We start from the raw sequence: 71226 nt of genomic DNA, 5'->3' as shown, positions 1-71226 counted from the left end.
TTATGTTAACCACAGCCTGACTCTCCTGGGAGAAGTCCCACAACTCTTTGGACTTGCAAACTTGCATGTGATGTCTCTGCTGGTGGTGTCAGCTGCAGAAACAGTTGTATTTTCAAAAGGGAAGCGTGAGAAGGACATTGGAGAGCTACCTGCATTTCACTGATGTCCTCCTTGCACATGGGAGAGGTACCAGGCTGCTGTAAAACATCACTCAGGGAACTAATCTGCAGCCCCAGACAGGAAAACTCACTTTTGCCTGAAACACTCTCAAGCTTTCATCTCTGCGAGCTGGGGAAGCAAAGGGCTACACAGCGCTCAGTATGGTGGGTGCTTCATCCCTGATTACTTTGTGCCAGTCATTTAAACAACAACGTAGGGAAAAAACAAGGCAAGGACCTAACTGATGTGACTATTAAAGAAAAAAAAGCCAAGGTTCAAAATCTGATTTCCTTCATATTTACTCCAGCTGGGTGAGAACAGCCACACTGCAAACCAGGGTGTCAGGAGCAGGAAACTGAAGCCCTGTATTGACTGAAATATCAGCCTGAATCCCGCTCTGACCCAGATCACAAAGATTAAAAGCAACACAATCCCTGAACTAATGAAGTGGCTAAGTGGATAGGACTTAATGACAGTGTGATACTTGGGTTATGGCTTGTGTGCAGTGAAGAGGAACTCTGTGGATAACTGATGAATTTATTTGTTCCCCTTTTTCTCAGCCTCTCCAGAACCAGCACTCACAGTCTCACAGAGTCTTGATCCGGCCAACAATTCAGAGGGACACTAAATGTCAGAAATGCAGTACTGAAATGGCTTAGCTTTGTCCAATCAGTGGCTTTTTTTTTTTAAATTTATTTACACTGTAAGCTGTTTAACTGGGAGAGGGACAACTTATTTTTATGGATTTGCATACAGGATTCAAATCACAACTCTTATATTTCAATGGAGCACTCGTAGGTGCTTCCATAAAAGAAGTAAAGTGAAAAATCCTACAGGCATGTGCAGTGAGAAAGTGATGATTACTGAGAAGAGCAGTAATCCAGGGATAAGTGACATCTAGTACAGCTCTGTGGCAGTGACAGAGACAGCAAATAAGGCACGAACAGTTCTTGTGAGCAAAGGAGCAATTACAGCAGCAGCAGCTGTGGGTGAACGTGCAATCTCTGTAGAAAGGCCTGTGCATCCACCTCATGGCTTTGGCAGCAAAACCCAGTGAGACTCTGAGCTCCCCAACGCTGCACACAGAAGGAAGGTGACATGAGCAGGTCAGACATGGTTGTGGGTCAATTCAAACTGCAGACAGCCCCAAAATCCACCACACTTGTTAAACCTATGTCTAGGTTTGGAGCTCAATGTGGCAATGGTGCTTGAGGTATTCAGACACCACAGCAGGGGCTGCCACAGTTGCACTCAGGCTCAGAAAGGGTTTCACAGAGAGCTGCCACTGCAAAACTCCTGTTCCATGTTCATGTGAGTGGGACTAGACTGCAAGGGATGTCATGCAGTGAGAGAGGCTTCATGGCAAAATTAGAGGCCATAAAGGACTGGGTAAGTGGAATCCTTTTTCCCCCACTTTTGTTTAGGAAAAGACAAATCACAGAAAACAATGAATCACAGTGGGGCCATCACCTTGGGAGACAGGATGGCAGTTTTGGAGCACTTCTGAGAGCAGCTTCTGGCACCTCTGAGCCCCATGAGCATAGCAGGTGGCAGAGCTCGGGGTTCAGCCAGGCACAGGGGCACTGGGAAGCCTTGGGCTTTGGCTTTGTAGTTGGATACCCCTGTATTACTGCCTGCATCTCCTTTAAATCTCCTTACAGACTAATTACTTGGGAGATCCCTCTAAACACTGCAGCAAAGTGCCTCATCCTAGGCATTAACATGGCTGCCAGCCTTGTACATGCAGCTGGTTTGTAACCAAAGGACTGAAGATTGCAATTAGTTGCTCATCTTTCAAGCCTTTATTTTGAAAAAGGTAGCACTCCCTGTTACAACCAAAATGATTAAGACACGAGAAACTGCAGAGCTGATGAGTAAATAATAACCATATGACTCATTTCCTAACTCAGAGATGCCTGGAAACTGAAATTAACAAGTCACAGAGCAAAAGGCTTCATCTCTGAGGGGTTTCATCTTGTCTTTTTGTTGTACACAAAAAGCAAAAGTCTGCAGTGCCTGGGCCTTGTGGCAGTGTCTTGCCAAGGCAGTTTATGGAGGAACCTGCACTTTGTTATATTGAAGGCTGTGCCTTACAGTGCTCAAAACACACCTTGGAGCAGAGTGGATGGCCAGGGGTCTGCAACGCACCTTCCTGAGCTGCTGGCACCATGCGCTCTCTGCTCCTGGGCTCTTTGGACTGTCCCAGCTGCAGGTCACCAGTGGTTTGGGCTGTCATTTATGGAAACAGCCAGATGGGTCAGGATGGACCTTAACCCCAAATTTCCTTGCTGCAAGAAAGCTGAGCTATAAAGGGTAATTAGAATCTGAATTAGAAGAAACCACCAAGTCAGAGAACCCTGCTTATGTTCATGAGTGAAGGTGGCTGGTCTCTACCAGCTGCTGACACCAGCCTGCTTTTCTTTGCAAACATGTCAGTTCACTAATGGGCCTTGAGGATTTGGGAACTAAGTCCAATACACTTTGTGTATCCTTTAAGATGCAAAAAAAACCAATTTTGAGGGTGAATGGTACATAAGTGCTATACAGCTCACATTCATCTCTGAGCAGGAAAAAATGTGTTAGAATATTTAACCTAATCAGCTATTCTAGAGGGAAGTCTTACCTTGGCTGTACCCACAGAAATTTGTTACAAGAGTAAATACATGGTACAGAAATTATTCATCTCACCTTGAAAACTTGCAGTCTAGATTTGGGAGGTTTAGAGATAAAATGTTGAAGCAGGTAAGAAAACTACTTCATCTGAATGTAATTTGAATGTCCAACAGAATGTCATTATAGTCCCAAGCCACCCAAATAAATGACTGCTCAGAAATGAGACTCAGAGAACATTATTCAGAGTTTCAAATTAAGGAATATAAAAAATGGAGTGAACCTACATTATTCATAAAGGCTGGCCCAGTGAAAGAGCCAAAGAACCTGAGCTTTCAGAAACTTCAGCCAGTGATGATCCTCTGTGCAAAGCCTTGGACCCCATCAATCACTCAGCTGCAGTGGACTTCAACACACACAGCAGAGAAGCCCAGATAAAAAGAGTAAATATTGTTAGAATACAAAAAAAATCAATAACAGACCTGAGCAGAAAATTAGTTCCAAATCTATGAATCAGTTCCTTCATTCTTATGTTCACATAGTGCTCACTTGTTCTCAAGAGTTTATGAAAAAATAAAATCCTTTCAAATTTGAGGAGAACAAACTGTACCAGAACCACAACCAAAACACATGATTTACCTACAATTTCAGCAGTTATCAAGAGTGTTATTTTTGAGTTAATACAATTATTAACAAGGCCTTTTCAAACATTTTAGGTACTCTGGCAATTCAAAACAGGCACAATATGTATTTGTCTGTATTTGCAGCAGAAACTAAGACATGTCAGGGTCCTGTTGGCCTCTCTGATTGTGCTCTGGATCTGCCCTCCCCAGCCTCTCAAATGGGCTGAGGTTGCACAAGCAGAAATGGGAGCCCTCCCATCCTTAATGCCCTCACCCCAGCTTCTGAACTGAGACCTGCTTTTCATCTTTCAACATTTTCCCAAACTGGCCATCGCCAGTGGTCCTTCCACAGACAGTATTCCCAATCCATTACTTAGCTATCCTTCAATCATTTTCCAGTTATCACCTCTCAAATCTAGGAAGGAGGTTAGCAGCAAGAAAACCACAATTTTTACCTCTAACATGACATTGGCCAAACAACCCAGACCACATGTGTCCCTGACATTTTTCTTTTTCTTTGCTTTCATCTGACCATGACTCTAGCAAGCCTGACATACAGTTGTGTGCCCATTTGTCCACCTGTATGGCTTCTTCCCTAGATTTCTGGTGAAATTCCTGGTTTGCACTGGCATGGCTGTGCATCCATAGTCTGCACAATGCAGGCAAATCAGCCTTTCATCCAAGGTGACACAGTTACCTCCCTCCCTCCCTTTTTGCTGCATCCTTCAGAACTGGAAACTTTAGCTCAGTTTCACTCACTTTGTACCTGTTAAACATCAATCAGCATCCCCATACTGAGAGTTTGCAAGAATGCAACTGCAGCACATCTGTCAACTGCATCTCCACTGACTGTGGAGGGAGCATATATCCCTAATTCAGGCACCTTTTGTGCCCAAGATTAACTTATATGAATCCATCTGAAATAAGTAAGTTCTTTAATAGTGGTTGTATTTCTGTGGGCTTATCCAGCACCCAGGAGAATGGGTCTGCAGCCATTGTGGAATACAGATAAAAATAACATAAAAATAAGTGTGCAGAAGTTGCATGGCTTGTGAAGTGCAGAGTCTCAAGCCCTGGTAGGAAATCTGCCCTGGTCAAGGGGCTCTTGGCAGGCTCAGGGCTCTGCATCTCAGAGCCCCACCATCAGATGCAGGCTTCATGGAAAACAAATATACCAGGTCTTTAAGAGGGGTGGCTTTGCATGCTAAATTTTCCTACCTGAGCCAACAAGTGACCACTTGATAAGAGCACTTGTTCTCTACACCCCATTACCAATAGTGAGAGGATGTCAATATTCAACATGATGGAGTCCTCTCACCACTGTGGATAGGAGCACTACCTTTGTCTATATTTCTGGGCCCTGGGGTCACATCTGCTTTTTTCTCTGAACAGCAACTGTATAGTCAGACAGCCAGCACAGCACAAGGATTTTGTTCTGTTTTTTTAAAGCCTGCTTGCAGCCATGAGGTGTTGAAATTCACACTTCTTTTCAGCTGCTGAAGCAACAATCTCGGATGACATAGCACAGAAGTGAGGCCAGCTCATTATCAGAGAGAGATATATCATAAAACAAAATAAATGACAAAGAAAAATGGGCCACTGTAAAAGCAAATTAAAACAGTGCAAGGCAGTAGCATAAACAAACAAAAAACAAGGGAAAAAAACATACAAGAGCTCATACCACTCTTTCAAGCCACAAAAATACTCAAACAAGTGCAGCAGTATTGAGTGGAAACTACACAACAGAACTATAGTCCAGCTGCTTTATTCTTTTCTTATAAAAATGGATCTAATATTAAACATTGCAGCTCCTTGTTAGAACATGAGGAACTAATGCTGGCTGCACACCATGAATCACAGTGAGTATCTATCTGCAATTAAATTTACTGGACTTTGAACAAACTGAACTAATAGCTAAAAATACAGTCTAGTTCTTTTTTCTAAAATCCCATTTCTGCCCATCCTAACAGTTCAGTGATGGTTTGCTGTGAAGGTACCAGACCCTTCTCTTTCCAAAAGAGATGTGATGCAAGCTCTGACTCATTGGTGTGGAGAGATATTCAAGCAGACAGCTCTCTGAGCTATCAGTTCTTAACTTCTGCATTGCCTGGACATGATGACAGGAATCTAGAAGTTAATTACCTTGCAATTTTCCTTCCTTAAAATTATTTTGTAAGACTGGCTTCTGTCTCCTGCTGTAAGACTGTGGGAACACCACCACTGCCTGTGTTTGGTCCTGAATGCAGTGGCAGAAGATAACTGAAAGGTATTATCTTCTTGCTGCCCACAGAGATAAAGCAAGAGAAAAAAAAGGGTGGATTTTAACATCAGAATTACCACATATATCGTGATTTCTCTAAAAGTCACAAAGGTTCCCACACTGGAAGTCTGATTTAACAGAAATATCATCCAAAGATAAACTGATAAGTGGCTGTATCTAGTTTTGCATAGGCAGCTGTCTAATACCATGCAGCCAAAGCTTATTGGATTGAAGGATTTCCTACAACACATGTAGATGAACCCCTTACAATATGAAATTGAGTGTGTTGCCATGCATAAAACCAAATTCAAGCATCCACATCCACAAGTCAAGCATGGAAAATTATAATTATTCTCACGTAGTCATGTCACTGCATCGTTTGGAAACTTCACCAAATACTGTTAATCTTGCAACACATTTGGCAATTCAGACAGTAGATATAAAGTAACTCCATAAAGTAGGGACATCCCCAGTATCCAGCACATGTATCTTCCTAAATCAGTTGCATTTGTTTAAAATAACCAGCGGATCCGACTTAAGAGCACACACTCCTTGAAAGTGAAACAAGTTTTCTCAGAGGAGTGCTGCCTCAGAACTTGTGCCAAAACTATAATTCCATTTAGCTGGCAACTTCATCTTGACAAGAAATAAGTACAATTATATTTTCAAAATTTTTTGTCCATGAAAACAAAGAATCTCTATGAGCTCATTAAAAACAAATCATGCTAGACAAGACTTCTGCAAAACTCATGGTGGTGGCAGAATTATCTTCATTATAAGTTGTACACTTTACCTGATAAAGTGTCACAGAAATTTGTAACAAGGGAAAGAGCTGTAGAGGCAAATTTAGGAAATCAATTTGTTCAGTGAGAGACTAAATTAACTATGTAAACAGAGTAGCAAATTTTGTAACCTTATTTTCCAAACAATACATTTTTCCCCCTATATCATGCATTGTTTTTGTCTCATTCTCTCTGTTCTCAGACCAGGAGCAGCACTATAGCAAAACAGCTAAATTGTGACTACCATTGGTAAAACTCTCATTTTGAAAATCATGTCCCTGTCCTGTCTTGGAGTAGGGATCATTGTGCTCCACAGAGGGGGTGGCTCAATCTGGGATAAATCTGAGAGTCAGGATATTATTAGTGCTGATGGTCATTGTCTCTTGGGAACACAGTAAGGATTAACCACAGACTAATGACCATTCCTGGCCCCCAGGGAGGAGTTTGGGGAGTAGACAAGGAGGTTTTCAGCCTCATGTGTGACCCTGGAGCTGCCCTGGGGACAGCCCCTGTGCAAGCTGAGGGACAGCCCCAGTGGTGTCCCCTGGCACAAGGACAGCCGTGGTGGCCAGGGCTGGGCACAGCTCCTGCCAGGGGCTGAGTGGGGCAGTGGTGCCCAGCCATGCCCAGGGTGGCACTGCCCAAGGTCTCCCTGGCTGCCATCTCCAGTCCCACCCAGACTGATGGGCTCATGTGCAAATGCAGGTCACGCTATGGCTCACACCAAAACCTGCTGGCAGCTCCATCTTTTCCTGCTTTCTCAAGGAAGTGGGACTTGCACAATCACACTGTCTGCTGTCCTGACCCTTAGATGAACCCCCACAATAGACAAATCCTGAGTCTGTTGGCCAAGTTTAACCATGCAAGGGGAGGATTTTACATTTCAGGGTGTCTGAAAGATAAAAGCAACTTCTGAATGCCACGCAAATCTGTGATGGGGACACCACAGCAGTTGCTCCAGCACAAGAGGATCCCTGTGAGAGCTCTCCAGCCCCAGGGTTTGTGTCTGCTCAATGTACAGAGCCAGCCCTGGCACTGCCAGTGTCCTGCCCTCAGGAGCACTGGGGCACCAGGGAGGTCATGGGGAGTCACCTCACTCCCCAGTAATCGGTGGCCGCTGAGGTGCTGCAGGACCTCGGGCACCTACCAGAGGAAATCAGGCCCCTTTACAGCTTCTTGGTCCCCTCTTTGTATTAATCTGCAGAAGAAAAATCCCAGTTAAAGGTCACAGCAACACAGATAAATTTGCAAAAAAGGGTTGTCAAGAAGCCAATATTTTAATGTCTGATAGTTCCAAGTGCATGACACTGACACAGCATGGAAACATGACACTATTCTAATATAACTTCTGATGTTCACATAATCTGGATATTACCATTCTGAGACACATTTTTAAAAGGAATTCCACTGCCTTATTATTTTTTGGAATTTTTTGTTGAAATAGACAGACCTATAACTCACATGAAGCAATGGTGAAAACTAAAGAACTTAAACAGTTTTCCAGTGTTTTCTCTTGTGGAGATGAACAAGCATTTTTGGAAACCATTAAGCCCTAACGCTGAAGGGAAGGCAGTAAGGGAAATCTGATAAAAACACTAGAACCACCAGTTTGCAGTCTGTTGACAACAACATTTTCTAACTTTGAAAGTATCATAAAAATGTGTATTTCCTTCCTTTCTGTATGCTCACCAGTAATTTCTGGAGAGAGCTACCCTGATCTCCTAGAGAGCATCACACCTTATGGTACCAGCCACAGCAGGATGTGCTCTGTGCCCTTGGGAAACCCAGGATCACCAAATGGAATGGCTGAGGAGGAAGGGAAAGGGAAATCTTCTGATTTTGGACAGCAACCATGAGAATAGCATGCTGCTTCTTTAAATAATTTCATAACTAGAACTGATAATGTATGATTTAGTTTCTGTAGAAGAAGAAATTGGAACCAGCATTACTTTGTTCAGTTATGTTTACTTATAAGGGAGGAAAAACATCCTGTGTCCTTGAAAGCAAAAGGAATCAAGCAGCTGAAAAGGCAGGCTTTTCTTACAAATCAAATCCCCTTTTTAGCTAGCAATCTGGCCAAAGGTCCTCTTTTTAACTATTTTTAACACTGCCAGACTATTGGTGCTTCTGTGGCTGCAGTGATCCCTTTCTTACTGTCCTGTCTCAGTTTCTGTTTCTTCTGCCCCCCCTCACAGAACAACAAGCATCTGTCTTGGTTTGAAAAGATAGGTGTCTGCTAAGGAAGGCAGGAGCCACCCCTGAAATGGAACATGTAAACCTCCTCCCTCTGAACTGTTATAATTTTGAAATTAAGGGGGCTTTCAGGCAAAGGTATGGGAGCAGGAATAATAGTTCTTTATTAAGGAACAAAAATAAAATAAAATAAAATAAAATAAAATAAAATAAAATAAAATAAAATAAAATAAAATAAAATAAAATAAAATAAAATAAAATAAAATAAAATAAAATAAAATAAAATAAAATAAAATAAAATAAAATAAAATAAAATAAAATAAAATAAAATATGCAGTAATACAAAACAGCACTGACAGAGTCAGAATACTGGTAGCAGTCCAATTGGAATTGTGGCCGCAGCTCTCCTGGAGTGGCAGATGTGCCACATCTCAAGATTATATCCAGGTAGGAATGATTGGCTCCTCCTTCTGGGCAGAGCACCTCACAATGGGTTGATGTCATGTTTATCAGCCATGCAGTGACACTCAATGGCCCATTAACAGCAGATGTCTCCCCAGAGGGAGGATGGGTTGTTGAAGAGATAAACTGCCCAATTAACAGAAGATAACTGCCCCAGCAGATAGGAATAGAATACACCCCCCCTTTCCAACCTAAGACAACATTTAACAAATTGAACTCAGTGAAAATTCTTTACCAGGAAAACAGCTCCTACAGTTTTGGTTACCTGGTCCATAAAAGATCCCTTTTCTTACCAGTTTATTAACATTTACCTAAATATATTAAAACTATTTACTCCTCAAAATGCCTAATTAATGTTCAGATGTAGCCAAATGATAGCAGCATGCAATCTTGATTAAAGACACCTAGCATGACTTGGCCTACGGAAGTATTACACAGAATTTCAGCTCTGGTGTGCAGAGCTAAAAGCAACAGTAAATCACACAGCACCACAGTTCCTACAGCAACAGAGTGTTTGCAGTTAAGAGAGTTCAGTTATCAGTGAAAGAAGCAAATGTAAAAAACTAAATGTAGCTTGGGGGCAGAAAAAAAAGAAACTTTTAAGAAAAGACTGAAGAAATTGCCAGATCCTCAACTAAAGTCAATCAGTATATCTTTGGTGAAGGTGATGAACTTCCTTAATGTAACGGAGCTAAAAAAGCTGCACAAAGCAAGTACTAGAAATTAGGATGGTCACAAAAGTACCAGGCAGGGGGAAAACATCAATTAATGAAAACTATTTTCACTTTGCATTATCTAACAAAAGAAAAAAAAGCTTTAAATAATGTGCTTATTATTAATCAGATGAACAGAACATTACAATATTCTGCTTATAAAGGAAATAACCCCACTCTCACAAGTACTGCTGACAGTCTCTTCTTGTGATCTGTGCAGACTTCCAAGCCTCTTCAGACCTGTAATAATAATCCTGAAAAGCATAAAGTGGCTGGGCTGTGGCAACCACTTCTAAAGTGTGAGGAACAAAGAGGGAAGCATCCCTTCCCAAAGGGAGAGCAGCTGGACAAAGACAAGCAAAGCACGTGCAGGTTTCGTGGTGGGATAGGGATTTTTTATTAATCCTTTGGTGCAGCTCCAGCTTTGTAGGTGTTTTTTTCCATGGTATTGTTTAGCAATAGGTCAGATCCACAAGCTTCCTGCATCTCACCTTGTCTCCTCAAAATCAGAGTGCCTTTCCTTGTCACTGTAGTGTCTCATGGTTAAATGTCCTTTTCTCTTGCTACAAAAAATTATCTTTCTCTCCAATTCAAACTTTTGAAGGACTCATGAGTCTTCCCCTATTTTCCCCTCTGTGAGACCCTCTGGAACTGGTATTCTTTTAATTCCTGTTCCTTCTTCCTATTTAAGGCCTTTCCACTTTATCTGGTAAGGCCATTAAAGTTAATGGCTCTGCATCCCTCTGACAAATATGTGGTACAGCCCCAGCAGCAAACAGCCTGTGCCGCATTAAAAACATCACACTAACAATAACATGGCCCAAAATTCTTCAGATGTGTAGAACATGCAAGCCACCCCATATGTCTGGGATCAAACAGACCTTAAATGTCATTTAAAAGATATAATTTATGGGTTTTTTTCTCACAGGGAGCAGGACTGAGCCTACTTTCACCTCACAAACAGCAGCTGAGCAGCCAAGACAATCAACCCAGATATTTAAGTAAGACTTGGGTAACAATAATTTTGGGTTTTTCCTTTTTTCCCCCTACAAAAAAAAACCCCAAGCTGCAGAAACAAAAGCTTTTGAAATCCCCACTGCTCTGTTGGACAGGGAAAACAAATACTAAAGACATTTCAGTCACAATAGTTTTGTAGTGTTTAGTAATTATGTGTGTAGACAGCAATACATTCAACACTGGACTAGAGCAAAGACATTTTTATCTCAAAAAGCCAAGAATTCATATATACTCTGAAATCTCTGTGGTAAAAATTGTGGAAGACAGAAAGTAGTTTTCTATCTAGGACATATATGCAGAGATATGAACCACAGAAATCAAATATATATGGTTAGTGTACCAATTTTTCTGCATTACTTTGGATATGTGGTGAATATTAATGAAAGCCATCAAGAAGAGATCCCATCTTCTATCTGTTAGAGTGATGGAGAAAACAGATAGTTGACTGTGCCTGTACTGAATAAAACTGGAAGGCCTTTTCAACTATAGAAACTATAGAAATCAGTTTAGAACTGATTCTCTTAAAACTGCATTGAGCTTTACTTACACATCAGCTCATACTTCTGCTGCCTACCATGACTTTACTTTCCAGAAACTCACTTCAATATAATTTTTAAAGGAAAACTTAATATTTTTTAAACATTAATTTCAGAAAATGGAAATTAATTTATTAAGTTATAAATTAATAAATAAATATAATAAATAAATTAAGTTATAAATAATAAGCTATAAAATAATAAATAAATTAAGTTATAAAATCTGACCTTTGGGCTCATTTGAGGTGTTTTTCCTTAATGATGTACCAGTACATTTTATGTAAATGTAAATTGATGAATTTGGTGGTTCTGTGGTCTCCAAAAACTAGAGTAGAGAATAACCAGGCCACCAGTTTTTAAAGGAAAGATGTAAGGGGAATCTGAGATACCCCTGTAGGAGAACATGCATATAATTTAATAATCTAGAAAGGAACTAGCAGGTGCTCAGTTAAACTATAATTATTCTGCTTCACCACAGAGAGTACTGAGGTCTATTAAGACAGAAAATAGTTTGAATTTTTTCTTTTCTTATAAGTTGCCAACTTTTTAACAAAGGGGCAGATCGAGTAGCATATGCAGTCATTGTGATCTGCTCTGATCAGTGCTGGCTAATTAGGGCTGTGGCTAATTTATTTTTAAAAGATGGCCTGAGTTAGAATCTGAAAGCTCTTGTTAGGTAATACAAACAAGAACTGAAGACATGTTACAGCTGAGAATGAAACAGCACTTGTACTTCTCATCTACAGTGGAGGCTGTAGGTGCCACTGGCTGCAGTCCATTTCACAGAAACAATTTTTACTCAAGGAAGACAGCATCTATTTCAAGTGTGAAATAACCTGCTGGTAAACTCCAATGTTTGAAAAGGGCCACTAAAAATTAGAAGGCTGAAGTAATAAGTGGTGGGCTTAAATGGAAAACATTAAAGAAGGCTTTTTTGTCTGTAAATAATCTTTTCCAAAAATCAGTTTTGTTTCATTTGAAGAAACATCAAATAGCTGTGTGGAATATTTTCCCCAACACCTTGAACTAAATGCCTCTCCTAAGACATCAACAGGGCCAGAAGATTTGCCATTCCTGCTTCGCATTTTCCCAAAGGATTAGGCAGGACTGGTAGAACTTGTATATGTAAATGTATAAATAAATATACAAATGTGTGCATATGTATGGGGCAGCTCGTGCAGCAAGGTTACTCCCTGGAGTGGTGTGGCTCAAGCCAGAATAATGCTGAAGATGTGCTCATTGTTTATACCACCAGAGCACTGAATTATGTGTTGTCCTGTATGCTCCTTCCCCAGGAAAGGTGAAATTTTGAAGAAATGCAATCAGGTGTGATGGTAATAAGACCAGCCTGAAGGAATCCTATCCCTGTCCACCTGCTCCACTGCTCCAGGGGAAAAGTGGGTGGTGAATGCTGAAGCCAGGGTGCCTTTTAATGACATGGTAAACACCACAGACTTAAGAACATATATTAAACAGCATTCAGTACAAAAATTCTATATTTTCATACTCTTACATGACTAGGTCAAGATAAGTATGTCTACAGCAAAATTTCAAGTTGAAGCTCATTATACTACTCATTGTATACTGTTAAGAAAACATATATATATATGTCCTGGATTGCCAAGAAAATTTCATTCTATTTGCCATCTATATGGCAGTTGTCTTCTGTTAAGTGGGCAGTTTTCCTTATCTCTTCCATAGCCACTCCTCCCTCTGGTGAGATATCTGCTGATAATGGACTATTGAATGTCACTGCATGACTGATAAGAACCACAGCATCCCATTGTGAGATGCTCCACCCAGAGGGAAGAGCCAAGCATTCCTACCCAGATACAATCTTGAGGTTTTGGAACACCAGTATGGCTTCTCCACTGGATTTCCCAGAGGAATATTGCCTCTTCCACTGCATCTTCAGAAGAAGACTACACCCTTCTACAGGATCCCTCAGAACCACACCTGACACTCCAGGAGGGCTGCAGCCACAATTCCAATGGGACTGCTACCAGCACCCTGACCCACAGGGTGTCAGGTTGGGTTCTGACTCTGTCAGTGTTGTTTTGTATTTACTGCATTGTTTATTTTATCTTTTTATTTTCTTCCCTAATAAAGAACTGTTATTCCTTGTCGGGAGTTAGTTCAAGCATGGCTTGAAGAAAAAGGCCATGAAGGCATACAGTGAGAGAAAAGTAAAAGGTAGTTGCAAAGCAGTTCCAAAAGCAGTTCCCAGCCTGATTTCTATAAACAATTAGACTCTCTCAGGCATCACTTTATAAACAATAAGGTTCTCAGACAGTCTTCCCATAACAAGCGAAACACCCTCTCTGGGAAAAGATGGCACCCTGGGAACAGATATGGAAGTTTTGGGAACCTTTCATATCACAGTGGGAACACTGGTTCTGTTTTGTGTAAACAATTATCGGTATTGTAAAACAAAAGGAGTGGTTAGAGTTTTCTCTGTTAGCCTATCATAAACCTGGATTTTGGAATATGCATGAAGTTAATTAACACTGTTATTTAAAGTGACTGATCGATCAATAAATCGGAGTTCAATGCATTAAAGGATGGTCGTCTCCCCTTCACTTCAACAATTCCTGCTCCCATATTCTTGCCTGAGAGCCCCCCCTTAGTTTCAAATTTTTAACAATTCGGAGGGAGGGGGTTTACATTTTCCATTTCAGGGGAGGCTCCTGCCTTCCCTAGCAGACACCTGGCTTTCCAAACCAAGACAATATTAAAAAGATATGGTCAGCTCAACTTCTAAGAATACTCAAGTCTATGTAATATTTCAGATATTTGGCTACCTGTTTGCATTCACAAAGGTCTTTCTTTAAAGTGAAAATATAGCACTTTTCCCCCTGCAATGTTCAACTTTCTCTTTCTTAAACAGCAAAGGGATACTGCTATTTAGATTGCAGGAACAGCAAGAAGAACATCTGCCTGTTTAAATCTTCCCTTTCTGAAAACATGGCTTGTTTATTTATTTACTTAAAATTTGATAATTGATAATTGGTTTTGTAAAAACAGCAATAAAAGGAACAAACCAGAGTTATGAACTCAAATTACTACAACAGTAGGCTTAGATTCAGAGGTATAAAACATGCTATGTTGTTAACTGGTAAATCAGGATGGAATTCAGCTCTTCCAAAAATGGCAAGGTCACGTACTGTCTGATCACATTCATACTACATGCAGTTTTATTTCACTCAAAATCTTTGTCATTTTAGTTGGTGTTGATCTAAGATGTTAGAAATTATTGCAGTCTACAGAAACAAGGGGGGGGGGGGGGTAGAAATCAGTTGTTAAACACGTCTGACTCTTGGAGATAATTCAAATGGAAAAAAATCCAGGTCATTGGCCTTTTTAAATAGACCCCCGGCAATATTTACTCCTCCATAAATAGCACAGTCACATGAAATAAAACTGTGTTCAGTAAAGCCTGCAAAACAAAAGAACAATTTACAGACTGAAAGGCAAACTGTGGCTCATGTGTTCGCTGGGGAGGATTAAGCGAGCTCGCTGCACGGTCTGTGCCGAGCGATTGCGGTGTCAGTTCCGCCGCAGGCAGAGCGAGGCAGGTCACACAAGGTGCTCCATCCTCCAGCAGGGGCTGGGCAAAGCCAGGATCCTGCTCCAGACTGTGACTTGTGAGGGAAAGCTTGGCAGAAAGGAGCTCCAGTGCCTCTACCCTCGTGACTCTGAGCACATCTACATTAGGAAAGATCCCGGGCATTCCTGCGCTGCTTTCACGCAGCCACCACCGCGCTGGGGCTGCAGGAAGGGCAGCACATTTCCCCGACGTAGACAAGTCCTAACATGGAGGCACAGCCTTCTGAAATACCAGTAAGGCCATTTAGTGCATCTGCTTGCAAAAATAGATATATTTGTATGTTACAGACAAAAGGACAAATGAGTAAATTACTATAAACATTATTTACATTTCTCTAAAGCTCATGTCAATCTCTTCTGCGTGCTTACCCGCACTTATGACTCTATTTCAAGTCTTACTTTTAAATTTTTTTTCCCAAAGATCTAGCTCTGGAAATAATGTTATTACATAAAAGCCACAGCTGTCTCTTCTAAGTCTCTTGCAGCTCTGAAAACACTTAAAAACTGAACCAACTGCACACAAAAACCCCTACAACAAATCAGTACTATCCACAAGGGCATGTGACTTCATTTCATTCATTAACCAGGGAGTGGAAGGATTGATTTTAATTAAATCAATATTTAGGACTCTTCCTGACTGGTATCACTCATTCTGGTTTTGCCAAATGAGGTTAAACAATGCTGCTGAAAAGGTATTTTTGGGGCCTGGGCCTGGTTTGAGGCAGATTTGCAGGTGATGGGTGCCAGCCCAGTCACCAGTGGGCCGTGCAGAGCTGCCTGCTTGGAGAACTTGGCTCTGTTTCCAGCTGCTGAGTCGCAGCAGAGACACACGGAAATATAAAAATACTTTTCTGCTATTATTCTCCTCAGAGAATAGAACTACAAGGGAATAGAGTTACAATTCTAGATGCAGACACAATACAGAAAGTTTTTTGCACAGTAAAAGTGCTTGGAAACCCTGGTAGAGCAAAGCCTTTCCACCTCGGATTTAGGGAGAGATTTTCCCTATCCTCTTCATTTCTCTGCACAACAGCCTGCATATATATCTGGTTTGCAACTCTTGGCCATGTTTTGTACTTTCCTGGCTGCCACATTCATCAAGCTTCCAAGCAGCTGATTCTTAGCATGCAGTAATTCTTGTTAGCCTGCTAAGAAGCTGACAGAATAAACCTTGCTGTTTGTTTAATTCCCTTCACTGAGCATTAGGAATTACTTCTGAAAGAACTCGGGCTTCCAGGTGCTCTTTTTTACATGCAAGAATTTCATACCAGAAGTAGTTCCCTCTCATTTCCTAAACGCTGTGTTGAACAATCTTTAAAGCTGAAGATAGTGCTCATGGGCATTTATGAGGCTCTGATTTGCCACAGACAAAAGCATGTAGGACGTGGTAGTGGAAAGGCTACAGTGTTTTTTGTTGCTGGCAGTGGCAGCTGGCGACATTTTTGCATTTCAGTGAATACAGGTGCCATTTATTAGATTTAAAAATGCTATGAATCCAGTCCTCTTGCTGAAGATCTTTACCCATTTGTATACATAAAATGCAAATAAATATTCAGCACCGAGAACAGATTAATTAATACACATATGCTCATGTTTTGTAGATTCTTACAAAGGAAATATCATTATGGCAGAGATGCTAACTGACTTTGAAAGCTTAGTTGTAAACCTATGTCCCTAAAGGGTGCTTTGCCTCTTACTGAGCCAGAAAGATTGCTGATGAATTCTCAGACAGCACTGTTTACACCCAAAATGACAGCTCAAGACACAGGCAGAATTAAGGAGTTAAACTCGGATACATCTTCATTGGACTATCAGTTACAATAAGCAGTGTATTTTTGCTTGTGCATACAAAATTCTTAAAATACATTCTTTATTTGCAACACAATCACACTGGATTGTCTGAGAGAAGACTCAATTCAAAGGTTTTTAAAATCACAACAAGAATCAGAGCTAGTTTTAACAATCCCTTGCCTGCATATACCCATACACATGGTTTTGCCTGGAAAGGCTGTGTCTTAGTTTACAAGATGTACCTGGAGGTGTGTATTCTATTCCCATCTGCTGGAGGTGGGGCAGTTACCTTGTTTTAATTGGGCAGTTTGCTTTATCTCTTCCACAACCCATCCTCCCTCCAGGGAGATATCTTCTGTTAATGGGCCACTGAGTGTCACTGATAAGCTACATCATCCCATTGTGAGAGGCTCCGCCCAGAGGGAGGAGCCAAACATTCCTAACTGGATATAATCTGAGACTTGGAACACCCTAGGCAGCCTTTTCCTCTGGATCCCAGAGGAGCAGCCTTTTTTCCACAGGATTCCCAGAGGAAGTCCAGATTCATCTACATCACCACTGGACCTTCAGAGGAAACCTACACCTTTCTACAGGATCACTGCTCCAAAAGAGCCACACCTGTCACTGCAGGAGGACTGCAGCCACCATTTAATAGGGCTGCTACCAACACCCTGACCCACAGCGTGTCAGGTTGGATTCTGACTCTGGAAGGAGTTGAGGATGGAGACCAAGGAGGACAAATCCCTGCGGCAGAACCTCGTGGAAGAGGCCATTTTGAGAGGCTCCACAGTGCAAGAATCTAACAGAGAGGAAAAGCCCCAGAGATCCCACACAAGGAATGGCTGCAGATCATGGGGATCTAAGGAAGAGCAACCCATTCCAGGCTGGGAAGGTGGCCGGAGATGCGGTCAGAGCTTGGAGCTGGGAGTCCATGAGCAGCTTCATGATGAGAAGTCACACAACTGTTCGAAATGTGGGAAGAGCTTCGGCAAGTGATCTGCCACTGGAGAATCCACTGGGGAACGGCCCTACAGGTGTGAGGAGTGTGGGAAGAGCTTCAGCCAGATCTCCCACCTAAGTGTCCACATGAGGAGCCACACCGGGGAGCAGCCCTTCGAGTGTGCGGAGTGCCAGAAGAGTTTCAGGAGGCTCTCCCACCTGACTGTCCACCTGAGGAGCCATACTGGGGAGAGGCCCTACGAGTGCTACAAATGCAGGAATAGGTTTCAGAGTTGGGCCAATCTCCTCCTGCACCAGCGGACTCACACAGAGGAGAGGCCCTTCTGCTGCCCCGACTGCGGGAAGGGCTTCAAGCAGAACTCCCACTTCATCACTCACCAGCGCATCCACAGCGGGGAGAAGCCCTATGAGTGTCCCGAGTGTGGCAAAAGGTTCAGGCACAACTCAGCCTTGACCAGACACCAACGGAGGCACCACTAAGGGAAGCCCTGCAAGTGCCAAGTGCGAGAAGATCTTGGCGTGCTGCTCCAGTGGGCTGGCTTTGCATCAGAGCCAATCACAGAAGTGACTTTCTAGGAGAAACTGCTACTAGTTTCCTCCATGTCTGACGAAAAACTAATTGGTAATTAGCTTTGAGAATTGACAGTCTGTTAAACCACTGAGAAAGCTGGAGATGCCCCCATGTATAGCTGCCAAGGGGCTGTCCTGCCACCGCAGGGCATTCCAGGCCCCCTGAGATTCCAAAACAGCCCCCACCATGGCCTGAAACCCATCACTGAGACTGCATTGCTGCTCAGCAGGGATCACATAATCATCTGCAGGCCCTGGGGTATACTAACTCTTTCAGTGCACAGATGAGACCCACAGACATCAAGACATCAATCTTCTCTGAAGTGAGAGACAAGGACAGAGTGAGGGTATGTAGAGGAACATGAAGACACCAAAGTCAGTGAAGAAAGAGTCAAGTCCCAGATTGGAGGGATGAGGACATTCCTTCATGTTTGGGCTGAAATCCTCTTATAAAACTATGAAGAAGAACATAATCGATACATCAGACTCTTTTTCTTTGTAACCCATTGAAAAGTATGGGGGAATGAAGGTTTCAAATTGTAGGTAAGAGCAAAGGCATTTATGCTAAAGTAAGCAGATGTTGAAGTAGCTGTGATTACATGAGAAGCTTGAACAGATAGGGAAGAGTGATGAAGACCTTTTGCCCACAGAGAAAGAAGAAGACCTGTGTTCCCAGAGATGAAGATGATCTCAGAGATAGATAAAGAGAACCCTTGCTCTTAAACAGCTCATCCTTAAAATAGTACCCCATAAATTGACATGGCCCATAAACACAGCTGTGGGAAAAGCTGTGAAAAAAAGGAGAGACTTCATGATTGCAGATTTCCAGGCGGTTGCTGTTCATGGAAATTAAAAACCATGAGAGAACTGTTTTCTTGTGGAGCGGTCTCCATAAATTGACAAGAGGGACTCCTCTCCCTAAGTGAACTGAAGACAGACTGTTCTAGAAGTGATAAGCTGACTGAATTGTTTCTGTGCATTGTTAGTGGGAAAGAAAAGGTTGTAGGGGAAGGAGAAATGTTCTAAAGGTTTTATTCTGATTATTATTGTTCTTTCTTTTAGCTACTGTTAATAAAGTTTTCTTTATACTTTTAAAGTTTTGAGCCTGCTTTACCTTCCTCCTAACCCTTTCTCACAGCAGGGAATGAGTAAATCTAGAGGGTACATGGGCATTTGACCAACACCAAACCCACTACAGGCTGTAATGAGGCACTTATAGGTATTCTGAAGGAAGTCAAACTCAGGACCCTTACATAGAAGATCTTGCCAACTAACCTCTGAATTCCAATCCCTGAATTTCACATTCTGCTCTGGGAGGAGGGTGATGGATGGCCCTGAGATAACTAATGTTGTATTATTCAAGGGTTTATCAAGCAGAAGACTTGGGAACACTTTTGCTAGACATCAACTATCCAACATAGACTACAGAACATGTAAACATACAATTTATCTAGAACTAGGTGAATATCTCACTTGGTTTTACTGGGGCATGAGTCCAGGAAGTATTTTACTCTAGGACTAAGCCCCTCGCATTTGCAGACAGGCTGAGTGAGTTGGAGTTGTTCAGCCTGGAAAGGAGAAGATTCCAGGGAGACATTAGAGCACTTCCTGTATCTAAAGGGGGTCTACAAGAGAGTTGGAGAGGGACTTACTAGAAGGGACAAGACAAGGGGGCTTACTAGTGACAGGACAAGGGACAATAGCTTTAAACTGAAAAAGGGTAGATTTAGATCACATATAAGGAAGAAGTTCATGATTGTAAGGGTGGTGAGGCACTGAAACAGAAGCTCAGCTCTGTTTCTCTACAGCCTCAGCCCAGAGGAGCTGTAAATGTCTCATCCCTGGAAGAGCTCAAAGCCAGGTTGGATGGGGCTTTGGGCAACCTGGCCTAGTGGAAGATGACCTTTCCCATGGCAAGGGGTTTGGAACAAGATGATCTTTAAGGTTCCTTCCAAGCCAGGAGATTCTGTGATTCCATGAAATACCCTGAAAAACTGCTGGGGTTGTGCAGTATAAACATAAGCACAGTTGCAGCCAACAGGGCTTTTCATTTTCATTTTGAGAGGGAAATAAAATTTTCTCCACAAACTTTCTTGGCTGAGAGTTCATCCACTTTGAGCATCCTCTTTACAGAAACATTCCTCCCATTGTCTCTGAGAAGAGCTAGATTTCTGGCAGCTTGGCCTACAAGCATCCATATAGCTGAATGGGAAAGCAGAGCTGTAGTTAACTCCTCATCTGCTGGCAGCCAGGCAACTCCCTGCAGCAAAAATCCGGTAGCAACCTGGTACTTGAAGCACTAGGTTTGCAAGCCAACTTGGCCAGGATTCTGCAAGTTAATGATGTGTCATGTTTTTGTTCACCTTTCCAAAGGTTTCTCTTCTGGGTAAAAAGACGATAAGAAAGTGCAGGAAATAATAATCTGTGGCTAAATGAAAAGAAGTGTAAATGTGACTTTCAGTAAAATCTGCTCCAGAATGTTGCTTCTCCATTCTGAACAATGATCATGAGTGATAATGAGCTTTCTTCCAAGCTAGAGACATGTGAGAAGTTATGCAGAATCAGGGCCTCAGTGCACATTGAGGGCCCTGATTTAGGAGTGGGAATAACTTGGCATAACATTACTATTCACACCATTCTCTGTGGACACCACAGACTTCAATGAATTGAATGTGGAGCCAGCAGCTTGTAACCTGGCATCGTCCCCGTGTGCCTTTAAATACACTCTGGAAAGCAGGGCCTTCAGAAGCTGACTCAGAGCAGCTCCGACAGCTGTGCGGGAAGCAGAAAGCAGGGAAGGGCAATCTCCAGCCCTCTCAAACACAGACTGCCACTCACAGCTCTTGCTTCCATTTTTTATCTCCAAATACCCCAGTCCAGCAGGCCTGTATGTTTCAATGATTTCACATATTGATGTAATTCCACTGACTTCACATGTAACTTAAAGCAATCTTTACCATTTCAGTTTGGGAAACCGTAGCTGGTCACCAGAGATGCTGCTCATTCTTTTCTGAAACAGAAGAGTTACATTAAAAGGGCAAAAGAAAACTCAATGGCTAGAAGTACTTCTCATTTATTTGAGAGAATAAATGTTTTGTTTTGTGCAGCTGACTCAGATTTCACCAATGTTTCTTTTACAAATGATACACGAAGATGCAGTCTGAAAATATCTTTCAGTGCGGTCAATATGAAAATCCCATCATTGCAAGGAGGTCTTGGTGTCATGAACAGATTTTTTACAGCACATTTTCAAACAGCACTTCTAAGCCTAAGCAACCTTGGGGAAAACATTTCAAACCTCAGAATAAAACCCATTTTTACATTAACTAGAACTTGCATAAAGCTTCCTTAACTCTGAAATACTGATGAACCTCTAAGATAGACTCTTTTAGCCTGAGAACTGGCAGCAAGGCTTGAGTTGCCAATAAACAGTACCCAGGATATGCTGGGCAGTGTCAGTTTCTAAAAATGGGTGCAGAAGAAAATGACAGCTGTTGGAGGGCAGGCAGGAACAGAGGAACACACTGACACAGGGGCTTGGCCCCAGTGATCTCTCAGTAAGGTGGGCCTTGAAGTGAAGTGGGAATTAACCAGGTAAGGAATGCAAGGATTTCCTTTACTGCAATCAATACAGGAGCTGGCAGGTTAAAGGACAAGTGCCTAAAGACTGCTATGTTTTCTGTAAAATGGATTTTGTAATATAAAAGAAATTAAATGAAAAATCTACAACACCTACAAGAAGGATAAAAGTATATTACATCAGTACCCTATAATTTCTAGATAGGTTCTACCCAGGATTGAATCTAAAGTGTAGAAAAGGATTCTCTGAGCTCAGCTCAGCAGGTAGGGGTCATAGAATATTCTGAGCCAGAAAAGACCTACAGGGATCATTGAGTCCAACTCTTCAGTGAACGGCCCATGCTCCCTCTCTCTTACTAAAGATTATCACCAAAAGCAAAGAAGATAAGAAGTGCACAAGTTAGAGACTGAGTTGACAGAGGAAAGGAAAATGAAAAGAGACAGAAGAGAGAGATCAGTTTCTACCGAACAGGCTTCCACGCTCTTAGTCTTTTATATTCACATAGAGCTATAATCATTTGGCTTTTGATTAATGGCTTATACACACAAAGTCCAACTGATGTCATGAAGGCATTTTACATTTATGGCGATCTTACTGTATTTATGCCCTACCACAGCGACTGAAACTTGTGTGTGTGCTTAAAATACTACAAATACTTATTTGCTGAATTGCTATCCCAACCTATATAGTAAAAAGAAATGTGCTGACGTGCCCAAAGCTTAGCTCTAGTGAATGGCTCCAAGGTAAGGCATCCCGCGTGTTAGCAGCTCCGACCGGGGGAGGGTGGAACAGGATACGGGACAGCGGCGCAATCGGGCTTTAGCGCTGCCCCGCAGCGCACAGAGCCGTGCCTCTGTCACGGGTCTCCGGTGTCCCGGCGAGCCTGCAGCCCGAGCCGAGCCCCCGGACGCGCTCAGAGCTCGGGATCGGTTCCTCGGAGCGCACCCATCCCGGGAATCCCAGCCCGTGCTGGGCTCGGGCAGCGCCGAGCCTCCCGCCCGCGCCACGGGACCTGCGGACAGGGACAAACACCGCCGGCCGTCCAACAACCGAGCCCGGCGGAACGGACGGGCGACACGAAGCGCTGAGGCGTCGGGAGGGTGGGCGAAAAGAAAAAAAATTAGTCGGGAGCAGTGGGGAGATGGAGCGGAGATGCGCGACTCCCGGCGCTCCCGGTCCAGCACCCTTTGGGGGTGTCCCCGTCTCCGGAGGGCTCGGGTCCCGCCGTGCCCGCCGCGCCGCTTCCCTCCCCGCCGCGGGATTGGCCGGCGCGCGCCCCGCCCGCCATCCCGCCCCTTCCCCTTCCCGTTCCCCTGCCCCTTCCCCCCGCCGGGAAACCCCGCCAGCCCCGCCTCCCCCGCGCCCCGTTGGAGGAGCCGGCTGTCAATCATCCGGTCCCCGACGCGCGGCCCAACTCCCGCGTTCTCCCCAGGCCGCCGCGGGCGGAGCAGGGGGCGTTCTGCGCTTCTCTCCCTCCATTGGTGGCTCTGGGCCGTCAATCACCTGTCGCCGCCAACCGCGGGCGCTGCCACCGCCCCCGCCCCGCCCCTCCCCCCTCCCTCCGCTCAACTCCGCTCGCTCCGCCAAGTTGCGCGGCCGCTGCCCGGCGGCTCCGCGGTTCTGGCGGCGCCACGCGCGGCGGCCCCCGGCGGAGCGCGGTCAGGCGGGATGACGGCGGAGGCGCGGGGAGCGCCTGGTGGCGGCTGAAGGCGGGCACGGAGCGCGTGGAGGCGAGCGGCTGAAGCTCAGTGGCGAGTCCGGCCGATGACAGCGGGCTCGACTGAAGGGGACGCAGAGCGAACGAAGCGGGAGCGGGGCAGCAGCGGCGCCGCCGAGCCCGTCCCGCGGAGGCTCGTGCCGCGCCTGCCCTGAGGACAGCGGGACCCCGGCGGGGAAAGTTTGGCGCTCGCCCGCCCCAGTCCCGCCGGGCAAAGTTGTCTTTGGGTTTGTTTGTTTGTTTTCCCTTTCCTCCTCCTCCTCCTCCTCCCCCCTTCCGCTCCCCCGGCGGCTCCGTGCGGGGAGGAAACGGCGAGGGAAGCAGGAACTGAGGAGCGACCCGGGAGCCTCCCCAGCGCCCGGCAGAGCCCGCTCCGCTCCTCTCGTCGTCCGTGCGGTGTGTGAGCGCAGCCAGGACTTCGTTTTTGGTGGTGTTTTTCGTTGTTGTTTTTTGTTGTTTTTTTTTTTTTTTTTTTTTTTTTTTTTTTTTTTTTTTTTTTAAGCCCCTTTGTTTTTTGCCCGCCCGCTTCTCCCTCCGGTAAAATATATGCTCGTGGAGAGCCGCCCCGCCGCCCAGCCATGTCGGCGGCCATCTCTGCCGCGGAGAAGGTGGATGGCTTCACACGGAAATCGGTGCGCAAGGCGCAGAGGCAGAAGCGCTCGCAGGGCTCCTCGCAGTTCCGCAGCCAGGGCAGCCCGGTGGAGCTCTCGCCGCTGCCCCAGCTCAAAGGTACGAGCCTGCCCTCCCGCCCTCCCCGCCGGCTGCAGGTGCCGCTGCCCACAGCGCCTGCCCCGGCTCGGCCCCTGCCCCGCGCCCTCTGCCCTTTAGCCGTGTCCTCCCCTGCCCCCGGCGCTTTCCAGGTAGGGACCCGCGGCTGGAATTCCTCCTCTGCCCGCACAAACCAGCGCCGCCGTCCCGGCCGCTGCTGACTCCGCTAAGTCGCCGCCCCCCTTTTCTGGCGGGTTCGCGTGTGCTTTAAGGGCTTATTGAGGAAAACGCAGACCGTAAGTTGAGTTGAGGAGTGCGGGCGATGGAGCGCTGAAAGCCGGGAGCTCCTCCCTCGGGGGTTTGCGGAGCGGAGCTGTGCCCGTGGTGTGACATCCCGAGTTAGCGGGGAGAGTTCCCGTCCGGCCGCTCCGTGCCGGGCTCCGCTCCCGGACAGCGCCGAGCGGCGTTCGCTGCTCTCCAGGAGCTGCCTCGGAGGCTCCTCCAGCGCGGTGCTCTGTGGAGACACTCACAGTGAATGAAAACTCTGGGTGCTGGCATTGCTGAAACAGAAAATACACAGTGAAGGTTTTATCCCCTGTGCCGCAGCTAAAATTGAGAAGGCTCAGTTCATTAGGTCACAGAAATGAATGCCGTTCATTGCAACATTGCACCTTCCACATCCTTGAACATCGGAGTACATTTCTGTATATTTTTAAAATTACGGAAAGGATATGTTGGGGAGGGAATATAAAACTTGTTATTAAAGCATTTGTCAGGGACTTGGAAAATAAGGAAGAGCGATTACCTTAACGTGACCTAGCATGTTAATTTTGCTTCCACTGGCTTTAAACTCTTAAGGCTTTTGAAGCTGCATCATATGACAGTGAAAAAAAAAATCTGATTTGCAGCAAATAATCAAAATCCGAAAGACACAGCAAATGTAAAAATATTCCTAGGTACTGAGGTGGGGTTTTTCTTCCAGTTTGATTTTTATGGCATTTACAATCATGTCTCTAGTATTTCAAGGCTGTCACGTTTTGCTGCTCTTTGAGTGACAGATGTACATGAATCATAAATCTGGCTCTTAGCAGAAATGTTATTGACTAGAAATAAGCTTAGGCAGGGGAGTAACAAGGGCAGGGTTGTTTGTTTGGGTTTAACGTGTTTGTTGCAGTGGTTTTGGGTGTTAGTTTTAACGAGAGCAGGGGTGTTCTTGCTGCTTGCTTTGGGCTTTCCTTCCTCTATGAAGTTGTGTCCTGTCTTGGTCCACTGCTTTGATTTGAGGGATTGACAACCTGGATAACTTGTTTGAAATCAAGTTTTTGCTATTCCCATGCTGTTCAGACCATACATTTTCCTCAGGGCTGAATTTGAGAAACCACACTTGAGACTTTTATAAAGGCCCTTGGTAAATACTGCACATAGGTGGCAGGCTTCAGAAAGTTTGAGTCCTGGTTCAGCAACAGTTAAACATACGTGTGTTATGCAGGGAGCAATTCCAGCTTAAATTAGCAAAATGTCCAAGTTTACATTCTTTGCTGAGCTGGGACTTTAATATTAAAAATTTTAACTCTGCATTATTAAGTCCTGTAGTTTTGTGAGTGTGGTTTTACAGCTTTTTACTTGTAACACAGAGAAATTTTGCATGGCATCAGCAGCTCAGATGTTTGGAAATTTGAAGCCATAAACCAGCAGAGGAATTTCTTCAGTTATGCAGGGTTTTACAGTAGTTTGGATCGCCTTATTGCCTGGAGTTCTTAAAGGAAAATCCCTTCAGTCTTTATGCTTTTGATTCAGATGTGAAGTCTTGCCTTGGAGACTTGCTTCAGAACAGAAATTGTGGGCAAAATGTACTTTTATGAGCTGTAGTGTCCCAAGTAGCCAGTTTGCACAAAGTCAAGCAGTACTCCTTTGGCTTGTTGTTCCCTTAGGTTTGTGATGTTAGATTTGTCCTGAATGTGGCTGTGGGCCTGGGATGGTTTCTTTTCATAATGTTCCCTCTCTCCCTTTTCCTCTTAACCCTTCCTTGCCCCTGAAACCAAAAAAGGTTCTAGAAAGAGCTTGCTCTCTCTACAAATGGATTGTTTAATACAACTATTAGTTCTAATCACGTGTATCTTGGGAAGATAAATCTTTGCTTTATTCTTGGAAGTTGATATGCAATTCAGCAATTGTTTTGGTGCTGCCAGTGTAGTATTATCTACAGAATCATGAGCCAGAATTCCCAGGGATGGGCTGGAAAAGGAAAGTACAGTCATTTTAATGATGCCTATGGATGCTCAGCATACACTTAGTAATTAGAACAAGGTTTTACTTTTACAGACCTCTTCAAATAAATGTTAAACCTGAGGTATTTCAAACCTGTATTGGGAGAAAATGGAATATTCTTAGATGAAGAAGCAGTTTGGTATTATGCTGCTGTAAAATATTTAATCTAGTTTATAGGTATTGTCTTGTTTCATCACTTTTTAAGAGATAATATTCTAAAATAAGTGTAAACAGTATTTTAAAACTCCCCAGTAGGTTTGCCAGACTGACCTAAAGCACTTGCATCTATTTTACTGGAGGGAGAGATGTTCCAGAAGAAAAACAGAAATTACCCATTGCTTTAGAAAGTACCTTCTTGGGTAGAGAGTGTTGTGGGATTTTTTTATTTTCTGTAGGGGCTGTTTTGTTTGCCACTGGAATGGCCAGCTCACATGGTGAGACTCACTTTCAGAGTTGTATTGTTTCAAAGCCTTTAGGCAGATAATCTAAAAAATACATATTTCTGCAGTTAATTGTACTGCTGGTCTGAATTTCCAAAATCCTGTGCTTTGGCTGTGTCTTTCTTCTCCTACATCACATCTCTACTGGTGGGTCCCCATTAGGAGGAACTGTTCTCTTCAGAGGTGTTTTTGGGGAGTGATGTGGAGAGGAGGGATGGTAAGACTGTGTGCTGTGGTTAACATTCAGCTTATCTGTGGGTGTGATGATATCTATCCTGTGTAGGTGAAAGCTCAGCAAAACCTGACTGATGGCAGGATACCCAAAATAATTTAGTAATTTGTTCTTCAGTTAATTTAGGGGGTTTCCTAAAGCATTGTTATTCAGGACAGTGTCCATTTTACTGTGTAATTTAACAACTGAATAAGAAATAGTGAAGACACAGTGATCATATTTAAAAGAAAAAAAAGATTGTTTAATCACCTTCCCCATCTTCTTTTCATTTTGTTACCTAAAGTTTGGGTAATAAAAGAATTTTGAAGAATCTTCAGCCAGAGTAATGTGCTGGAACACAGCAGGACTTAGTAATTTCATGGACGATTCTGAGAGTGTTGCTTTTAAAGAAATCTAGCAAAGGGAATGTTATTTTTGTTGTCTTAAGAAGCGGTAATTTTGTCCCAATAGGAGATTGTTGTAAGAGACTGCAATAGAACATGGCAGTTACCTTCATTTTTGGAAAAGAGATGCAACTTGACCTTGGAGACTGATCTGACTCTCTCTCTTGTCTCTGCCACTTTTGGTTGAAGCAGCATGTAGAAATAGAGGTGGAAAGTGGTGAAAAGAAACCACAACTTGTTGCTTTGATTTAGTACAGCTAATATGGCCCGTCAGGTTGTAAAGCAAATAGATGTTTTTTTCTTTTGTGTACCAAACTTGTCAACTGCAGCTGGAAAGAATAAACATTTCCTGATGCCTCTTACACTCACAAGAGAAGAACTGGAGAGTGGTCCAGAAATCTTTCAGCCATGGACTAGCAGTGGTTGGAGGGATCTCTGTGGGGCTGAGAGCTACAGAGGTTACAGAGGAGTGCACTGGAATAAGACATTTCTGAGAAGACCTCCCAGTGTGCAGTGTCAGCATTCAGATACAAGGTGTAAAATAGGTGTTAACTCTGGTTACTTTCTTTACTTAAACCCTTGAGAGAGAGCTTGGCTTCGGCTGAGAACCGGTTTCTGTGTTCAAGCTAAGCTTTTGTGGGAATGCTGCAGAGAGGCCTGGTAACCTTGCTGATAGGTAAAATTTTAGTGTTATTAAATCTGAGGATCAGTTCAAGCCTCACACTTTGAGTGGTTTTGAGTCACACAGTGTGTGCTTCAGAGTGACATAAATAAGTGGAATTAAAAACAGCTGAGAGGAATTTTCTTGTCCTATTAAGTTGCCTTTGCTCCCCAAGGGGAAGTGTGCTTCAAAGTTTTAGAATGGTTTACTTTTACCACAGCTTTAATAAATATTTATAAGTGAAAGGACAGTTTTCTCTCTCAGATTTGCACTTGTTTTTTTGTGTCCCTCATGATTCATTGTTATTTCCTCTTCTGTAGTCCCCCCTTCTCCACCTTTTGTGTTCAACATCCCTTGCAACTATGTTCATCTTGGATGAGTTTTTCCTTAAAAGTGAGAATCTTTAATTCAGATGAAGAATGAGGATGTTCTGTGAGGAATTTGTTTACCTCTTACTATAATCTCAGCAGGACATACTATGAAGTAGTCAAAACTTCCTTTTTAGTGAAGTTGCAGTCTTGAGAAATAAACAACCTATAACAGATGAAAAAGCTGTAGTAGTTCCACGAAAAACGAGCTGTTTGAATTTTTTTCTATATTAAGGAACTGTTCCTAGTTTATGGAGTGGAACATTTTGGTTTTTATTCTTAACAAATTGACCTTTTTATCCGTAGACTTGAATTTTTGGTCTTAGAATATACTTCCATCAAAAGCAGCTCCTAAATATAGAGCCTATTGACTGTCTTCACATGAACTTTTCTATTTCAATCTTTCACATCTTCCATGTGCCAGCTTAGTATCAGATTTCTTTTTCCATATTCATTGCTTTCTGGTTTAGTCAGATAGTAGTTTTGCAGGTGCTGAATTCAATGTTAGTTGCTGTAGGAAATACAAATTGAATTAGTTATTGCTGCAGGCTATCTGATCAAAAGATTATTTCAGTCTATAGATTGGAGATTTTTTAAACATCTGTCTATCTTAATATCACTCAGTGCTTTTGAAAAGATGTCATACCAACAGTTCTGGACAGATTAATATTCCTTTAAAGGACAGAAGGAATATGTGTTATGTTCTGATGGAAAAAAGACACTTCCATTGAGAAGGCTGTAAAATTTAGCTTCTATACCCTTGCTGTCCTGACTCTTGTTTTAATCTAGCAGGTTAAAATACAGCTTTTAGCAGCATGTAGATTTGGAGGGTTGGAGCTGCAGCCCAGTTGGATTAATAGGTAGCAAATAACACCTGTTTTAGAAGACTCCCTTGGCAAAATGCTCTGCTAGAAACTGGATAGTAACAGCTTCTTTTTAAAGTCTGAATCATTTATTCCATCAGAGAATTATTGAACTGGTTTCTCTCAAGTTTTGCTGAATTTGTGGCCATTGAATAATATTGTTTGCAAGATGATATTTCATAGTATGTTTCTGACTTGAAAGCAGAGTTCATCGTAGTTAAGGTTACCTTCAGTTTTCCTGCACAAGGCCTTCTTCTCAGCTGCTCACAACATTGCTGAACTGTTTGGACTGAAGTTTTCCATGCCAAGTATGGACAGTTTTATTTGCAACTCTTCCTCAGGCTAATTTTCTTATTTTCAGCAAAACCAATTCAAACTACTTTGAACACTAGAGAAAGATAAATGGTATAGTGTCAATATTAAAAAAAACCCAAACAAACCATGAATTGTGTTGAGGTGTAATGCTTGCTGTACTTTGGAGCTTAGCACGTGGTTCTTAATGCAAATGAATCTCATGTGGTCCAGATTCTTGTTTGGTCCAATTGTAGCTGTTGTAGCAGGACTGATGAGTTGGTATTTTCCAAGCTGGTGTGTTCAGCTCCTTGAGGATTTGCTGTGCTGCTCCCATCTGCCACGCTCTGGGAGGCTGCTCTGTGTGGCTTCCTTTGGGCTTCTTGTCTGCAGTGCTGTAGGACAGCAGGAGGCAAAGTCAGACAGCAAGTGAGGCAAAACTGTCATTTCCTACAGGGAGGAGCCCGGGGTGCATTGCAGGGGGAGACATGGCACGGAACTGCTGAGGTGATGGAAAAGCCAAAGTGGGAAGAGAGGGCAGAAGCCAGCTCCTCTCCAGTGGCTGCAGGAAGCTCAGTGTTGGGAGTCTCCACACTCCTGTTGGCTGTGAAACTTTATGGAAATACTTCTCAACATGTTCTCTTCTAATTTCTTTGTAACTTTTCATCGCAGCCGTGGATTTTGAACTTACCACGATCTTTCTGAAACTTCACAGGCCTAGGGTTTTTGTTCTGTGCATCAGGAATTGATTGTAGATTAGCTCGTTCATTCTCTCTCTCTCCTTGAGAATTGAAAGTTAAGGAGAGCATAAGTGTACATTTGGGGGTGGGAAGTGAAGCTGAAATGTAAATGCAGGATACGAAGCCTCAGTATCCTAAGGGCTTGGAGGCTACAGGAACAAACAGCAGTCTGATCAGAATTCAGCAGACCTGTATCCTGCTGAAGGAGTAGCATGTACTGCTGCAATGGATATGGTGAATAAGAGGCTATAGATTAAAAAATGAAAGTCAATGCAACAGCACTATTTCTACTACTGGGAAAAGATTTCTGTCTCATTCTCATCCTAAGGTTCTTCCCTTTTCCATTGTTTGTCTTGATCTTACCAAGCAAAGCTTTGGTGAAGTAGATGGGTTTTGTCAGCTTTGTTGATATGATAGGATTCAGAAGAGAAATAGAAATTTTGCTGAGAGTTGGGAGGTCGAGGTGAGAGTAACAGCAAAAATTATATTTGTGCATGTCTATTGAAGAACAATGCTGCAAAAGGATGATGTTCTATTTCTAGTAGATAATTTTTTAAAACACTAACAATTTAGAAGAGGATAAAGTTACTCCCTACAATAGGAGAAAAGCTTTCCATTTTTAATACAAGTTTCAAATGACTGATTAGAAGTTTGTATCTGAGGCCGTCACACGCTTGGAGAGTTGGCAAGCTGTGGGTGACAGACAGTGAGAGTGGCACAGTTGATTTTCTCAGAACTGGAAGAGGAGGTGGGTTGAGCAGGTTTAGAGGAGGACAGTATAGCATGGGGCAGGAAGGCTGATCTGAAAATGATCAGGAATGAAAAGTCACAGCAGTGTCTCTAAATATGAAGGGGGAAACAGCTTCATTTCTACTATAGCTGCATTAAAGGATTAGCAGAGTGCACCACTGCATAAACAAGTGAGCTTTTAGAAGTGATTTAATAGGTTTATTTCTGTAGATGCTTGGTCCTTCAAAATACAGAGGCACAGTTTTTATTCCATTAATTTCATCCCAAGTAAAATTGTATGGGAGAATATAGGGGAGGAAAAAGTGGGCTTTTTTGAAAAAGGTTCTAATTTAGTGTAATTGTGTAAAACTTTTGAAAAGTGTACTGTGTTTTTTATTACTAATTCTATGCTTGAAATATGACATACATGTAAGATTGAAGTCTTGTTAAGCAGCAAAATTTTGATTCCCTGTCTATGTAAAGGCAACAAATAGTGAGAACTGAGCTTAGGTCTTGAATTATGAATGGGAAACAAACTTGTGCATTTCAGCATAGTTGGATTCTGTAGGAAAGCAATTCTTGTTGTTTTGAGAAGAAAAATGAAGATGGGAGTCTCAGCACCCTCTTTAAAGACATGGGCTTGGTCCACAGTAAAGTCAGGAAGGACAGGGTTTGGTAATACATATTTGTTCATCTTCCTTTAAGAGTAGGAAGTGGGATCAAAATAAACCAAATACATCAAAATGATGTAAATTGAGTTTAAAAATAGCCAAGAGATTTTGCCAAATGGGAGAGGACTTAAAGTGCAGGTTCCTTCATTCTGAACACTTCATCTTTAAAGTTCTTGGTAGAAAGTGTAACTGTTTGAGTATGCTTGAAATTGATGAAAAAATTACCTCAACCTTTTATTTATGAGGCTAAATGTCTACTTCACTTAAATTAAGCAAAGAGATCCCATGAATGTTTGTTATTTGTCTGCTCAGGATGATCTGTTCTCGTTCAGGTTGGTGGGAGTTGAGCCACTGAATGCAGCACAACCAGGATTTCACCTGTGTTCCCTGTCTAATTTAATCATAATTCTTTCCACTGCAACATAATTATGAAGTATCTCGTTATTGATCCAAGAAGACTTTGAAAAGTAAGAAACACTTGTTTAGCCAATTTGTAAACTATGTATGTATCTAAGGAGTTAATCCAGTACTTGTAGCTTCCACACAGATTTATACAGGAATTCAAAGGAAGAGGTGGGTTTTCCTTGTGTTTTGGGAAGTTAGATTGGCTGTTTCCTCTGGCACACATTTCATATTAAATTGCTCCTCTGTGCATCTCCTTCATGTTTAAAAGCTAAGTGCTAAATTAATTATGAAATAAGTTTGTGTACTCTTGTTAAATTCTGTTTAACAGCTGCCCTTGGTTTCAATAAAGGATATTTTTATATTTGACTTAGCACTAATATTGCCATGTGAAAATTACATGAGTGTTTCTTCAGTTTCTGGAAAATAAACTTGATTTGTGTGGACTTGCATGTTCTTGTGTGATGTCAAACTGGAGCAACTTCATCATCTTACTCAAAATTAATTTTATACTTAGATATGGTGAGGAAATGATGGGGAAGGTAATAGATTCTTAATTTGTTAATAATAGGCAACACAGATCCACTTATGGCATACTCCATAATTACCACTCATTAATTATAAACTACCATAATATCAGACAGGAGCTTTGCAGTTGACTTAAAGTAAAGGGAACATAAATTGTAAATACAGTTGCTGTCCCTTCAGAGTTACAACGTACAAATCAATTTGTTTCATTCAAGCAAAGTGTTTTAATGAGAATTGAAACTGTTATTAATGCAGTCCAAGATAACAGGTATTAAGCTGAAATTTTTACTTAGCCTGTGTGCACACAACTTTGTCACCTGCTGTGTGCCCTGGTAAAATTTGTGCAGAGCACTACAGCTGTTGGGAGGCAAAATAGGGAGCAGAGCTGCTCAGATTATTCTTTTAATTCTTAGCAGGGTAGATGTGACACCCTCACACCCTCACCTTTGTCATACCCTCAAGGGCTTTATTGCATATTCAAAATTACATGTGAAAATCCAGTATTTTGTAGAACCATTACACTTTGATAAATAGCTTTTCTGTAAGGGCAAGTGCTTCAATTGGTGGAAAAGTGTAAATAAGGTCATATTTTGGGAATATGGAGCATCACACCAATTGTCCCTTCTGATCTTTTTGATTTGCCACTCTCAGAAGCTTGGTCTGTAGTGTTCCTCCATTTCTGTAGTCCCTTGGGTTTTGCTGGTGGTTAATTTTCCTGGCACAAGAGTGAATTACCTGGAGGATCAAGTTGCTTGTGCAGCGTCCCTGGGTGCTTTCACCTTGTGGCTCATTCAGTGTAACCTGACTTAGATTTTAAAGAAAATGACTGTTTACATACACAGGGCTTTACCTTGGTCTTTGTTTGCCCTCTTGTTAGGAGGACTTCTTGAATGCATCTCTGTTTTACCATAACAAATACCTTTGTTACATTTCAATATTTAAAAAGCTATTTAGGAGCTCTCTTTGCTGTTTGGGAAAGCAGTTTCAGCTCTTGGGCCTGTGTATCAATTTCTGGAATTTTAAGTTAAAGGTGCTATCTATCCCATATTCACATCTTCTGAGAAACAATTTCCCATTCAGAAAAATCAATTACTCTCGTTTCCTGACTGAATGACCTGGCTATGCATATGAATTCCATGATAGGATTTATCACCTTAAATTCAGAAATCTCTTCATAAAGAAGCAGGTTCCTGTTTTAAATTAACTTTTTAGAGGCTCTGGGTATGTTCAGAAAAGGCTTACCCTGCCATATGATCAGTCACTAAAACTGCTTTATGGGTTTTAAATGATGACAGCAAATTCAGTAGCAGTGTGTGCCAAAACCATAAATGCATGCACTGGAGAGCATTGTAGTGGCTTATAGGTGGGAGCAAGCTTGTTTCAAGTACAAGAGCAGTGGCGGGGGGGGGATGTAATTGGTTTTTGAAAATATAACACTTCAGCTGTGTAAGAAGTGAAACTTCTTTGCCTTTTCTAATAGATAGTTTCACTCTGAACAAAATTTCATATGGTTAGCCATGTGCAAATTCCTCCACTTCTCAGTACTGTCAAAAGCAGCTCTGATTCAGCTGTGTCAGTCCATTGGACAATTTTTTCCCCTGCTTTTCCTTGTTGCATGGAGCTGAATTTCAGCTAGATACTGAACTGCTGGTGAGCTCTTGAGGTAACCTTTGTATTGTTAAACTTGTACATTTTGTTAAGGGTGACTTTAGGGTGTTTTTTGTTCCTGTTCTAGTGATTGGTATGCTGAGTGAGTTTTTATTTGTTTAAAGAACCAATGGTGCTTTAATTCTTCTTTTTTTAGAAAGTGTGGTAGAAATAAGGTGAATTGTGCCAGGCCCAATTACTAGAGTCTAACTTTAAGGACCAAGAGAATAATTTCTATTTTTGCATCTTAACTGTTTGTTGTCTTCTGTAATTAAACAGTAAGAAATAGGGCTATTAATATAAAATAATTTCAGTACTCTCTGAAGTGTCTTGGTTGACTCAAATCTTAATTAAAATCAAGGGATTTAACATGGTAGTAGCTGGAGACTCTTAACTTTATGAGGTTATAAGAAAGCCTAGAAGATAGAAGGTAGAAACAATCTAGATAAGACACTTGCAGTTCATTATCATTGCAAGGAGCCCTGTCACAGAGTTTGTGACAGATGTTGTTAGATCAGCGTGGGCTTTTCAGATTTTCTGCACTGATTTGTTGAGGTCAACTGCTGGCCACGTGGAGCAGCAGATGAGACTCTGAACAAACAATATCTTACTGGGTGGGAATCAGCTTTCCAGGAGTACTTTTTACTAAATGACTTAAAAATTATCTGTATGCTGGACTTGTAACTAACTCTCTAAATCACAGTGCTGCACATGAGTAAAAGGAATTGTTGATTGCTATTCTCATCTAGTTTTGCTTCTAATATGTGATTTCCTTTTTTTTTTTTTTCCTTGCCTGGCATGTATCACAGAATTAACCTTAAATTGAGAATGTTCCAATGAGCAAAATTTCTGATTTTCTTACTATTTCAAAAGAGACTGGAGATTTACCATGTGGAAGGTGCCACAGTGTGCAAGTCTTGCCTGATGACCATCTGCAGAATAGTTTACTTTAAAATGGAAGTACAGGAGAAGCTCAGCTTGTTATTTTGATTGCCTTTGCCTCTGTTATCCTGATTTCTGAAATGAAGAGGTTAAATGTTAGTGTGAGCCCCTGGGTCCTAGGCAGGATTGACCAACTTGGCAATTCTGTGCCAAGTCCTTTTTGTGTTTTTTTTTTTGTGTGGATTTTTTGTTTTGGTTTGGTTTTTATTTAACTCCTATAGGTAGTATAACTTCCCTATCAATAATGATTGAAAATGCATTTTCATTTCATTGTCTTCCTTCTCTAATGAATCTCCTTCTCTAGTGAACAAACTTACTATTGAATAAGGAGCTGGTTAACTTTTAGGATGCATAATGTTGTTCTCACTCCCTTATCTGTCCTGGAAAGTCAGAGTTCTGTTTACTGACAACATGGAGAAAAATTCACTCAGCCCCTTCTGTAGTCCTAGCAACAGCTGTAGATTTTGTGGTAAGAGGTAATTTGAAAATACATTCTTTGAACTCTTGATTGGAGGGGGCAGAGGGAAAACCTACAACCCTGGTCTACTGAAAAATAGTGCTTATTCTTTAGGGTGACAAAGATTTTTTTTAATGTGGAAAACCTGAAAATATTAATGAAAAGTTCCTGGGATGCCTGTGGTGATGCACAGAGCTTGTCTGAGTAGCCCCATCACTTTCAGTGGGGCTGCTGAGTTGCCAAGAGCTGGAATGGTGGGAAGTTCTCCTGTGGGTGTGTGGAATTCCTGGGAAGTGTTATACACTACCAGCCAAGTATATGGGGGTATATTTTTGCTTTAAAAAGGAGCTTAAAGTGATTTAAAACAAAACAAAACCCCCAAAATAACCAAACTCCACAACAAACACAAAATCCAAAATGTGTTATTCTCTAAAGTCTCCAACTTAACTGAAAAATCTTACCTACACATTGTCTCATGCCTCAGTACTTGTGTGATATGGTTCCAGAGGAGATGTAAACCAACTTAGCAGCTCCCTGCAGAGAGCTGCTGCTCCTGTCTGTAATCCTGTGCCAGCGCTGATGCACATCAGGCCCCTCCAGGAGCCATTTAACCTCACTAGTATGACCATGTTATTGAGTTAAAGCTGCTTGGAAGAGCCTGACGAGTTCCAGAGCCAGTGCTGATGGATGGATGTGGCTGGAACAGAGAAGGGGAAGGGAGGAGTAAATGGGAAAGGGGGTAGCAGGGAGAGAGACCTCTCTCAGTCTCTGTCAGCCAACGACTTTGCTGCCTCTCAGCTGCAGGTGGAGACTTCTGAGAGCCTGGAAACACTCTGGGCCCTGTTGTAACATCAACTGCACCAAAACTGCATCTCCCAACCATGTTTTGCCATGCCTGTAACATCAGCACTGACACTCAGCTGTTAGGAGAGACCACAGCAATCACATACACAGGAGCTCTCTGGGACAAAACCAAATATTACATTTAGGTCAAATGGGACTCCCCATGCTTGGTTTGTGTAAGTGGGGCAGAGTTTATCACACTATCTCCTTTTCAGACTAATGGTGTTTCTGAAAGGAGCAGGCTGTACAAAAACATTGATTGCTATAAATGAAAAGCCCCCAAACCAAACCCAGAGGTTTGGTGTCTCGCAGTCCCCATGCTCCTCTCTCCATGTCAGTGTCAAGGCTTCCTCCTGCTCCAGCAGAGCCCTCCACCCCTGAGCTGAATACAGTGCAGTAAGTGCCTAAATCCTAAACTTTGCACTGTGGAATGCAGCACAATAGTGACATGATCCTCTTCATGTATTCAGTTTGTCAGGGAATTATGTAGAATTGTCACCAAGTTCCAAGGAGATAGGTGTTACTTTATGCTGTAATATCATTGTCCTCTAAGTGCTTGAAAGGGCTGTGTATGAATTGCCTTAAGAGGCTGTCTGACAAAAGCTCCTTGGTTGTTTCTCTGGCTTCTTCATCTTCCTGGAGTAGCTTTTTCAGGAAAAGCTAGAAATATTTAGTTAGTGAGACTTAAAAAAATAAATGGAAAATGTTTGCAAATGTTTGAGGGGGTTTATTTTGTATTGGCAGGAAAACTATGAATTTTGAACTTGCCATTTGTGTAGTTGAGAGAATTTTTGTGGATTTAAAGTCTGGTTTCTGCTGATGAATCAAGGATTATGTTGGGTCCTCTGGCTTTGTACTGCAGGTCTTGGCTAAACAATTGTGTTGAGAAAGGAAAATTGTCTTTTTTTTCCTTCCAGGAGGAAGGTCTGTAAATGTAAGAGATAAATATATTGTAGGAAGACCTCACTGTAGTGTGGTTTTGTCTCCATTTATGTGCCAGTGAGGTAGCTCATGTGAATTCTATTTCTTTCCATATTTTGCCTGGGCCTGCCCTAGAAAGATCAGTCTCTTAACTCAATATTCCATGCTTAGATTTGCGTTGATGACCTTGTAAGTCTGAAAGCATTCGATTTAGAAACATTTAAATCTGTACAGTCATGCAGTTTCAATGTTGTAAAACTTCTGCTCAGGAAGAACTTCCAAGTGAAATTGCTTGTTACTTTTTGTCCTTTATTATCATGCCTCCTGTCTGTAGTGAGTGGGGCTTTGTAAGCAGTACAGATAGACTGTGGAGAATTTAAGTATTATGAAGTGCAACAATCAAATTAAGTATTTTAATTGGGTACAAGCTGTCTACTATCTATCATGGAAATGACCAGAGGCAAGTCGTGATGAAAGTGGATCATAATTTGCAATAATTCTTTTGGTGCTGGATGTCAAGTTTTTGTCTTCAGGATTTCCCATCATTATGTTTGATTCAGGGTTGTTTCATTGAGGCATCCACTGTCTATTTTGAACCTAATTTATCTTCTGTGGTCTTTATGGTATTTATTATTTGAAGAATAGCAATTATCTTGAACTCCACATGTATGATGTAAATCTTCATAGAATATTAGATTAAAGCTGGTTTAAAAATCATGCTGTGTGTTGCTCAACTACTAAAGCCAAAAGCTCCAGTATTTATGCAGTTATGGTGGCACAGTTTATTTTATTCCTAGAACTAGAATAAACTATTGTGATATGATTTTGTTTGGTATAAAGTTTTCTAGCTTTCACTGTGCTGGGAAAAAGACAAGGCTCTGAAAAGTTAAGAGCCCTATATGACAAACAAATTTTCCTCAATCATTTGGTGGTTCCCATGGTACCTTTCATAACATTCCTGGGACAAATGTGCAATGTGTCAAGCAGGGATTGAGCACATGAAGACAGATTGTGCTGATAGGACAGAGCTGGCTTTCTTGTTACCTTATTTTTGACATGGTTGCACATAATTTTCATCTCTTGCAAATGACTAGAGATGATAAGTTGACAAAATAATTGTGTTTCCCCTTGCAAGTCCAAAAAAAGGATGTATGCTTACAAGAAGATACTTACTTTGGTTTTACTTTAAATGTTTTAATAGTAACAAAACAGATTAATGGGTGGGTTTTTCATTTGAGGAAACATGTCCAATTGAGAGAGATCAGGTTGCTAATGAAGTGGTCTGCTGGTGCATGGCAGGGGAGAGATTCTCTTTTACTCTGCTGTCTAACGAGAAGTGGCTAATGCAGGAATTTATTTGGTATCCTAGGGAAGCTAATAAGTGATTTAATTATTTTGTATGAATTCCAGTTACTGGCTTTTAACCTGAGGTCTTTAGTCTGTTTGAGCCATGGTTAGAAGTATTCAGGTGCTGTCTGCTGGTTTTTGAAACTTCTAAGTAAATTTTGTTTAATGATGCTTCATTTTTAATTTAAAAAAAATCTATCATCAGCTGACTGTATTGTATTAGCTGTGCCTCACTTGTGGGCCTTTGTAACTCGAACTATAGCTGACTTTGTAGTGAGGGAAAATAAGAGCAGGCTTGGTTCCTGTGGCAGTCTGGCTATCAGCTTGGGGCTAGCAACAAAAAAAAGCTGCCTTCCCAGTGTTGGTTCCTTAAATTAGGCTTTTTTGGATTTTATCCTCAGCATGTCACTGTTATTGCTTTGTTGCTATGATACAATACTTACTCATGCAATCCGCTGTAGAATATTAGAAGATCTGAGCTGAAATGTTACATAACTTACAAATGTTTTTACAGCTGAGGTTCATTATTTTGCAGAGTGTAACAATTCGTGTCTTTGTAGTTATCTGAGTGAAATAAGCATCTTGCAAGGTTTTTTCTTCAAAAGAAAAGCGGTTCAAATGGCAGAATTGACATTCAGAAGTGTGAATCGTTCTTCACGAGGGAGCAGTGATTGCTGGCTGGTTCAAAAGCTGCTGAGGTTGTTGTGCTCAGCTAATAGGATCACAGCTGTCAGGTGGGCAAAGGGAGCACAATGCAGGGTTCTGTGCCTGGGTTCCCGGGGCACAGTGCAGGGGTGTCAGTCCATTTCAGCAATTACCTTTTGCTTATGGAGACAAAGCAATTCTATCAGATAACTGCTGAATATTACACCTGCTGCTGACTGCTGCTGTTCCAGCCGCTAAATGAAAGGTGCTTTGGTAGGAAACCTGAGAAACAGGCATTATCAGAGTGAACTGATAATTATATTTATACTTTATTTATACAGTTAAAGGTATAAACTTAATGAAGTTTGTTGAATTAGAATCATTCTAAAACATTAAAGAGAAGCGTGAGATTTTTCGTAATTTGTTCAGGTTTTAAGGCGAGACTTAAGATTTTCAGTACTCAGTTGCATTTTCTTGTCTTGCTAATTCTTTTGGTGATGAAGCAGCAGTGCTCATAGCCATACTACAGTGACTGAATTAGCTAAGGGATGTAGTCAGGCTGTAGACCAGCCTTGAAAATTCTTCAGGGGAGAGCATTCTTTATTTGGAGATAAAATTGGGAATACTATTTTTTCACCAGAGTGAGTGAGATGCCAACTGGCTGATAGATGAGGTGATGCTGTATTGGTCCAGTGGCTTTGAACCCCTATAGACAGTTGAAAACTAGAACAAAAGACATATTAAACCAAGTTTTCAGTTAAAACCATGACTTTTTTATGGTTGTGGTCATGCAGCTTTGGAACAGTTACAGCATATTAAGGATGTATTAAAATTTTGAAGAGTGCAGTGCTTGATAATCCATCTCTTTTAGAGTAAATGTGAAATGTTAATGGAGGAATTCTGCTTATCAGATTACAGAGGTACTGAATGCTAAAATGAAAATGCTAAGGCACAGCCAAACACATTGTCTTAATAGGCCAAAAATTCTGGAAAACCCTTATATGACCGAGATTGTCATAAATTATTTAGACCAAGCCATTAAAATTCAGGATTAATCCTTTCGAAATATTGGAATTCTTTCTTCAGAGAGACATTGATCACATGATGTTGAAAGTATGTGAAGCATTTTCTATTGGGGTAAAAAGACAAGGTTCCTTCAAAGCAGATTTTACAGCTTTTAAGCAGGTTACATAATAAAGGATTAGGGAGCAGAATGAGACAAATCGGATGAATGAAAGGTTAGTTTGATGCACTGCTTCTGGATATGACTTTTGGTGATGGAGAACTGAGACTTGTTAATATTTATGTATTTAAAATAAAGTTAATTCAGTAACTCGTTGCTGGTAAATGAATTTACTGCCTTGTCTTTGTCTGTTATTTCTTTCATGTACCAGAAGTTGGGGATGGTGGGTGTTCCATTCTGACATACAGATGTTTTCAGTTTGGGCAAAATTGCTTAATGATTTGCTGTTAGTTTGCTGACTATGAAGCACAGCTCTTTCACATTAAAAAAAAGTCATAGCTATGCAAATTCTTGTCAACAAAATAGATTTAGAAATCCTGTTTGCTTCTATAGACATAAGTGTTTGGTTTGGATTTTTTTCCTTTTATAGATGCCACCTTCAATGAACAGCAAGATCTTTTTTGTCAGAAGTTGCAACAGTGCTGTGTGCTCTTTGACTTCATGGACTCTGTTTCAGACCTGAAAAGCAAAGAAATCAAGAGAGCAACACTGAATGAACTGGTTGAATATGTTTCAACAAATCGTGGAGTGATTGTTGAGTCAGCTTATGCTGACATAGTGAAAATGGTAAGTAGAATGCTCTTGTTATAGTTTGTATTTTAATAAAATCAGTTTATGACTCTAATGGCATTTAACTCAGAATTGCGGTTGGTTATTCTGCTTATACAATAGAATATAATTTGTTAATGATAACTTGGCCCAGAAAGGCTTGTAAAAACAAACAACTTGCAGGTTTTAATTATTAGCTGAAACATGATGCATTCAGGTTAATTAAAGTGAAAGAACTGGTACACTGCAGCTACTTGCAGTCTGGGTAAGCTTTCAAGTTGTTCTCTTTCAGAAGATGGCAATATTTCAGTGCTGCCTATCTTTATTTTCTAGTGGCAATGGAGAATTAGGCTAAAGTTTTCTGATAGTGATTGATGCAGGTGCTGGTGACAGCAGAAAAGTTTATCAGTATACGAAAGCAACTCTACTTTGTAAATACTTTTTATGGCTGTTTGTTATTATTTTGGCCTTGGAGAGCTGTACTAGAGCAGCCCAAGTGGTTTGCTGATGTTATAAACCATAGGATGACTTGTCCCGTGCAATTGCTGCTAATGACTTGTTGAATAATGAACAAAATATTTGTGGTCATCTGCTGACTTTCCCAGGTGTTTATGTGCATTTTCAAATGCTACTTAAGTAATGTTTTTGATCTGCCTATACCACATGTACAGGGAATGCAACTGAAAGACACTTGACAATAATCTGAAATTTGAGAATAATCTGAAATTATTTTTTTTTCCTAGAAGTGTGAAATGTAAAAACAATGGCTTTAGTGCCCATGCATTTTCATTAATGGTTCTCTAAACTTTGGTGAAGTTTACATAGATAAAATGCTGACTTTAAAAGAGCTCTCAGGAGCATAAGCAGAGCAGTTCAAATATACAGCTTGCAACTTGTGTCGTTCTCTATACAGTACAAATTAATTTTTTCCTAAGGTTCATTTTGTTTGTTGTTTGGTTGGGGTTTTTTCTGGGCAGATCAGATCTTTAATGTAAATAAGTGTGGAAGTTTTGCCACTATGCTGAAGGGCTAGGATTATTGGAACCCTTTAATCGTTTTGGCTGTTTCAGCAGATGCTTATTAAGTTTTACAAAACAATCTAGGGCACTGGGGGGTTTGTATAGTTTCATTTTTTAAAGGACCTGGTTCTCTGTCCTAAATGTTTTTTGCATAAGGATATACAGGACAAAGTATGTTCACCTCTTCTCAGGCTTCTTTTTTTTTCTTGCTGCTGGTGGCAGCAAGCCTGAATCCCTGCAGTATTTTCTTATTCTGTGTGCCCTCTGTAGCCCCTTGTTAGAAGAAAGAATATACTAACTAGCCCATAGTACTTGTTGAAGGGAGGTTTTCTTTTATATTGGAGTTGTTTTCTTTTCTTGGAGATAAGGTGGTGTCGAGCTGTTCTTTTGAGGTTTTTTTGTTGTGCAAATGATTGGATTCTGTGGATGCTTGTTTTTCCTTCCATAACAAATTTCCATCTCCTTTTCTCCCCTAAAATGACAGAAAGTGAAGAAGCTCAGTGAGAGCTTTAAATGCTCAGTGAGAGGTTTTTGAGAGCTTGAGACAAAAGATCCCTCCAAGCTTGAATAGTATTTCTAATCTCCCTGGCAACTGGCAGCAGAAAAGGCCTTTGCTGTGAATTAGGATGAAGTACCAGCTTCAGAAAAAAATCTGCATGGGTCTGTCTCTCCCTCCACCTAACACCTGTGTCAAGCTCCAGGCCTTTCTTGGCAGCAAAACTTGTATGAGATTGAAGAGTTACTGTTTCACTTTTGTTTTCTTGGATTTTAAGTTTTTAGGCTGTTCAGTGTTCCTACATTAAAAGAAAAAAAGAATAAGTGGAGTTTTGCTGCAGAGTTTGAAGTGTGGTTTTGGGATAAAAAAGTAGAAATAGCCTTAATGAAATCCAGCTATAATCTGGCTGGTAGTAAAGGACAGGCAGACTAAAAAATTCCCTGAGAAAAGCCAGAGTAGCAGCAGTGGCAGAAGCAGAAACAATTTCTTTCCCAAGGCCTGGGACAACTTCTCTGCAGCTCACAGAGGAAACAGCCTCAGGTTTCAGACAGGTTTCCTTGGAGTCACCCGAGCTGTGGGGAGCAAAGTCAACAATGCCTTAAAGACAGCAGGAAGGGAAATAAAATGTTCTTTGTGACCAGTGCATGGGCAGGGTCTGTGCAGGTGAGGAGGTGTCTGGCATTCCTTCCTTCACTGGTCCCTGTTGCCAGGATAGCTGCTGAGCCAAGTGTCACACGGGCTCCTCTGGTCGGCTCTGCTCTGCTGGGCTCCTCAGGCTGGGAGCTGGAAATGATACCAGTGTCGTTTCGAGCCACTGAGGATGGAACAACATCATTTTAAAAAGTCTTTGTTTAAGCAGATGTGCAGGACACACTGTTGGTTATCTTTTTGGTGCCCTGGGCAGCCTGATTGTCCTTCAGCTGAGGAGGAGCTTTGCTGACAAATGGCTTTAAAGGTGCAGCACAGCAGTCAGTGCTCCTCTGTTCTGGGTCATCCAAAATGAGTGTCTTCTCTGTTTGGAAATTCTCAGTTAAAGGTGCTCTGAAGCTAAAAGGAAATTAGGGTTTGCAATTGTGAATATTTTAAGTTTTAAAACTTCCTGGGAAATTAGAAAGTTCTAGCTTGTATCAGTTTTGGGAACATGACTGAAGTGCCTCTTCAGTAAATGTAACTAACTCTTCATCTCCTTGTGCCCATCAGCCTTGCCTTGTTCCCCAGCAGCATATAAAAATCTAATGTAATGAGATTGTCCTAACAGGCTGTATGGGTTGTGAATTCAGAATTTAAAATAAATTAGGTATCCTCAATCTGTACACTCAGAAACTAGAATTGAACCTAGTATCTTTCAAATGTTTAGATTAAATGTACAGAAAATAAGGGACTTTTTCCTTTTTTGTTTTAATAAAACATGATTGCTGTATTTCAGTACACTAACTGGCACATTTTCTGATACAATTTTTGGAAAACTTGGGGCTTTAATTTAGAAAGCTGATGCTGGATTTATCTGGAAATCTATCCAGCTTTAAAAACCTTTTATGATTTGTGTTTCTGAAATCGCAGTTTTGGGATAAGACATAACTTAGGAAAGCAAAAGAATGTTTTAAATAATATGAGAGGATATAGAGAAGAATTTGAAAAAGTATTGCAAACATAATAAGGTAAATTAACTTTTTCTTTTGGGAGGCAGGCTAGTACATAAAAAGGGTGCAAGGTTTATTTTAAGTTTCAAATATTCTTAGAGATGAATAATTTAAGTGGAAGTAGTGAATACTCTGAAAATTATACAATTGGTGTTCCAAAGGCCTGGCTGAGATGCTTGCTAATTATTTCTGCTACAGAAGGGTATTTAGTAGCTTTGTTTTGAACATGAAACTTCCTCACTACTGTGAGGTTCTGTGCTCAGGGCTGACCAGCTCAGTTCAGCAAGATGCATCTAGAAAGAAAAAGAAGTGTTTTCAGGAGATGTTACCAGAACACTTGCAAGCAGTGGTAGAACATTCTCTGTAGGAGACTGATTCATATGCTGGAGGGTTTTATTGAATACCTGGTAAAAGTAAACAAAGCTAATAAGAGAACCAGGATTGTACTGCTGGTTTTTGAGCTTGATTAAAATTAATGTTCTCTGACTCCTATTTCCCCTTCCTCTCCCCCCCCACCCCAAGCCTTTTGTTCTTGAGCTTTGGAATCCCAAGTCCCTTGTGTTTACAGCATTAAAGGACAACTGTTTTTGTGGGCTTGTTTGTTTCTTTGGGTGGTTTTATTTAGTTTGGGTTTTTGTTTTTTCATTGTTTTTCCTGTGCATTAAGCTCAGAGACAGCTGAGCCCATCCACACAGAACTTCACTGCCCTTCCAGTCCAGGAGAGCTTTGCCATGTCCCAACAGGAGACAGTGACACAGAACAAAGGGCATAGGAGGAAATGAAAAGTCAGTTTATGCAATAGCTGTGTATCTTGTTTAATGAAGCAGCTGATTCTTGTGTGCAGAGCCAGCTGGGCGACTTCAGGATCTTTGTGAACTCCTTTTGCTAGATTCTTCAAACACCTTGGAGACTCCTTGGAATATGTGCAGGAGGATTTTGTGCAGTGTCAAACAGTTCCTTTTGTGCTTAGTAGGCTTGAGTGATAAGCAGCTTCTTGAAACAGATTTGATCAAAAAGTCTAAAAGAGTTTGAAAGGTTGGGTTATCTTGTTTCTGAAAAAGTTGGTAGAAAATGCAGAAATGTACTGAACTGCCTGTTCTCTTTTGTTTGTGTTAGATTTAAATCCAGCATGTGCTATCTGTGCAAGAGATGGCATTTTACCTTTGACATCTGAATGGTCTTCTATCCATACTTCAATATACTTCAAAATCCTTGAAGAAACCTTTTAAAACTTGTCCTTTTGAAATTGATTTGATGTGACTGTATCATACTAAAAGTAACCTAGATTAACTTTAAGAAAAAATAGCTACTATGTGAAATGGAAAAGATAGAATGGTTACGTGTTTCTAAATTTCCAAACCCTTGAAACATCTTGAAATATTCAAAGGTGAAAAATGTAAACAGAAGTATCTTGAAATCAAGTAAAGAACTGTAGAAATAAGAAATATTTCTACATATTTGGGATTGTCTGTCTTACATGACAGACATGCTCTCTCCTATGTGGCGAGAGCTCTCTTTAAATTTTAATTAATTAGTTATTTGTGGTCTTATATAAAAGCAGTTCTTGGTGTCATGTAGTTTAAAATTGTTTTTGATAGGGCAGCTGATTTTTTTTTTAACCTTCCATAGTTTCAGGGAAGATTCTGGAATATGACCACGTCTACCTCAAAGCTCGTAAAGCAGTTGAGACAAAAGTTACCAATTTTAGTAACTTTTGTTACTAAAATTGTAATTTTCACTGATATCTTACAGACTTCTGACTGTTTGTATTTTGCAGTTTTGAAAAAATGAGGTAGTGAATTCTTATATTACTTTTTTTACATGGTTTTGTTTCATTTGATTTCAGGATAAATGCAGTACCTTAATGAGTGTGATCTGTGAAAGCATAAACAGTGATACAAGTAATTTTTTTTTCCCTTACAGATTAGTTCTAATATTTTCAGAACACTTCCACCTAGTGATAACCCTGATTTTGATCCAGAAGAAGATGAACCAACTCTTGAAGCCTCATGGCCCCACATACAGGTGTGTGGTTCCTTTATTTCCAAGCCTTCTTCTAAGGCAATGTGGATACTTCAGTCATTTTGTGCCTTTATTAAGAAGAAGAAAATTTATTTTATAATACAATTGAGTTTTTATACTCAAGAGGGAAAAAAAAAATTTATGCTTTCTAAAGCATGTATAAATTTGGCTGAATGTAACTCTTCTAAGTGGCTTAAATACTATTTTTTTAACAGAGAGATTACACTGTTAAATTGTGGTGTATGTATGTCTGAAAACTGTGGGAACTTTAGGTAATTATGTTCTTCACCTAAGAGGTTTGTTTTCTGCAACTGAGCAGCTTTTTAGTGTTGCTTCAATAAAATATAAGCTAATATTAACAGTTCTGTTTCTCGTGGCAATAACAAAAAATGGAGTAATGGCCTTTATTTGTCCTTTGAGCAAATAGAAATCCCCTCCTTCTTCTGTCCCTCCATGCCAAAACTTGACAATCTCAGCGTTGTTTGGTAACAGTTGCATGGTTATTTCATTGTTGCACTTCCCTGGGATCTCGTGATTTTTGTAGCTCTGCTGTATCAATCACGTGATTGACTTGAAACGCTGCTGGATTTTATTTTATTTTCAATTAACTCTTAGCAGCTGTAAATGTCCAAGCACATATCTTGGGTAGTTCATTGCTGAATTTATGTAAGTAGTATCTGTTGAAGAAAAGTGAAGTAGCAACTCCTAGCAGTGGTAGGTTAAGCTGCTGCACATCTGCACACTATTTGCTCTCTCCTCTCAAGAGCTAAAATGCTCCTCTGCCCCTATAATATTACAGTTCTAATGCATCCACAAATGCTCTTATTTTAAAACTCTTATTTAAAAACTGGGCTTCTAATATTGACTCTAAAAGGTATGTATTCAGCATAGCATTTCAGATTAACCCAAACAAGAATTAAGTTATCACAGAAAATAACTCTGCAGGTTAAAGGCTGTAATAATTATTTTCTTATATATGGCTGATTCTAATTTGTAGGTGAAATGGCTATAAATGAGCTGGATCAGAGGCTTGGCTTTGTTGGGTGGGAGGGTGCAAGAGCTAAACAAATGTCTCTTGTAGTCAGCAGCAGCACCAGCTGACTGCTAAGTACCTGTGTCTCAGAGGTAAAATGTGTAAATGCCAGCTCAGTTCACTTTAGGCCATAATCAACTCTAGTCCTGCTCATAGAAAAGGGCCTGTGGATTTTGTGATCAGTTCACTTGTGCCTTGGGCTTGCCTGGGAGTAATTGAAAGAGGTTTGTAGCCTGTGGTATTGTTTGAAGCAGTATTTTCAGGTTTCTCCCTTGCTGTCTTCTAAGGGAGTTTTTGCCAGGCTGTCTGGTTCCTGGCTGTGGATTTCCCTCTCCCGTGTCTGTTGCTCATCCTGCCTTGGAACAGATCACTCCTTGCAGCACAGTGGAAAGAGTTTGTGTTTCCCACTCTGTCCTTTTACAGTTGATGTGCTACTGGACCATGGAATACTGAGTTGGATAATTTGCTCATTGCCCTTCAGGGGCACAAAGCTGCTGGAAATGTCAGATTTTGTGTGTGGAATAAAATCTGTACACAACCATTCTCCTCCCCAGCAAAATACACTCTTATTTTTGGCATAGTCTAAAGGACTGTTTAAGGGGGGAAGGTGTGGCTGTGATTTGTGACAGATCAATTACAAACAAATTCCAAATTCTATCCTGATCTGGCAGTCAGGTAGCCAGTTTTCTGGGAGAGGAAAGAAAAAAAATCTGAACCTCTTCTCTGCTTGAATCTGTTGACATAATTGCCTAGTAAGTTACCAGTGTGTGTAGCCACAACAAAAGACTCCAGACCTTCAGTAAAATGAGTGGCACTTGAAGGATGTTGCTTCAGAGCAGAGCTCAAGATGGTTTGTAACAGCCACAGTAGGTTGAACAGGCTGGCATTTAAAACCCTCCATTTAAAGCATTTCGAAGCTCAGGGAGTTGCAGAATTGGTGGAATTGCTGGTTTAAAGCAATAATAGTCTAGTGGTCCCTGCAAGACTGTATCACTAAAGCATTAGGAATTGTATTTCATAGCTTTTTGGCCCAAGCAGACCAGTTTTGAGAACAAAAAATATTAAATCCAATATCTTTCCCCTGATCAAGTATTTCCAAAAGTAATGTTTCTGTTAAGAAAGCTGAGCATGCCTGTCTCTTTAGGTAGGATCTGTTGTGGCCAGAATCTGTTCTGGTGCCCCTAGTTTGATTGTTGTTGTTGTGCTTCTAAGTTTACAAACATTAGCATGCAGGAGAAGGGAGAGTTTGACTTACCCAGAAATGGCTACTGCAGCTTGATTCCTGAAATGCTCTGGATAAAGAGGCTTTCATGTATCTCACAAGGATTTCCAAAGTTTGATACCATACCCAGTTGATATCCTGCATTTAATCTTAGACAGCTTGTTACAAGATGTTGCAGCATTGTGCTTTTCACTTAGAGTTCATCTGCTTGATGTCTATTGCAGTCACTGTATCTGTTTATGGAAAGAAGCTGTAATTATCCTTCCTCCCCTGTCCTTTAGGGAAAACAAAATATGCCAATGTAGTGTTCACTCTTAGAAAGTGACAATTCTGGTGGCTCTTTCTCTGTATCCTTCCAGGTTGTAATAAATTTCCTCAGCACATGTAGGTCTGTGCATCTCTGTGCTGTCAGTATCTTCCTGGGATATCCTTGGATTTCATCTGTCACTTCCATAGCTTCATTGTGAGGATGGATCTGAATCATCCTATGGTTAACCCTTTCTCAGCTTTAGGGCTTGCAAATGCTCAGCAGAGCTTTTTCTTGGAACTCCAGCTGTGACTTTGCAATCTTTGAGTTTCATTCTGTATTTATTCTTCTAGAGCTTCAGGGTCAACTTGTCCTTTCTTGTGGGAAACATTTATTTTCTATTTTATAGAAACTTTTATTTTCTATTTTTCCCCCTGGTGGTAGCTTCTAATATTGTGGCAGTTATCACACATGGCTGTTCTTTACTGTTGTCACTGACAGAAATAATTCATATAGGAATTTATTAGAGAAATCTTGAATTAAATTAAGTTCCAAAATTAATCCCTATGAGGCTGTGCTATATAACCTCCCTCTGGCCATATGTTGCCCATTTCTATACAGATTTATCTAGTTGCTAATTTGAAAAAGATCAGTAGAATGGGCATGTTTTGGGTTGGAAGGGGGTAGGACTAGATGATTCCCAGAGATCCCTCCCAACCCTAACAATCCTGTTATTCTATGTAAACTGCTGATATGAAAAGCTCTTCTTGCAGTCTGTCAGAAGGGAACAAAGGGAATGGTAGCTTGAGTTTCTGAGCCTCTGCTTTGCAGATACAGCACACCCTCCTTGAGGCTATGCATAAGTAACCGTCAGCTCAAATGTTCTACATAAAAGTACTTACTGTCATGCATTTTTCTGAAGTGAGCTTCCTAATTATAATTATGAATTACTCAGGTGTTGGCTCTCAGTTTAGTTAAGTCCTCAGAGTGGTAATAGTTGAAATTCATGCCTTTGAGTATGAGCACAGCTCTGCATGGCTTTTATTTAGAAGCCCAGTCAGTGTTGGCATTATGTACCTAAATTGCATTGTAGTGTTATTACTAATCAGCTGTTTAATTATATGGAGTTATGAAATAGGCATTGAGAACATGAATAGCTCTGAATGGAATCTAAACATAAGGCATCTTTCAGTTCTGTCTTAGAGAAGAGGTGCCTTCTGTGTATTTTATTAATCTGCCATTGTTATGCAAGTGCAGTTTTTTGTCTTGGACTTCTGATGAACCCCAAAGTGTGGGACTTGGGCTCTGCCCTCTTCATGCCACTCTCTGCTAGCTCTAGCTCTTGTCAGGATTTTTATCTCTGGGCATTGTGGGATTGTAGCAGATAGGAACTTGAACTAAGTAGAAATAATATGCTACAAATGAGTTTCCAGGATACAGAAGCCTAATTTTAATCTGAATTCTTTCAGTTTCTGTGAATTCATTCAGGTGTTTTAATTCAACTTTTCTTTTTCAGAGTTTGTGGTCAAAACTTAATTTCAGGTACACTTAGGAGATGTTTCTTAATCTCTTTAAGGAATTATGTAATGTTAGAGCATTTACTTTAACTCTCAGTGCTGCTCATGTTTGGTAACCTATTTCTGCATAATAAGTTCTTAACATGGCAGGACTGTAACATTTACAACTTGGTTTTTGTCCACTAGTGGTATTTTCAGTGGATTATTTATTAAGCTTTGACTCTTCTGGGAATTAAAGTGTTCTGGGTACTTACTGTAATTATTTCAGTAAATTCCAGTTGGAGCTGTGGTTAAGCAGTGATGTGTTAGGCTTTGATTCCTTTTGTGCTTTCTGAGCATGTGAGTAGTTCCACAGCCTTTGGTGGTGGTGACAAGGCTGAGATCTGTGTTGTGGTGTACTTACTAACTGGAATGTTCATTTCCATGTTTGTAGTTGGTGTATGAGTTTTTCCTGAGGTTTTTGGAGAGCCCGGATTTTCAGCCCAGCATTGCAAAGCGATACATTGACCAGAGATTTGTACAGCAGGTAAGGGCGACTGGGAAAGTTGAAGGTGGCGTTTAAAGATCACCTCTGGAACTTAAATTATCAGCTTTCCTGCTGACACAGGGTAAATTTCAGTTGTTGCAGCAGTGGTTTGGTGCCAAACACTAAATAAACAGCACATCATACCACAGGGGCTATATGTATTTAGTAAATTCAGGAACACTTTGTTTTCAGATACCAACCTCAGTGCTTTGCAATGTAAGATTTTTGAGATTTATAAAGTTCTGTTTTTCATGGTTTGTAACTTAATTCCAGCCAAATGAACAATGTGGTAATTATATTTTTGTAATCCTTCTATGATTGTTTTTTAAATTTTTTTACCATGGGAAAACTTACAGCAAACTTTTTTCTTGTAAAAAGTTCATGCACTTATTGTACATGAAATGTGTTTCAATACCTCCTTACTTGTGCCTAGGTAGTGTAATTCTCTTTACTGTTGTGTATTAACCACAGAAGGAAAATCAAGTAAGAAATTACTTAAGAAGGTCATGCTTTACCATGCAAAGCAACTATGAGCAAGAAAATGAAGTGAGATTTCATATTAAATATAACATCTTAGAGAATTGCAATGTAGAATGCAATAACAATTTTTGGTTCGAGGTGAATTCAGTGGGGATTTTTTCACTGTATTGAAATGCGTGTTTGCCAAATTTTGCTTGTCAAAATTCTTGTTTGCTCAGTATCTGAAGAGTGCTGGCAGGCCTTCACAATACAGCAAGGAAAAGTAAAACCACAAGGTGGATGCTTTCCCTCCCTACCTTCATTTAATTTCCACTTAATTGGTTCTGCTGTGGTTGTATATGTGTTTTCTTCTCAGTTTTATTCAACTTACACACAAAATTTAAGCCCGAGGCAGCTGGTGAGCTATTTGCTATAGGTGTCCACTTTACAAACTGACCAGTGGTCCTTGAGAGCAGCATTGCAGAGTTTGTTCCTGACATTTCACTTGATCTTTCTCTGGAGTACAAGATAGAGACAATGCAACCAACAGCTAGCTATATATGGGAAAAAACGTGGAGTAGTGACCCTGAGAAATTCCTGCTAAATATAAAATTGAAGTGAGCCTGAACCAAGTTCCTGAACAGCTGTTTCCAGTCCCTTGTGCTGCTTGGTACAGACATACCTAAGCTCAGACCTGAGCAGGAGACTCTGCTTGAGCTGCCACTGACTTGCTCAAGGCAGCTAACTTTTCTGAATATGCTGTTGCTTGGCCATGCAGGGTTAAAAAACCCAACAAAAATTATGGTCTGTAACATGATTTGAGTATTTTTTAATGCCTTGGAGTGAGCCTGGTCTTTTCTGTATCCTTGAAAGACTTTCTACAAGATAAAAGTTTGTGGAAAGTTTTGTTATCTCCTGCAGCATTTAGTCTGTATTAATGGGGAATTGGTTAGTAATTACATATCTTGGACTTATTCCATGGCCCCCTCCTTAATTGTAAAATTTCTTGTATAGGAATGCTTTTGTTTGGCCATCAAGATACAAGTTTTGAGATAAGCAGTAAAGGACTTTAATTATGAAATTGTAAATATAGGACATGGATTTGATTAATTCTGGTTTCTTAAATAACAAGTGTAAACCACTTACCTACAGTTTGGTAATCTCATGTTTGCAATTGCATTTTTATTTTCATAGTATAACAGTTACTGGAATGACTTCAGTGTCCGTTGTACACAGGAAAGAATTGAAGTTGATTATTTTATTAGAAAAAAAACCAACTTTATTAAAAATGTAATTTTGAAAATCTACTATTGACATATAAAAAAAAGTCCAGTTAAACTGATTCTATTTTTTTTCTAAAGTAAACTTGCAAATTAAAGAGAAAATTCAAAACAAAAGATAAAATTCATAACAAAATCTTAAGTCTTTCAAAAGTAATACATTTCTATTTCATTTTTAAAGTTGTTGGAGCTCTTTGACAGTGAAGACCCACGAGAACGTGATTTTCTAAAGACAGTTCTCCATAGAATTTATGGAAAATTCCTCGGTTTAAGAGCATTCATCAGGAAACAGATAAACAACATTTTCCTCAGGTATGCTCTGTATGTGTGTGACTAGGTTGAGGAATATTTTATTTTGCCTTCACAGTCTGGGTCTGCAGTGATTTATTCTTGAAATGAAAGACCTGTGTTTGTCTGTGATCTTGCTTTCAAATATTTGAAGCTTAGTAAAAGTTACTTCTTTGGAGTCTCTGAGCCTCTGTGGCAAATCTTGATGGTTGTCTTTTTTGGTAACAGGTTTATATATGAAACAGAGCACTTCAATGGTGTTGCTGAACTCCTTGAGATATTAGGAAGGTAAGTTTGATTTCACACAGAAAAATATAAAACATTATTATGAATGTTTGCTTCAGCTTTTGTGCTTTGGGAATGGAGAGGGGGGAAGAGAATTATTACAGTAACGAGGGATGAAGTGCAGTCACTGATAATCTAATACTGTCTGGGTTACCACATGAATATCAAATTGGGACACAGAATAAATTGCTCTTTTTTCAGTGCAAGTTTTAAAGTTGACAGGCAAAAAATGCTTCTCAAGGGTCCTTGTTTGTCAGACCTATCTACTCTTGCTTATCTTCTGCCTGATGGATGACTTGTTCTTTGATTCAGAAAATGAATATTAACTTTTGCCCTCGTGCTGAATGAAATGTTTTAATCTTCAGCAGGCTGGTTTTCCTTCAGTTCTATTCAGGAAAGCCTTGTAAGTGCTAGGGTTTTTTAGTTACCTTTGTTTTGAATGTTATTTCACTAACTTCAATTTAACTTTGAGGTTTTTCTCTGGTAGTTTTTTTACTGCCTTTCCAAAACTGTCACGCATTTCACAGTAGAAAATTGTATTATTGGTCTAACTAAAAATATAAATATCATGAAGCTATTGTGGAATAAATTTTCATGAAAAATCAAGTGATAGGGATCCCATTATTTTCTCAGAGTTGCCTAAAATGTAAGAGGCAAGAGAAACTAACCTTTTCCTGAAGGACTTTTGTCTTGTCTATAGCTCATCAACTCTTAAATATAAGAGGACTGAATCAATGAGACAACTTTGAAACTTGGTTTTTGAAGGGAAAGATTGTTCAACAATCTCAAAACAAGTGCTTTAAGTGCGCTATTAAAATTGCATAGTCTTTTTTTCTCTGCATGTTGCTAGTGATGGTGGGTGACATGATCAGCTTCCTGATACATCTGTCTAAGCTTTGCAATTAGACAGCAGGACTTACTGCAGATGATTTTATTTAATGGATGATAAAAATACTTCAGCTCATCTAATGGGTATTATTTAGCTTCTAGTGTGAATCTCTGGCATTCCTTACCAAGAGTCTAAACTCTCATTATAGCAGCATTTCAAAGGTTGTGCACATGTTGAGCTATTTTTGACTTCAAAATAATCGGGTTTAAAAACTGAATCAGAAATGGAGTTTCAGTTGAACTTACAGAAATTCTTGACTTGCCAGGAAAAAATTTATTTTTTTAATAAAAATAAATCCTGCTTATTCATGTTTTCAGTATTATCAATGGTTTTGCACTGCCACTGAAAGCAGAACACAAACAGTTCCTTATGAAAGTTCTGATTCCCATGCATACTGCAAAGGGATTAGCTTTGTTTCATGCACAGGTAAGCTTTTGCCTATTTTTAAGTGGTGGGGGTTTTGTATTTACATTTGAAATTAATGAAATTTAAAGCACTATGTGTTATAATATTAATATTACGAAAGATTTGCAAATTCAATCACTTTTTAAAAAAAGTCTTCCAGATCTTATATCTAAATGTTAATTTTGAGATAACATTTAACATATATTACAAGTGAAAGAATGTACCAGTGGGTCAAAGACATATCAACTGAAGTTGGAGCTTTTTTGCTTGTAGTCTTGTCACACTTTAAGCTTCATTTAATCCCAGGGCCTTGTGCTGTTGTAATTTCCTTTCTGTAACTTAAATGCTGTGTGTAAAGGAATCTTGGGTAAGGCCAGGTATTTATTTCAGAAGTGTTTTTTTCTTTCTAAAGCTGCACCAGTGATGGGGTGGGAGGGAGAATGTTGTTGCCATTTATAAATAGCAGAAGTGCACAGTAGCTCTGTGGCTCAGGCAGGAATTATGCAGATCCATGACATGCTGTCAGAATGCTGCAGTTCTTCAGCTGACTTGGGTTCTCATACTTGCCACAGACATTCAGCATTTCATGTGAGGAATAATCTGTATCCTCTCCAGACATATGGCACTACAAGTATTGAATATGGTTGATGCAAACTTGGAAGGAATTCTGCTGTGGCTAATTAAAACTTGATTTTTAACTTAGCTCACTAATAGAGCTCCATACAGACTGAAGGTACAAGAAAATGGGTTTCTAATTAAAGTGAAATCATTGTGACTGTATAGCCTACAAACAGGCTCAAGTGAAGAGCTCACTCAATTCCTAATTCTCATATGAAGTTTTAAATTAAGCAAATCACTTGTCTTTGTTGTTTATTGCCTTGCTGCTCCATGAAACCTCCCAAAGGTGTTCTCACTGACAGATCTGTGCAGCAAGCTCCCCCTTTTCTCTGGGATACATTTAATCCAGCTCATGGCTACGGAAAGGGCCCTATTAATTCAGCTGTACCTGAAAGTCACATTTTTCCTGCTGACCAGGAAAAATGTCCCTTCATAAAACACTGGTGCCAGGTGCACACAGAGCACTGTGTGTTTCATTTTATCCCAAAGGGCTGAGCCAGGGCTGAATCTGCTCTGCAATCCCAAGTGGCCTGGTTGCTTTGGTGCTGAGTGAAGTAGAGCCTACCCTTAAAAGTTAAAGCCTTGAAGATGAGCTAAGCTTGGGTCTTTGAGCAGTAAAGCATTACTGCACTGGATGTACACATATAATGGGATTTGGGAGATTAATGTGTGACATTATTTTTTGAGTCTATACAAATGCATCAGTAGCCTAAGGGCAAAATAAAGAAATTACACGTGTTGCAATTACAGCATTGTAATTATCTGCTTTGACACAATAAAAAAAAGAAAGGTGATGCTTAAATTCAAGCATCCTGAGTATTGAAATGTAATGTCTATTGCATAATTTTTGTCTTTGCTTTATATTGTGAAATACTGTGACTTTTAAAAATCAGTCTTAATGGAATCTAAGGAAGGTTGTAGCTAGTTCAGCAATAGCATTATTGTATGGTTTCTGCATGGGATGGTTGTTTACTTACTCAACTGTGTGCTCAGTAACTAAACTCTAGGTGATTATATAACATTAAATATCCTTAGCCTGGGCAGGCCCCACACAAAAGCAGGAGAGGCTGGGAGAGCAGTGCTGGTGCCTTAATCACATGATAATTCCCACTCCTTCCACCTTTCCCCAGGCACTTGCTGGCCATTGCTGCACTGGGACAGGACACTCAGCTGGGCAGCAGCTGCCTCATCTCCTGTGGCCTTGGAATATGCTCAAATTCTTTCACTTGTAATTTACCACTGGATGCTGTGTGCTCTAGATGTCACTTGGGCAATGTGTGCTCAGTCAAACCTGTGTCACAGCTTGGTTTTTACTGGAAGTGTGGTCTTTTTTACCCCAAAATAGATGTTTGAAAGTGATAGCTTTGTATTGTTAACACAGGAGTTGATGTTAAGAAAAATCTGTTTGGTTATGGGATCTGAGTTAGGGAAATATCTGCCAAGCTTAAAAATAATTTTCTAGGTTGAAAAGAAAAGATGATTTTTGGTATGCAGGTAGTTTTTTTAAGATAGAGCAGGCCTGTATATCGTGCTGCTTTAATTGCTGTTTTGTTTAGTTTGGACTAATATGAACTGGCTGTGTAGGGATGTCTTGGGTTGGGTTCCCCCATGATCTGAAGTGCTTCCATTAGAAGTTGTGATATTTAGTAGTGCTGCAATGTCCAAACAGTGTCTGCTTAAACTAAATAACCATATGACTTACATTCCAGCTTGCCTATTGTGTTGTACAGTTCCTGGAAAAAGACACAACTTTAACAGAGCCTGTAAGTGTTTTTCAGTTGGATGTCTTTCTATTTTTAATTTCAATTAAATATTGCAGTGTAACCTGTTGAATTGTGCAGCAGTGCTGTGTTATCCTGATTAAACCTGGAGAGGTAGGAATTTTTTGGGGGGCTGGAAATGAAATCTAGAATAGTTAAGAACATTCTGAGTTTGAAAGATAGAGCCAAGATAGAGCACAGATTTAACTACAAGTTTGAACTTCTGGTATCAACCAAACTACCCCAAATTAGAAAGCATGTCATGACTGTATTCTCTCCTCATAAAAACTAAAATTTCAATGGTTTTGGTACAGATTGCTTGTGCTTAGCCCATGCATGAAGTTGAGATATTTTAGGGAATAAACAATCCCGAAATAAAAGTTGAAAAGAATAACAGCACTTCGTTTAGACAGAAAGAGCTCCGAAATTCCAAATGTGGTGTTTCTGTCCATCCTCTGCAGTTCCTGGGGTGCCTCTTGGCAGCCAAACTCAGGTGCTTGAGGCATCTGTGCCTTTTGCCAGAGTGAGTCTGCTGTGACACATTTGACAGCTCAGCTGGAAAGGGTTTGTGCTCAGCTTTGGCAGGGCCCATGGAGAGCAGGGGCTCAGGGCACTGCAGCAGCTCCTGAGGACACACACTGATGTCAGGCCAGCTGTAAAAGAAACTGCTTTTAGCTGGACAATCAGGAATATCTCCATCAGGGCTATCTTGGTATTTACATACTTCACCTCTTCTGTGACAGAAAAATGAAGAGCTTATGCAAGACCTACATTTTCTTCTGTTAAAAAAAAAAAAAAAAAAAAAAAAAAAAAAAAAAAAAAAAAAGATAAACAGCTTTGGGAAAATAAAATCAAATAATTGATCTTGACCGAGTGCCCTTTCAGGAAGCTTGTTTTCTGCACAACCATTTCAGCTGACCAGTTATTCGTGTCTATGGATTTGCCTTGTGTGCTTGAAGCATCTTTCCCCCCCTGTGCTGCAGTGTTCCCAGCCACACTGGTCAGTTAGTTTATTTTGTGGGACAGGAGAAGGGAATTGTGTAACCTGTATTCCTTAAGCCAAGTGAGGAAACAGCCCAGGCATTTTGACAGTCAAAGCTGACATGTGAGCAGAGAATGTGGAGTGTTACATAAAAACCTGCAAGATTGAGTGAAGTGACAACGTGACAAGGTCAGAACTTCCTGACACAAATTCACAGAAGTGTGGGGCAGGACCCAAGCCCAGACTGCTGTGAAGGAGGCAGGGCTTTGGAGCATTGCCCCAGGGCAGTTCTGAGCCTCATCTGGACCATGGTCTATGCAATTGTGGCTGCTTCTCAATCAGTTAAAGGTGAATTCAGGCTGGAGAAGACACAAGAACTCACTGCAGAGTCACTGCCTTGGTTGTAACTCTGGTGTGTAGTAAAAGTTGTTTTATAAAGGAATTAAAGTTAGTAAGATAGGAAGTGAAGCTTTAAGAAACTTTCTGAAATGCTTGAAAAGTAAATGTTAAAATTTGGGTCAACTGATGAGATAGCATTGGAAATTTTTCTTGGCTTTAGGTCAAATAATATTTTAACTCCATCAGAAGGCTGTCTTCACACATACCTTACTGTTATTTTTCTGGCAGGGATTGTCACTCAGGGTCAGTTTGGAGGACATTCAATCCAAGCTCTTGTAGCTATGGTAGTCTGCCTCAGGTCAGTCCTGATGCTTGCAGAGTTGACAAGAGGAGTTTGTTACCTAACCCTGCTGAGTGCAATGGCCTTTACATGGAGGAAATCAGGCTAAATGTGCAGTCCTGGTGCATGAGTTCAGTTTTCCAGCAGGTGCCTACATTTGTAACCCAATTCATGGGAATCCTGCAGCTCCGGGAAGAATATTGAGCTTGTGCAGTGAAAGCAGCAATCCATGAACATGAATGTGCAGGTATCAGCTTTTTAATATAAAGGCACGGTCAAGCTGGAACCTGACACTCCAAGGAGGAGCAAGGAATAGGTGTCTTGTTGAGGTGTGCACTGTTACACTCAGAACATGTTATTTCTTTATCAAGTTGGGAATATGGGTCTCTTCTCTAGCAAAATATATTTAAAAATTCTTGCGGTAATTTGTGCTGGGAAGTGCACTTTAGTCTTACTAACTTATTTCTCTGGAAAGCCACTTTTGACAGTCTGTGTAGTTGTTAATAAAGCAGCCAGCTGGAAAACTGAAGGAAAAAAAATCAACATGACAAAAAGCAAATATGGAAGGTATTTAAATAATTGTGCACGTTTTCCCTTTGGATATGATCAGTTAGGTGCAGTTGTATCATAAAAAGTAGAAGTCCTTTCTTCAGAATGAAAGTTTATAAGGCTCTGAGAATGTTTCTGCTTCTGGAATACAGTTGCAGCTTTTTTTTTTTTGGTCTTTTTTTTTTTAAGCTAGAATTAATTTTGTAATTTAGATGCCATGTGATATGTTTATTTCTAGGAAAAATGCCTCCAGCCTTTTTTTGCTGTATTCCCTCCATTCCTCTTGGGGGCTGTACTTTCCAATTAATTTTCCCAAAGGTTTTGTTTTTCCAGTCTTGTGTAAGGTAGTTTCAAATGTAGCTACTAGAATACATTTTCTCTGTAAGTTCACATCTTTCTTACTTGAGTTTTCAGTCTAACATGTCAAATTGTAGCAGAGAAAAGGAAGAGATGGAGGCCATGGCTCCTCTCTAGAGCCCTGTCAGCATTTATTGTTTCCTCTCAGGCTTCAAACCTTTGATGCCAAGGCAGGTGCTCCCCAAAGTATGGACGAGTAGAAGACAAAAAAACAAATATTCTGTGAGATTTAGCTACAGGGAGTTTAACTTCACTTTGTGATGCTTTGATGTGATCAGCATCCTGTCAGTTCATGTGAGTACTGGGATGGGGGCAGAGTGTGAATGGATAATCACAGGCACACAAAGCAATAGGGGGCTATTCTGATAATCTGAGCTATTCTGATAACCTAAACAAGACAAACATTTCAATGATGTTTATTCAGTTTTCATTGAACCTCTGAATAAGGAAAAGCAAACCAGTATTTTTTTTCTTATCTAGTATGTAGTAGAAACTTGTCCTGCTTTTGACATGTTTGTGTTTTTCATACAGGTAATCAGAGGATTGCTCAAATTTTGGCCAAAAACATGCAGTCAGAAAGAGGTTGGTTTTGTGTCTCATTTCTGGTGTTTGCTGTGATGTAAAATCTCGTGGGGCACATTCACAAACCTCTCTGCTGTGCTCTTCAAGAGATCTTGCAGAAAACTTGCAGTTCTTGAAGCTTCTTGAGGCACTCACCTTTGTCATGTGACACAGTCTGGTTTCTTCTATGTAGTTAAAATGAGTTTGAAAACCAGGAGTTTGATTTGTCCCACCAGATTCCATCCCCAACAAGTCTTTAAAAGTGGGTCCCTTAACACTGTTGTCTCTTTTTCTGCAAGTGGTGATAAATTTTTCTGTGCCAGCTACCCAGAGTTCTGCGGGTTGCAATTTTATATGGGAATTAACTGCTTATCACTTTAAAAGCTACTTTGATGATCTCTGATAATTTCTGCAACCATTCTTGAAATAAGATGCCCTAATTTTTTTTTTTATTTTGTAACTGTAAAATCCCATTTTCTGCAGAAGCAGTTTGGTGAAATATTCAGTATTTACACAAAAGAAGTCCAAGAGGAGAGCTGTAACCTGTTAGCTGAGAGTGATGATTGATTTCTTTTAGGCTGCAAAAAACCCCTGTGAATGTCCAAATGCCTTGTAATGACAAACAGTGCTCTTTGCAGGATTCATAACTAATATATAAGCTGTATTTTGTGTGCTTCTGTTTACAATGATGGTATAAAACACTCTCATCCTTTTTTCCTTTCTAAACTAACAGGTAATGTTTTTAGGTGAAATTGAAGAAATCTTAGATGTTATAGAACCAACACAATTCAAAAAAATAGAAGAGCCTTTATTTAAGCAAATATCCAAGAGTGTGTCAAGTTCACATTTTCAGGTAAATAAAAAAAAGTATAAAAATCCCAAGCAAACCTCATGGTAACTCATTTTATGGTTATGAACCCTTAACTTTGTGTTTCAGGTTGCAGAAAGAGCTTTGTACTTCTGGAATAATGAATATATTCTTAGCCTGATTGAGGAGAACATTGATAAAATTCTACCAATTATGTTTGGCAGTTTGTACAAGATCTCCAAAGAACACTGGAATCCGTATGTAACTTTTCACTTTATCTGTAGCACCATAAATAAATTGTCCCCTCTTTCAGGTTTGGACTGGGAGCTTTTAAATGTGACTTCATTTTTACTTAAATGAGATGAAATCCATTGGAGTGGATATTCTGGGTGTTAAATCAAGTGTCACTTTCAGCTGTGTTGTTCTTTCACTGTTCTGCACTGTTCTGTTATGATGGAGACCTGAAATTTATTGAAAAAGTGTGAGGAAATTGGATGATGATCTTTATATTGTAATCACATCTGATCATTTGTGTTAGTTCAAAATGCAAATTAATGCTACTTAGGCCAGAACCATTTCCAAGGGTTGCTTCTGTTTGTGCTTTGCTGTCCTTTAATGAATACAGCTCTCTGTGTCTTCATAAGTGTTTATTGCTGATCAGTGAGATAAAAAGAAGAAAAGATCCTATCAGAGAATAGCAACCCTTGTGAAGGATGGTAGGATGAGAAATGAGTGACTACTTCACTTTATATTTATAAAGTTAAATATTGGTGCCACAAGTTAAATATTGGTATTCCTGTGTTTGAAAGAAGCAGTAATGGTACTGAAATACTGCAAAGCAAAGCTTGCTGGTGCCAGCACCCTGAATTAAGTTGCAAGTTAGTGTGCAGAATATAAAGTTTCTACAGGCAAAAGCCAGGGTGAACAGGAGCCCCCCACAGCCCTGCAGTAAAACACAAGTCCTGTTTTAAGCCCTTGGAGGCTTTGCAATTATTCTGGGTTTATCTAGATGCTGTGTCTAGCTGCAAACACAGCAGCTGAGACTGAATATAAACCTGGGGAATAGTCCTTGGAGCATCAGTGTATTTGGGACCTCAGCAAATTTGGAGGATGTCCCTCTTTCCTCTCTGCAGGCAGAAGTTGCCCTTTATGAAGGAAGTAGAAGACACAGGATAATTGCCTACTTGAGACAAGGAAGTTTGGAGAAGAAAGTCTAATCCTTTGATTCTAATCTGTTTTGGAGGGCAGCAAAACATGCTTTTATCCATCTGGTTGTCTGATAGGGACTCCTTGCTCAAAATCCAACTTTTCCTCTCAGAAAACCAAAATTTTAAACAAGCTTTTGACCTCAAACCACATGAAAGCCAGGGTACAAAAAAAATCAAATTTAAAAAATAACAGGCAAAGGATGCTGTGCATTTTGAATGGAATGAGCACAGGGTTCTCATGAACAGCTGGGAGATTTCCTAGTGCCACCACGATGGACAGAGTGCACTGAAAAGGCAAACCTGGCTCTTTGGTTATTTCCTTAGGGGGGTTTTTGACTCTTCTTTCAAGGTCACAGGGCTGCAGCTTTGCAGTCACTGGGGAACTGCTAGTGAGGGAGAAAACAGAAAAGGCAGTTTACCTGCTTTTTGCTTAGTGATTAAGCTTAATGACAGGCATTTTAATGTTTAATTTTATTGATTTTTTATTTCTTTGTATAAAGATGAGTAGGTTTAAAGGAGATAACACAACATTTAAGATGGTTTGTTGAAATGTGAATATTTACACAAGAAGGATAGTGCAGGAATACAGGCAGCCATGTAACACACAGCCAGTGTTGCTCAAGCTGGAGAGTGTCTTAAGGAAACTGAGGTACCCAAATCCATGATCTGATGTTCTTGATTCTAGTTCTCTAGCAGGACTCCTGCTGCCCAGAAACACTGCTAGGAGAGCTTTGCTGTGCTAAACCAGACTAAGCCTGTGGTTTGTCTGCTGCCTTCGTGAAGCTACAAGCCAGAAGTTTTCTTTTTCTAGACTCTCATATTTCATTGCTCAAATGTTAGAGTTGTTGTTAAAACTTGGTTTATTAAAGGTTCACATAATTGAATGGCTTTAAAATACAGCCACAGCATGAATAATTATATCCTGTGCAATTACAGAAGTCAGGAATTTAGGATTAAATAGCCATTTCAAAAAATGTTGACCTGTACTATAATTTCCTCTGTAAATTAATAAAATGGAGAGGATTTTGTTTCAGAAACTCCCTGACCTTACAGCAGTATCTGGAATAAGAAGCTTGGAATCCAAAAGAGAAATCAAATGCTTGTTTTTATCACTTAGTAGATCTCATGGCTGTGCTCCTTCTGTTGCAGAACCATTGTGGCACTGGTGTACAACGTGCTGAAAACCCTGATGGAGATGAATGGCAAGCTCTTTGATGAGCTCACGAGCTCGTACAAAGCAGAAAGGCAAAGGTACTGAGCCTTTCCCCAGCTCCCACTGGTGAATGTGTCCAGGCTGTCACTGTGGCTGTTGCTTTGCTCTGTGGTGGAGCTGTTTGCTGCTGGGTGTCCCGTGAGCGAGGCAGTGCCCTGGGGGAGCTGAGCCCAGGGAGGGACAGGAGGGCCCCAGCTCCCCTCCTGCAGCTCTGTTCCTCCCTCACAAAGATGCTCAGTCCCTGAATTTCTGTGCATGTGATAGAGAACCTCCTTAAAGCAGCAGCCAGCTGTGCAAAGCCACCCTACAGCAATTGTCTGCATTTGCTGGAGCAAAGGTACAGTTTCACCACTCACCATTACTTATTTGCTATCCTCTCTTTTTAATTGAGGAAACTGTAATTGCCTCTAATAATAGCTTTGGAGAAAAACTTAACTGTGACTTGCATCTACTAATACTTTAAAGTCACTGTGTCTCCAGATTGTGCTTAAAACACATCTGAAATTGATCTTTCACTCTTTTCTTCAGAGAGAAAAAGAAAGAATTGGAACGTGAAGAGTTGTGGAGAAGGCTGGAGGAGTTAAAGCTTAAGAAGGCGATGGCAGAAAAGCAGAACAGCACTCACACTGTGCTCAATGCACACAACACAAGTGCCAAATAAAAGAAATGACCACCTCTACTCGGCAGACATTTTTTTTTGTACCCTTTTGAAATATATAAGGATTTGCAAAAGAAACCTCATCAGTATAATAGAAACAGCCAACTTTTTTCTCTGGCAAATGTAAAGATTTGAGTTTAAATACAGCAATTAAGTGATGTCATTACCACAACATATTGTAAATTTGTCTAATTATTGATGTACTGTCACTTCCAATGTTTCATAGAACTGAGTTTTCATCCTTAATGAGTGAAATAATTACGGGAGTGGTGAGAATTATGACTTGAATTTTTGATTGTGTTGCACATAGGTGGTATAGTTTGCTACGTACACATTTTTCCTTGTTTTATATGTGCTTTTCACATTGCTGCATACTTTGGTTAAGATGATAGAAAAGGCTTCTAGTTGTGCTGTATTTTCTCAAATAAAACCAAGGTACGTTCCCAGCAGCCTGAGATACTCAGTACATGCCCCTGACAGCTCTAAGAGGAACTCTGATACAGAGCTGTCCTTGAATTCTGATTGGATTCAGAGTTAGATTTACACAATGCTCACGTCAGAAAGGAGGCAGGGCAGGGAGAGAATCAGCTGCAAAAGGTTGGGGTGGCCAGGGCCTCTGCCCCATTGCTGCTGCCTCTGGGGTCCTGGGCTAGTTAGGGATTTCCTCCTGCTACAGCTGAGGATGGAGCTTCCTCTGGAGAGCCCATCAATGATGCTCCTCATCAGCCAAGGACCTTCCAGAGAGCTGCAGTCTCCAAGAGAGATTCATCTTGGGTGTTTCTGCAGTAGGATTAGCATCTCATGGACTGAAGAATGAGACCAAAATTGGCATTACTATATTTTTTTTTTTTTAGTAAGGAGGAAAGAATGTGAAGAAATTACTCCTTGTTTTCTTTAAAGAAAATGCAGTGTTTTTTAAAGGTGGAAAGTTGACAATAGAAGTCTTGTCTGTTTACTTGATCAAGTATTTTTTCACATCTTTTATCAGAGTACCATTCCAATCTCTTAAACTGCAGTTGTGTGGAAAAATTTTGTAATGAAAGATCTTTGGGGAATTGAGCAGCATTCAATAAAGTCTTTATGTTTGTATTTAGTGCTGTACCTCACATCTTTGTGTTTCTGAAGACCAGAAGAATTAGAATGGCTGTTCCAAACAACTTTTTAACTGTCCAATGTGGCTTTTCACTGAGTGCCAGAAGTGGGGAAGTCCCTGCTCCACTCTTTGAGCCAGCTGTATTTCACTTGTTGCTTCATTTTTGTGTCTAAGCAGTTGTTTCACAGAGGGCAGGGGACTGGACAGTCACACCAGCACAGCTCACCTTGGTTTAGTGCTTCAGTGCCTTTTTGCCTTTAGAAAAATAAAGTTCCCAGTGTGTGACAAAAATAAAGTTCCCAGTGTTCAGCTGTCCCAGAGCCTAAATGAAAATAACTTACACAAATGTTGGGGAACCAAACACCTTGCAGGGGTTCAAGGAATGAATCACTGCCATTTGTAATTGTGACAAGTTTTTCCCAAACTTACAAATAGGGACATCAGGCTTAAGTAATAGGAAAAAAAACAACAGAGGAGCTGCAAGATAGCCTTCCAAATTGTGCAACACTTGCTGTCAGGATTGCTCCTATAAATAGGTATGTAAAAGAAAGGTTTCTTGGCTGGCATCACTGGTCTGCTCTTGTAACATTTCCTTATAAAACAAAACATCTTGACAGCTGAGATGTGACTGAAGTGGACTGCTGTGGGAGTTTATTGAGGGGAAAAAATAGTACATACTGCAAAAAGGAGTTTATCCTTTATTTAACTATGCTTTCTGCTCACCCCACAGCTGCAGCTACATTGCCTTCCAGCTTACCTTCTCTGACCTCATTAGCAAAAAAGAAGAAAAAACGCAGTAGGATCCATCAAAACTGGTTCCAATTGTTTCTAATTTCTTGTTGTTTGTTTTTTGTAAAATCTAAGAATAGAAAATTGTATTTTTTGGAAAATCCAAGAAATATCATTTGTTCAAGGAACAGTTGGGTGTTCCTTTGGCAGGGAGGCATCAAGAAAGCTCAGCTGCCATAGCATAGGCTGTTAGGCAGTAAAGTCTGGGGGTTTTCCTGATGTGGAAGGGTTAAGTGTGTGGGATTCTGGTTTCTGTCCTGTTGCCCATCACCCAGGGATGGAGTAGCTCTTTTTGCTTCAGCCATGCAGTGTTTGGCCTTTGCTGGTCTTGTCCACTTTAATCTCATTCCCTTGCAGTGCACTAGTGCACAGGAACCATCCTTGTGAGATGCTGAAGGTGGGGACTGGACACCACCTTTCTCCCATAGAAACATCTTTGTCCCCTGAGTAAACATTCTCCCCCAAACAGCCAGTGCTGCTATTTTATTTATCTTACTGCAATGAGTTGTTGCTCCCCTGTTTAAGGCTGGCTGGTCAATGCAGTGCCTTAATTTGCTCTGGAAGCCAGCTGAAAGTAGGAAATTTTGTCCCAAAAGGCTTCCCCAGATGCAAAAAACAAGGAAGGAAGGTGAGAGGGTACTTTGGACACACTCACTCCTCTGAGTACTCTGCTGGAAGAGGAAGGAAGAAGCAAACTCTGAGTTGGCATCCTTGCAGCAAAGGCTTCAGAGCAAACACACCGTGGTGCCCTGCTCCCTGCAGACTCCACACGTCCCAGTCAGGCATCCCAGCTAACAAAGGACTTATAAGGAAGAAAAAGACACCAGCACCCCAGCACAGCTGGTGAGCAGGCATTCCCTACAGAACAGAGAATCACAGTAACATGCCTGCTGAGGAAAGACTGTTTTTCACTTCCTTAGGAAAGACTGATAGAGAAGGAGGGATAAACAACAGCCTGAGACACTTTGAGATCAGGCACCAGCTCAGCCCCCCACATTGTCCTGGTGCTTGAGTTTCCTTTGAGCTGGACTGGTCTGTGGTGTTCACCTTATCCTCAGGCCACAGCACTCCTGCCTCCTGTGAAGCTCCTTCCCAACCTGAGAGCAGGTACTTTCAAAGAAGGCACACAATAGATTACTTGAAGTATTTTTTAATATTAAAGTCATTGTACTTTGATTTAAAGATGACATGTAATGGAATTCCAGTGTATTTTGTTTTAAAGTACACTTTGGAGAAGAGAGGCCAGGATGTTTGCAGAGCACTTTGCCTTCCACTAAGCACCATCAGGGCAGTGACTGTGCTACGGGAGCAGCTCACAGCTGACGCAGAAACTAAAGCGTCTGCTGGAGAAACATTCTAACACTGTCCACTTTTCACAATTTACTAAAGGGATGGCTTTCTGAACATGACTGGGTTCCCTCCTTTCCCCTTGGCTCCCCTATACACGCAGGTAAACTTGTTAAACTTGGACTAGAAAAGCATGAGTTTGTTAGACCTGTCCTAGAGTTAGCGCCTCTGCAGTTCCAGGGCCGGGTCACGAGGCTGTTCCTCCAGCCAGCATCTCTCTGGAATAAAACATACCTGGTTTTCAGCTTGAATTGCTGATTGCAGTTCATTCCAGTCACTTTCTGTCCCTCCTGCTATGAACAGTTAAAAGCCCAACAGTCTGAGGCTCAGCTGATGTGGTTTGTTACTTGCCGAGTCCTCTTCAGGTGCCTTCTTCGGATCTTGATCATCCACTTAACACTTAACTTAGCAAAGTCTGCTGCCTTAAACAGGGCCAGAAAGATACCACAGAGAAGAGCAATCATGTTCCAGGGGTTTGCTGTGATAATCTGAAAGAGATGACAAATATATTAGTCCCCTCATCTGATTCCACACAGGTAGAGAGGAGTGAGAGCTGTGGGAATAGGATTGGGCTCTGAAGGCCAAGGAGGGGCCTGGGTCCTGCTGGGACACCAGGAGTGCAAAGGACCAGCTCCTGTCCCACACAGAAGTTAACACTGGTTTTGGGCAAGAAAACAAGTCACACTCTGGTTTTGGGCAAGAAAATACCAACACTCAAGATTTTGCTTCTGCTGGACCTTGGTTGTCAGGTAAATACAGCAGCACATTTTATTCTAATATATTTATTCTAATACTGGATAAAAAATACACCAGGCTATTTTTATTATTCTTATTTCAGCCTAGGTTTCTTGTCAATTAAAAAAAAAGAAGTCATTAAATCAGATTATGCAGCAGACTAACAAAAGCAAGAAGTTCAGCCCTGCCCTGAAGCTACCCTTTGCTAGAACACAGGGACAGGTGCTTTTCTTAGCCACATGGCACCTCTAGCTGCAAGCAGGATGCTGAGTGTCACCAGCCCAAGGAACAGCATCACATAGCCCTGACCTCCACACAGAATGCATTACTGGACATAAGGAAGAGCCTACACTGGAATTTCAGAAGTATCCTCACTCTTGTCTGCATTTCTTTGTGGGGTGAGGTAACAGAGGAGGTGCATGCACACACGGAGCACGAGCTGCACAGTCAGACAGTGACTCAGGAGGGGACTGGAGGGTTACTCACGTCCTGAACAGTCTGTATGAAAGGGTCTTTCCACTCAAACACCACAAAGAACAGCTGGTCACTCCCTGGTTTAGTTCTCTGGTCAATGTAGTTAACCACACTGGTCTGGGGACAGGGAAAGAAAAGTGCAGGTTACTCTCCAGCAGTACAATGAGTCTTTTGTGCAACAAAGAAGGCCTGTAAGAAGGTGAAAACCAGAAACCAGACTGTTTAGAGACTTCCACTGCAGCCTTTCTCTACCTAGAACAAAATATGGCAAGGGCAGTTTCCTCCCTCTGTCTCACGTTCATATTATTTTCCTATTCTCACTCAGGATCACACTACAACCATTTCTACATTGCCTCTCAAGAGGAGACAATTTACTTCCAAAATTCATTTACTTGCAATAATACAACATTTGGAAAGTTCTCATGAATGAACGGTAAATTTGTTTTATTTGCCACAGAACCAGATAATGGTGGCAGGAAGATTCCTTCTATTTGAAAAACAGGTTGTAGAATAAACTAGAACATTCCAGCAAGTGCAGAATGAACATGGCAGGAAAGAAGGCCAGGTGTTAACAACCAAAGCCACACTTCCCAGCAGTGCCCATTAACTAGGTCACCACTTGAAACTAATGCTGCCCAGCAGAGCTGTAACACAATTCCAACAGGGAACTGGGTTAGGATACCAGACTATGTTACAGCCACATGAAGTCAGGGTCTCAAGAACCACAACCAGGTGGTGAGAGAGATGATGGAAGAGCATGCCTGTTCCATGTTTTGGGAGCCCAATTTTCCAGGCAGAGCTGGAAGTCTTTAAGGAGACCACAATCTTCATCTCCTTACAAGAATTCCCATGGCATGAGGGATGAGCTGCCACAAAAGCCTCAGATCCACCATGGTGCAGTGTCTCTACAAATACCTCAGGGTTTCTCTCAGTCTTCTCCACAGCCCCAGCCCTGAACAGATTTTAGGCTGCAGGCAAGAAGCAGCAGGAGTTAGAACACTGTTCGTGGCCACTCAGAGCACATGGGGCATCCCCAGCTTGTGGTTTCTGGTCAAACACCTTTGCTGCAGACTTGCCTGTGAGGATTTGTGAGGAGTTGTGAATGAGTCAGAGACAGAACCTCTGAGCTGCTTTAGATGGTGTCATTTATTTTCCTTATCTTCTACACAGGCAGGAAGGGTGAGTTCAGCTCACATCTTTACCCCATGGTTCATGAGAAGGTCACAACACCTCCAGTTACAAGACCTTTTATTAACCAATAAAACACTGCCAACAAGGATATTTATGTTTTTCACCCAATCCTTAAATATTTCATCTTATGGACTCATACTACAGTGTAAGCTTTCTTAGCCAGTCATGTTATGACACACAAACCTACAGTACTGGACCCTAAAACTCTGAACTTTCCTCTACTTAGCTTAATGGGTCTCTGCTCTAAACTATAAATCCACATTCTTGCTTCTAGCACCTAAGTTTGGAAGCCTTTCCCAAGGCCTCAGATCAAATCCAGTGTTTAATTCTAAGCTTTGGCTTACAGGCCCAAAGTTGTGAGAATTCCCTGCACTTTGGATTCCAGCACTTGCCCCACACTTCCACAGCTGATTCCTTATTGCAGGGCGCCAGTGTCCCAACCACACTCATCCAAGAAAACTGCACACCAGGAAACAAACAGTAACAAGGCAAAACTGAGGCAATGGGAAAGGAGGAAAATCCAAATGAATGGCTGCTGGGCCAGTTAGAGTGAGTTCTGCTCTGTTTGACCTGGTATTTGTATCCATCTTTGCAGTATGCCAGCTCCCAGGTTTGGATCTGAAAGGCTAATGGACTTCCTGGTGCAATTTGAGCAGATGCTGTACTGACAAACAAAGCAAGTGCAAATTATGTCTGAGTTGTTTCAATTTCTGTTGTATTATTAATAGGGATCTGATTCCTGGTTCCTAGGTTTTATTAAAAACAAACAAACAAACCCACAAAACAAACAGAAAACCCAAACCAGCAACAGTGTTCCCTTACTCAGATGGTAAGTCTATAACTGCTGAACTAAATAGATGTTTATGGTCACAAAAAACTCTTGAGTCCCTGAATTTGAGCCAGCCTTTTGTTTTCACTCTGAGACACATTACACTTGGGCACACAAAGGAAGACTTTCAAAAATCCTATACTTGGTAAGCACCAAATGGCAAATGATAAAGAGCTGTAGGTGATGAAGGACAGACAGCTGCTGTCAGTGCTTACATGGCAGCAGCAGCAGACTGGTGCATTCTTTCCTCTCCTCCAAAGCAAGGTATTGCCTTGGGACTTGCATGACTCTGGATTTGCCTCCTGTCCTCCTCTAGGGAGTAGGAGTGTCCTCCCCTCACAGTCCCACCTCTGGGTTCCCTTAAGGCTGTGCCAGGTAACACCTAACTGTGAGAACTAGGGATGGAACTGAACAGTCTGCTTCATTCTGCTCTCCTCAGAACACCTTCCCAAGAGTACCAAGGACCAAGAGAAAGTGTAATCTCTGAAAGAGACACCCTCTGGAAAGGACAGCTCTTAAAATTTTCATCAAATTTTTCATTTTCATTCCTTTCCAACGAACACTGGAAGCAAACAAAGTCAAAACACAAT

At 40.9% G+C, this 71226-nt stretch overlaps 3 protein-coding genes across 5 annotated transcripts in view; 2 read left to right on the top strand and 1 right to left on the bottom strand.

Annotated features, from left to right (window-relative positions):
* Window positions 1-17472: 17472 nt before the first annotated feature.
* On the top strand, window positions 17473-18192 carry LOC132070671 (oocyte zinc finger protein XlCOF19-like). Its single transcript, XM_059467655.1, has 2 exons — window positions 17473-17659; window positions 17762-18192. The coding sequence occupies exons 1-2, from the start codon at window positions 17473-17475 to the stop codon at window positions 18190-18192; spliced, it is 618 nt and encodes a 205-aa protein (XP_059323638.1).
* A 5258-nt stretch (window positions 18193-23450) lies between these two features.
* PPP2R5A (protein phosphatase 2 regulatory subunit B'alpha) lies at window positions 23451-65267 on the top strand. Its single transcript, XM_059468695.1, has 13 exons — window positions 23451-24308; window positions 41279-41475; window positions 46536-46637; window positions 51087-51179; window positions 53100-53230; window positions 53435-53494; window positions 54698-54806; window positions 57113-57166; window positions 60262-60312; window positions 61025-61144; window positions 61229-61356; window positions 63457-63558; window positions 64049-65267. Exons 1-13 carry the CDS (start codon window positions 24158-24160, stop codon window positions 64179-64181), a joined length of 1431 nt encoding a protein of 476 aa, XP_059324678.1. The 5' UTR covers window positions 23451-24157; the 3' UTR covers window positions 64182-65267.
* Window positions 65268-67194: 1927 nt separating this feature from the next.
* PACC1 (proton activated chloride channel 1) overlaps window positions 67195-71226 on the bottom strand; it is an 18701-nt gene continuing 14669 nt past the window's right edge. For all 3 annotated transcript variants that reach the window (XM_059468698.1, XM_059468699.1, XM_059468697.1), the window contains exons 7-8: window positions 68629-68733; window positions 67195-67895 (exon numbers count right to left, since the gene is read on the bottom strand). In XM_059468698.1, coding sequence (XP_059324681.1) covers window positions 67734-67895; window positions 68629-68733 — 267 coding nt within the window. In that variant the 3' untranslated portion in view covers window positions 67195-67733. The remainder of the gene's footprint in view (window positions 67896-68628; window positions 68734-71226) is intronic.

Source organism: Ammospiza nelsoni, chromosome 3 (assembly GCF_027579445.1).
Source record: "Ammospiza nelsoni isolate bAmmNel1 chromosome 3, bAmmNel1.pri, whole genome shotgun sequence".
Classification (NCBI taxonomy): domain Eukaryota; kingdom Metazoa; phylum Chordata; class Aves; order Passeriformes; family Passerellidae; genus Ammospiza; species Ammospiza nelsoni.
Note: the sequence above shows the minus strand (reverse complement) of the source record. Positions and strands in the feature narration are given on the sequence as shown.

Coding starts and splice junctions, on each gene's coding strand:
- LOC132070671 (XM_059467655.1), top strand. CDS start 17,473: ATGGAGACCAAGGAGGACAAATCCCTGCGGCAGAACCTCGTGGAAGAG. Junction 17,660..17,761: donor GGAAGGTGGCCGGAGATGCG/GTCAGAGCTTGG, acceptor CTGCCACTGGAG/AATCCACTGGGGAACGGCCC.
- PPP2R5A (XM_059468695.1), top strand. CDS start 24,158: ATGTCGGCGGCCATCTCTGCCGCGGAGAAGGTGGATGGCTTCACACGG. Junction 41,476..46,535: donor ATGCTGACATAGTGAAAATG/GTAAGTAGAATG, acceptor TTTCCCTTACAG/ATTAGTTCTAATATTTTCAG. Junction 53,231..53,434: donor ATAAACAACATTTTCCTCAG/GTATGCTCTGTA, acceptor TTTTGGTAACAG/GTTTATATATGAAACAGAGC.